General features: G+C 36.9%; 1 protein-coding gene and 1 long non-coding RNA gene across 2 annotated transcripts; one reads left to right on the forward strand and one right to left on the reverse strand.

Annotated features, from left to right (window-relative positions):
- Window positions 1-25,595: 25,595 nt before the first annotated feature.
- Window positions 25,596-35,850, reverse strand: LOC143685946 (uncharacterized). Its single transcript, XR_013176811.1, has 3 exons — window positions 35,730-35,850; window positions 29,561-29,811; window positions 25,596-25,926 (listed from the first exon to the last, which is right to left on the reverse strand). It is a non-coding gene; the product is annotated as an uncharacterized LOC143685946 (long non-coding RNA).
- Window positions 35,851-35,898: 48 nt separating this feature from the next.
- On the forward strand, window positions 35,899-38,200 carry KIF2B (kinesin family member 2B). The gene has a single exon (XM_077164816.1). The coding sequence runs from the start codon at window positions 36,051-36,053 to the stop codon at window positions 38,073-38,075; it is 2,025 nt and encodes a 674-aa protein (XP_077020931.1). The 5' UTR covers window positions 35,899-36,050; the 3' UTR covers window positions 38,076-38,200.
- Window positions 38,201-72,089: the final 33,889 nt, after the last annotated feature.

Below are 72,089 nucleotides of genomic sequence, written 5' to 3' on the forward strand. Positions count from 1 at the left end.
AGTAAAGTAGAAGGATCTACAACATTCAGTGGATGTCCTATGTAGCATCTGGGAAAGCTACAAAAGTGATAGTAAGAGGCACATGTTTAAATATCCATCTGCGATGTAGAATTTCTTCTCCAAGAGACTATTAGCCTGATTCTCCTGCCTGTTTATAGAAGATTGGGGTATTATAAAACCACACTGAAGTGAAAGAATTTACATCTCCCATGCTCAGAATAAGAAAATGGTGGCTTTATGGAAACTGTTTTGAGGACATAGTGCTATGCCTGCAAAGGATGAAAGGAGAATTAAACAATAATGACATCATTATGGCCTGTAAACTGTAATGCATAATTTTTAAATTATGTTCTGCAGAATACCAGTCCCACACGATATAACTTCAAGGAAAACAGTTTGGGGGTGGAATATATCTGTCACATGTTGCATATGTATCCTCTTAAGCAACCAGTATATTCCCAAAAAGCACCACAATAAAGAAAGCTATTTAATCAGCATTTCCCAAACCTATCTACCAATGTGACCTTCTCTCCCCCGTAACAACTATTGCCAGTGAGAGAAAGTGGTGCTCTGTAAAACATACTTTGGCAAATGTCTGTGTAGTGTTGATGGATCTTACAACCTCCTAGTCTTAGATTTAAATCCAATTTCTACCACATATTAATCTTTTTTAATCTATTTGAATTGCATTGTTCAACCAAAGTTTTAAAAATGGTTTTGGCCCACCTAAAATATAATCAGGCACATAAAGAATTCAAATAAAGACAAAAACCTGTCATAGGTATTTATTTTTCAGATTTCCCTCTCATTCGCATATCAAAGGAGGTAGTTTTTATCCTAGCTTTTGAAATTCTTAGTCATGCCCCTCAGATTTCAATATTTATTTCAGTCTGTCCTGTCCAGGTTTGATACACATTTCCAGTTTGTTCAGGGACCATGAAATCTGGGCACAGGGCTAAGGCAGAGCAAGATACCCACATCTCTGCACCAATCAATGGTGCCTCTGGAGCCCTCTACTGAGAAAATTTAACATCTGCTGTCTGTTAAGGAGGAATGCTTAAGAAATTCAACCGGTATCGCAGAAGAGGTATTGAAGGGTGAATTTTGAGCTGAGAAATAACAGATTGATTATTTCAATAGTAGAGGCATCCATTGTGCCATTAATTTGCATAACCATGACGCCTAATGGTGTTGAACAACTTTTTAAATATCATCTGTTTAACTACCTCCTTTGATATGCGAATGAGAGGGAAATCTGAAAAATAAATACCTATGACAGGTTTTTGTCTTTATTTGAATTCTTTATGTGCCTGATTATATTTTAGGTGGGCCAAAACCATTTTTAAAACTTTGGTTGAACAATGCAATTCAAATAGATTAAAAAAGATTAATATGTGGTAGAAATTGAATTTAAATCTAAGACTAGGAGGCTATAAGATCCATCAACACTACACAGACATTTGCCAAAGTATGTTTTACAGAGCACCACTTTCTCTCACTGGCAATAGTTGTTACGGGGGAGAGAAGGTCACATTGGTAGATAGGTTTGGGAAATGCTGATTAAATAGCTTTCTTTATTGTGGTGCTTTTTGGGAATATACTGGTTGCTTAAGAGGATACATATGCAACATGTGACAGATATATTCCACCCCCAAACTGTTTTCCTTGAAGTTATATCGTGTGGGACTGGTATTCTGCAGAACATAATTTAAAAATTATGCATTACAGTTTACAGGCCATAATGATGTCATTATTGTTTAATTCTCCTTTCATCCTTTGCAGGCATAGCACTATGTCCTCAAAACAGTTTCCATAAAGCCACCATTTTCTTATTCTGAGCATGGGAGATGTAAATTCTTTCACTTCAGTGTGGTTTTATAATACCCCAATCTTCTATAAACAGGCAGGAGAATCGGGCTAATAGTCTCTTGGAGAAGAAATTCTACATCGCAGATGGATATTTAAACATGTGCCTCTTACTATCACTTTTGTAGCTTTCACAGATGCTGCATAGGACATCCACTGAATGTTGTAGATCCTTCTACTTTACTGCTGCTTTATATTTGACAGTTTCAGACACTTGTGAGTTAACTTTGGTGATAATCTCCCACCCAAACTTTTCGTGGATCACCATCTTTAATTGATTCACTTTCTTAGTTCTTAATATATTTGTTACATATGCCTTTGTTGACTATATATTTTGCAAATATTTTCTCCCTATCTGTGGCTTTTAATTCTCTTAGCTATATCTTTAGAAGAACAAATATTTTTAATTTTGATGGTATTTAATATATCTATTTTCTTGTTTATAGTCTGTTCTTTTAATGTTTTATTTAAGAACTCTTTGCCAAACTCAGCCACCACTATATTTTCTATGCTGATGTCTAAAAATTTTATACTTTTAACACTTCCATGTAAGACTTTGCATCGTTTCAAATTAATATTGGCATATAGTATGTTGTAAGGGTCAAGGTTTATATTTTATATAAAAGAAAGGAGAAGAAAATTCCCAGTATGATAGCTGTACATGAACCAATCTCTTTAGTTTGGAATAAAAAGAGTTAGGCTCCAGGAATGATATCTCCAAGGAGAAATTAAGATCTGGTGTATCTGACTATTTTGTGATGTTTCATATTTTTGGCAAAGATTTAGAAGAAGAATTAATGACAATTTCACAGATAGATTAGCAATAAAAATTATTATTAAACACAGGAAAAACAAAAGGTTGTACAAGAAGAACTTAGTAATGTTAGTATACTATGTGATTCAATGCTGAATAATATCTTCTTAGTGACTTGTCTATTGATTAAATCACAAGCTGTCATAGAACTATATTGGGGAAGCAGGAATGGAAGTGTCTGTCTATGGGAAAGAGTAGGTAAAGTTTTTCCTTTTTTTTTTACATGGGCAGGCACCGGGAATCGAACCCAGGTCCTCGGGCTTGGCAGGCAAGCATTCTTACCTGCTGAGCCACCGTGGCCCACCCTAAAGTTTTTATGTGAGTGCTAAATCTTTTCTTCTATGGAAGATGGCACAAGATTCTATCTATAGTTAAAAAAAGGAATTGTAATATGAATATATTATTTAGAAAATAGACATATAAATAACAAAAATAACAATTAAAAGAGATGAAAGAAGTTGTATAGAGGAGTCAGGAACTGGGGATTGGGATGGATGGGGCAGAAGAGTGCTTTTTATTTTATTTTTTATAAATCTCAAAATACTATCTGAACTTTTAAACTATGCATATGTATTACTTTAATAAAGAAAAATATTTTAAAGAAAATTTATGAAGAAATAGAAATAATGTATGAAAGCAAATACTTATGTATCAGAAAGTTTCAAAAAGCAGCCCGAACAGAAATCATAAGACAATGTATTTGGTAATATGGGAGATTCTGTACTTTTTTCTATAAATGTAAGAAAATACTAATAACTAAAATTAAAACCTGAAATAAAAGCCTACAAATAACAAAACTGATTGGCAAGGAATGCTAACGACTTAAGTTTGTTGAACCCAGGTTCCAATACCCTAATTTGATGTAGACTCTATGAAACCATGGTAAAATTCTGAGATTTATGCTTTGTGCTTAATATTGTACCAGGGTCAGAGGATCACTGGAGCATCAATTACTATTTCACTGCAACTTGTTGGAATTACTTGTCAATCAGGAAATTTAATAGAGACAGTAACAATGCTTTGTTATTATTAGTGATGAACTTTTTCACTAGAGTAATTTTCAGATTTTTCTCCTATGTGCAAATATATATTTGTAAGTTCTGATAAAATTATAAGTATTTAGCTCTAAATTTGAAGGAAACATTTTTACATTAAAAAGGTCAATTATAAGTGAACAAACACTTAGAAGAAATTGTTGATCTCTGAAAAAGTTAATATTTAAATTAACATTTGAAAAATCTAGAAATTCTTATAGAAACCTATAACACTAAAGTACTGAACACATCAGAGGAAAGACATTCCTTCTATCATCATTTGAACTATCTATTGAACTTAAATATACCAAGAGATCCTTAAAAGCAAAAGTCAAAGTTTGCCATTTTCACACTGCAAATCATTTTTTAAACTCTGCTAAGGCTGATGCTAAAATCTGCTTATGATTTTTGAAATTTAAAAACATTAACATATTTCTATTTAATAAAAATCATGAGATCAATATTTCTGCAAGCCGTAAAATCTCAAGTACCTAGCATTTTCTAGATAGTGGGAGATGACTTTCAAGAGATGAAAATATAAGGGAGGAAGTGATGGGGATTAGGGTCATGTATAAATGGACTCTGACATTGTCAGGACTTTGGCTGTATTCTGTTGAGATGAGTCACCTTTAGAGGTTGTTGGGAAGGGGAGAGATGCAATGGGACTTCATTTTAACAGATGAATAATATTGATACTAATAGTCATAACTTTAATTTATTGAATACTCTCTTTCAGCCACTATAATAAGCGCTTTATATACAATATACAATAGTTCATTTAATTCTCAAGGGACAGCAAGACAGCTGTCCTCATTTTTACAAATGAAGAAACTGAGCCTCACAAAGGTTGAATAAAGGTCTCAGCTTACAAATAAGAACTCTTAGGATTTGATTCCAGGTATATCTGTTGCAGAATCCTTAATGTTATTCACACTGTTTTATTTCTGTGTGTTCTGAGGGCTCACCTGATAGGTTTATGCATTTTCATCTTGTCATGAAACTGCTTCCCACTCTATCCTGTCCACTGATATAAACAGATGTGATAAAGACTTACGCTACTGTGTCATTACGAGGAGTGATATTACGATAGTAATTATTACTCATTAGCATTGGATGAAAACAAGCTCTGTACCACTGTATGCCTAATCTAAACAGTGTATTATAAAGAATAAATCCCTGCGACTGAAGTAGACCTTCTGAAGGTGTTTCCTTTTTAATCCCCGTAAAGAAGCTTTTACATTTATAACTCATTTCCACATCTATACGAGCTTTTCTCAAGTTTCTTCTCTCTCTTCCATATCTCACCTTTTTCTGGAAGCCTTCCTCCACAGAAGGTGACTTCCCTAATTTTCACCTCTCCTCACTCACATGACCCCTAACTCAAGTGTCAGGGGCAGCATCACTGTACATAAGAGGCGCAGTCATCAGTGAATGCTTCGAATGCTGCCAGCCTCTCTCTCTGTCACTGTATCTCCCCTAGCTGCAGACCCAGCACAATCTTTGTGGGGCCTGGAGTAAGAGGACAAAAGGAGGCCCCCATACTTTCTGCATATTTAAAAGTTATAGATCAGGCTAACTGTTATACAAAATTTATTCTGTATGCTCACATTGAAAACTGTAAAAATGAATTTATTTTTTAAAGTCACTTTAAATTCTTTTTTGAGCCACATTGTTGGTCTTTTTCTTTTAATCATTATCTCAGTTTATTCTCATTATTAATGTTAGATGACAGACGAAGAAAATAAGAAGGGATTATATTCAAGGTGTACAAAATATATTTTGTTAAAATAAACATAAAAATTAAAATTATTTTTATATACAATTTCTAGGTTATTTTATCTAAATATTCAAAAGTATCCATTAAAATTAAAAGGCAAAATATAAATCATTATAGAGATATAGTTTCTATATTAATTATATTACAAAGTAAATAATAAATACTCATATCTTGAACTATGTAAATTAAACTACAATAGTGTTTACTATTGAAAATTTAATTAAATCTTAATATTTTACAAAACTGAAACTATCCACAATTCTAGCCTTGAATGCTCTTCTGGTTGCCAATATAAATAATCAGTGTCAGATGTCACATGTTGTATTAAAACCTGCAGCTGTACAGATTTTAGAGTAGTTTGAAATGCTTCATATTACAGAATGTCATTTAGCCAACCTGTGCAAACCATTGTGGATACCACACTAAGTTCTACCGAGTTTTGGAACCGTAAATTGGAGTATGAAGAGATCATGAAAATAGGTGCCCATCCTCTGGGAAAATAGTGCTTCATGTCGGAAGAGTATGTAGTGTTCATGCAATCTGAGAGGAAAGGTCTGACAGGTTGACTCGTTAGTCTTTTTTCTTACTTAATCACTTCTTCCACTCAAATTATCTTCACACCCAAAAGCAGTGACCTTTTCTGGCAAAAACCAACAACAAAAACACTTCACAGTATTCCTTTTGTTTGGAGGACGTAAGGAAGAAATGAAAAGTGTTTCTGTGAATCCTGAAAATTAGTTATCACAAGAACAAATATAAATTTACAGATCCCATTCTATCAAGGGTTTTAATAGTCAGGGTTCTCTAGAGAAACAGAACCAATAGGGGATATAACATACATATAATATATATATAAATATATATATAATGAGATTTCTCATAGGAATTCACTTATACGACTATGAGGATGGGCAAGTCCAAATTCCACAAGGAAGGCCACAAGTTAGGAACTCCAACACGGTTTTCTATGAATTTCCCAGGAGATGCTGGCTGGCTGAAGTAGGGATGGAAATTCTTCCTCCTCACTGCAGAAATCATCAGTACTCCTTTTAAGGCCTTCACCTGATTAGATGAGACTTCTTGCATTGTCGAATGCAACCTTCTTGGTTGATTTTAGATATAACCAGCCATGCAATCAACTTGATGATTTAAATTCATGAAATATTTTTACTGAATCAGGCCAGGGTTTGCTTGACCCAACAACTGGACACCATAAACCTAGCCAAGTTGACACATGAACTTAACCATCACAAGGTTAAAACCCAGATCCAAGTGACCAAGGTATCCCATACATTCTTTAATTCATTTACTTGGGATAGCAAGCAATGCTCTAAAAGGTGGGGCCTGGGATAGGGAGACTTCTTGCCCAGGTCGAAAGGTAGTATACTACCCAGAGGAATAAACGAGCTTCAGATACCCTCTCCCTGCCTCCAGAATCTCCTTTAACACACCAGAGGATAAGCCTCTTCCAGAACTGCAATTCTTATCAGGCCCCATAGATTCAGGCATGCATTGCATCCTACATAAACATTATCAGTCTAGCACGTAAAACCTCAATGAGCTCATTCCAAACTACTCTTTTGATGATACTTTCAAAAACTGTTATAAAGTTCCCCTTATAATCCTTCATACATGTTACCTTGGCTCGCCATCCTGGTTGTATGATTTCCATTCCTGCCAGCCTAGAAAGCTTATCATTTCCGTATGGCAGATCCTATCTGTTTTTTAAGGCCCATCTCATAAGTCTTCTTCATCACATAGATTCCATTTCCCCTCAGCTGTAAGTAGATATTCCTGCCTCAGAAACTGCACACCTGCACACCAATCCCTCAAAACTTTCCTTAGAACAATGATCATTTTATACATATAAATTTTGTACTTATCTCCCTTACTGGAATATATGTTCTTGAGGGCAGAGTTGGGTCTGAGTCATCCCTACAAGCCTAGTAGCCCAGTGTTTTTTTATTCCAGAAGACCTTCAATTATGTTTGTTGATCAAAGAAGGAAAGATGAAATTAATAACAGAATGAATTTTAGTTGCCATTTCAACGAAAAGACTTCTGCCCTGCTCTGACAAATTTTACATTAGAAACAGATGAGCAGCTGGTCCTTATCTCCATTTGATGTACCATGCCTATTCTTGGCATTTAAAACTAAAAAAAAAAAAATATCTTAGTTTTAAATTCTTAGGAGGGCACCTTTCAAGTACCATACCCAGGACAGATATCTGTCACAGAGGTGAACGTCTCAAGCCTGTAATTTCAAATTATTTTTTCTTCTGATTACAACAGCTCTGTGGCTAATGAAACAAAAAAAGCACATGTCTGAGAAGTATCATAGAAGGTCTGAAATGAATATCTGTGGAAGTGGGTGCTGATGTGAAAAATCTTATTTTGACTCTAAGTGTGCTAAATGACTCTGAAATGGTCTGAGTAGACTTCTGAAAAAATTGGATTCATGTTGTGTGTGTTTTTAATGAGAAATGATATTGTGTTGTTTCATAAAGACACTTTTAACTCCAATGGCCTCCACAAATAAACCTCTTATGTTGCTTGACTGTTAGTTGCCTATTAGCAAGGATGGGGTCCCAGACAAGTCTATGTAATACATGAATAAATTAATTGACCTTACACAAACTGGTCTTCAGTTCTTTGAGATGTAAGAATTTGAGAGTTTTGCCGCGCAAAGGAGGACTCCAAGAGACGTTCTCTCATGCAACACGCAAGGGGTTTATTTACCACACATGCGTGGGGCTCACTGAACACGCAGGAACAGAGAGCCCCAAACCTGGGTTTTGGGAAGCCTTTTGAGGGCCAGGATAAGGGTGTGGGGTTTGAGGGTTGAACATTAGTTACAGGTTCTGCTTTATGCAGGAAGTAGATAATGAACATTTTGCAAGAAGCAGATAACAAGCATTTTTCGCGCATGAGTCATGGGAGCTGCTTCTTTCAAGAAGCAGCTGTCTCGTGCAAAACTCCCTTACTCAACCTTCTCAGTTGCATTCTTAGATAAACTTTCTCCGGCAGTTACAACCTTGCATAACCAAGGCAGCAGAAAACCTTGCATAACAAAGGCAGCAGATAACCGCCCCTGGGAAGTTCCGGGTTGTTTTAGCCTGATGGGGCCCATAACTCTTTTCTTTATAAAATCCTTTTTTACATAAGAAAAGTTAGCTACTGTTAAGTTTTATAAAATCCTTCTTTACAGAGAGGCAGGTATTGGACCCTGAAAAATACACCCACGTGGTGTAGCATTTCTTCTTTTTGCATAATAGATGCTTCTTTGAAAGGTTGGCTGGAAAATATTTTGCAGAGACTGAACACTAACTAAGAGAAGACTGTTAATGTTTTTGGATGTGATGAAATTTTAAATTGGATCAGATACTTTTTTACTTCTCTGCCCTCCTCAGCTGATCAGTGTATTATGGGGGCCTGTGGGAAAGACTAGTTGGTTGTAGAGCAAAATAAAGGTGCTACTTTTTTTCTGCAAATCCCAATTTTGTTTGCAAATCTGGCAGGAGAGACAACCTTATTTCTCTTCAGTATGATTAACTTTGCTCAGTCCATCTCTTTGCTTTGATGTGCTGGTGGATTCTCCTTGAATTATATCCTTCATCTGAGATCAATTTCTATTCCCCTCTGATCTACAGTTGCAAGGTTCAGTATTGTGTTCCATCCACTTTCCTGTAACCTAAGAGTGCTGTTGAGTGTGGGCGTTGTGAAGGGAATATACTATAGCGGAGTTCTCCCCCAGGCTCTACTTGTGGCTTTACTTCCTGGAATTGGTGTAGTAATACTTGGGCTTTTGACTGTTCCTAAATTCAAAGAGATTTCCTGGAAAATGGTGAGCATTTGTAATTGTCCCATTTTTTTGTTATCTTCTTGGCCAGCCTCTCTGTAAATTGAGGGCCAGTAGTTGAAATTCTCATGTGTTTTTTTGCTTTGTTTTGCTGTTTTTTAATGCCTCAGCTTTTATTTGCCTGTGTTACTTTTGGATTTTGGGATTAGGATTAGGAAACTTGTTCAGAATCTTCTGTTTCTTTCCTTGGCCACCACTTTCCTAAATTTACGGCATGAGTCTGAATCCTGTTTCTTGTCTCCCATCTATTGGATAATATTTTTGGTGAGTTTTACCTATTTTGAATTTACCTTGTTTTGTAATGGTTAACCTTCATTCTACTATCTTTAATTAAATAGAAGAGAACTAAGAGTCTTCTGTTATAATATTTTACCCAATCCAAAAATCACTTCCACAAAATCTGTAATAGATATCTATAATTTGCTCTACACATCAAACAACTAGATGCTCTTTGTAAGAAGACAGAACACCAGAAAATTCTTCCAAATGTTGAACCTGTTTTAGACCCCTCAAACTTTTCCATGCTTGTCTTAATTTACACTCTGTGGCTACAGAGAGGGTCTATCCCTCCTCCAGATGATCTTTCTATATATATAATATATAAAGATAGTTATCATGAATAAAATAAAAAATACATAACCATAGGAAACTCTATGTAACCATGGCTGTTACCTTTTCAAACCTGGGTTTAATGAATGGAATTTACATTGCCATAATCATATTCTTTGTTGTAAATTATTTTGTCTTGAATTTTGTTATTTAACATTACCTCAAAGATTTTTTATATTTTTATAGTAAGCTCTTTGGGCACATCATTTTACTACATTGGTAGTATTTTCAGTAGATAGAACTGTCATAATTTTCCTAATTATGCCTTAATTTTTAGATATTTGGTATCTGGTCTGTTATAAATAATGCTAATCATTTGTCTCTTTTGTAAAAATTTTATTTTATATTGGATTTCTTCAAGAGAGATTTTTGGACATGAAGGTATGTGGTCAATTTGTGAAATGTTTTTATATCGATGCCACACTGCCAGACGTTATGAAGTTAGGCATTTTGCTGAAGATGGGCTGAGAAGCCTCAATAATCACACGGACTCTATTAATTTTAATTTGATGGTGTTAGAAGTCAAGGCAAGTTTGCCACAAAGTAAGCAGAAGAAAAATGAAGATGTCAGGGTCCACCTAAACTTATCCAGGAGCGGATAAAGTCTTAGCCAGCACATTTTACAATTAATACTATATTTTCAGTGAGAGGAATACATTAAGCCAATTTATTTAATTGCTTCTAGTCTGATTCTCTCTAAGGAACATGTGGATCATAATTTAGTTTCACACACAGGTGTGTCTACAGAGAGAGAATGTGTAGATCATATGGGCTAACATGGTATTGACACTTGACAGCTCTTATACATTATAAATCAATACATTTCATTGCGACTTAATAGATAAATTTCATGAGCTTGTTTACTATGATTCTTTCCCAGAGAAATGGGTCCACTCTTTGTGAAAAGGCGTAATTAGGTTTCTGAGCTAAAAAAGACAGAGACAGATCTGATGAACCTATGCATGCCACCGGGATCAGACCTGAATAAACAACAAATACCACTCAGTATTTCTAACAAGTTTCCACTTTTGTACTTTCTAGAATTATTGTGGCAGAAGGGCCAGCAATGTCCTTCTAAGCATATATAATATCCTATTTTTTTCTTTTCTAATGCACGTGCCAAATTAAATACATTTCTGCTTGTTAGCTTCTTCTCTAAAACAGGGGTGCATCTAAGGTCAAAGAGATGGCTATAAAATTTGTCACTTAAATGTTATTTGGTGCTCCAACATGAGTGAACCTTGAAAACGTTATACTAAGCAAAAAGATCCAGGCACAAAAGGCCACACTATTTATATGAAATTTCACATATAGGCAAATTCATAGAGACAGAAATTAGATTATCGGTTGCCAGGAGCACAATGAAAATGGAGTGACTACTTACTTGTTCATGTTTCTTTCTGGGGCTCCAAAAGCATTCTGAAATTATATAGTGGACGTGGTTGTACAACTTGATGGAAATAGTAAAAGCTACTGAATTACACAGTTTGAAAAGGTTTTATGGTATACGGCTTAAATCTCAATCTTTTAAAAAATGTTAATGGGATCCATGTGGAAGTGGTTAGATATCAAGTGATTTTTACTCTTTTTTATTTGACTTGTTTGGCTATTAATTTTATAAAAAACAAACAAACTCAGAAATGAACAACAAAATTGCTTCCAGTGGAAGAGGTAAAATTAAATACCTATTTAAAATCAGGCCCTTAGAAATTCCAAATACAGGTATCTATCCAACACTATACATATAGAAAGGTAGAGAAATTTATATTGCATTCCAATTATTTTCAACCAGCATTGGTTCTTATCAACAAAACACTAATTATGGGGTTGTATAAATCATTGATCTGATCCCCAGATGAAGTGGCATATCTTGATATAGACATTTAAATGGGATTATTAAAATGTAAGGACTTTCAATAAATATTCCTTCAATAAATATTCCTTGAGAATCTACTATGTAACAAGAACTGTGTGAGGAGAAAGATCAAAGTCAATATGAGAAAATAATAGGTTCTTCCCCAAAATAAATATTGTAACAAGGGTGACAGAAGAAGTACTAGATTGGAAAACCTATTGCGTTTCATACAACTTTCATTTTTAATGCAAATGCTAAGGAAAATGAAAGATTTATTTTGCCTTTTCTCCCCAATAGTCCCCCATTTACCAGGACATTAGAAATAGATGTGGTGATCCTAACTTTCTTAGAATGATAAAAATTCTTCAGGGATGAGTTAGCATGGTCTTTAGTATTAATCACAGAAACCAGGTTTTCCAATGATGTTCAAGAGTTAATTAGCCACCTTCTGAAGTTCACGCACCTTGTCTCACAGTTGGCAGAGGCCACCAAAGCAAAAATTTTGTATCACTTATGCTCTTTGGGGTTTACAGAACTTCCACCTCTTTTCTACCATATTTATATAGTGTGTAATTTCTAAAATGAATAAATTCAAGGAGTTGTCATTTTCCTTGAATACCACCCATTGAGGCCTGTGGTAATATAGAGGATGTAGGTTAAGAATATTTCACTTACAGAACACCTTATTATTACAGATTAATACATTTTCAGTTAATTCATTTATTAATTAAATGAGTTATTATATATAAATGCTCAGAACAGTATCTGGCTAATAGAAGTACTCAAAGAGACTTAGACTGTGTTCTTTTTTTTTATAATCATGTTGAGCATATTGTGTACTTAAATTGAGTATATTAAGCATCTTAAATATTAACCTGATAATAGCTAACATTTTCTGCATGTTTATTATAGGCCAGACACATATTTAATGTAATACTTGTAGTTTCCCTCTGCAGTGGGTATTTTAATGCTTTCTTCTTTACAGATGAGGAAACTAAATGCATAGAACTGATTCTGACAAAGACCAGTGTCTTAGTTTTTCTTAGCTGTTATTACAAATACCACACAATAGATTGGCTTAAATAACGGGAATCTATTGGCTTACCATTTTGAGGACAGAAGTCCAAAACTGAAGTACCAGCAAAGCCGTGCTTTCTCCCCCAAACATTCTGGCTGGCTGCCAGTCGTTCTTGGCCTCTTTTCACAGGGCAGTGCCCTCTTCTCTCTCTTCTGCTTATGTTGTCGTCTGGCTCTGCTGACTTCCAGTCCCTGGCTCTTCCCTGTCTCTTTCTAGTATTCTAGCTTCAGGCTTCTTTCTCCTAAAGACTCCAGTAATTCAACTTCATTCAGTCGAGTTTAGCTAAATTAAAATAACATCGTCAAGAGATACATTTTACGATGGGTTCACACCCACAGGAATGTGGATTAAAATTAAGCACACATCTAAATTGGAATAATAATTCAATCCACCATAGCCAGTGAAATGGTAGAACTCGTGTTCAAGTCTAGTAATTTCGATTTCAGAGCCCAGATTTTCATTCACTGTGATATTCCATTGTTGGCCAATATCATTCAGCCTGCTAAAAATTTATCTGGTAGGATTCATTTATATCTCCAAGGCAAACAGGTATATCTTTTTTTTTTTAATGAAATTTTTTGTTTGTTTGTTTGTTTGCTTGTGCAGGCACCAGGAATTGAACCCAGGTTTCTGGCAAAGCAGGCGAGAATGCTGCCACTGAGCCACCATCACCCTGCCCGAAACAGGTATACCTTTATAGGAAGAATCTTTAGCTAATATCAACTAAGGTCAAAACTTAAACCCAGGGTAAATTCTCCACTTGAAGTGAATGCAGTACATTTGCCCTATGCTCTAAGTGCCACCTTTTCATGAAGTCAGGTGCTATATAATTATCATAAACTTTGTCAAATGAAGTCCCCTCTCAGCTTACCTCACTAAAAAGGATAAGTATTCCAATTCTCATAATTTTAATATTAAGGATTCTAGAACAAATTTTAAAGTTATACAGTTTGCAAATGGAATCATGCCTTTCTCCTTTATTTTGCTTTATTATGGCATAAGTCAGAGGTGATGGGTCTAAAATATTCTTCCTCAAATCTCAGTTTGGCTTATACATTTAAAATCCAGAGGCATGATTGATGCCCTCTGTTTCTTTAAGAGGCAAAACATGTCTTTGTAATTTGTTTACGATGTTTTTGTCTTAAGGCTTTCTTAGATAAGAAAGAATCTGATCCTTAAATGTTGAGAGGCAGAAGAAAAAAGGCCTAATCACGCTGGAATCTTTCACGAGGCAGAAAGAATCATGGAGGTATGGCCTTTAATCAGACTATGGTTTTGATCCAGTGATGAAACTTAAGTATCAATTAAAAAAAAATAACCTGGTTTAACAATCATATTTATTAGAATCTCCAGAGACATGAAGAATTAGGATTTTTAGATTTTATAGAGTTGGGCTAACAAGGGAAGGCAGTTCTAACTGTTAAGTACATTTCTGCTTTCTGCAATTTTTAGTGGTACTTTTTCACTTACTAATAAAGAAAACAACATCAATGGAACTCTCTTTTCTGTTACCCCTGTACTTCCTGAAAAACCCATTTGCAATCCTATCTTCCCAGACTGCTACACTGCTAATATTTTTCCAATATTCTACCAATCGCTTACATCCTCAAAAGTCACTGGAACAAATACTTCTGCTGAAACATAGATAAGGTTCAAAAGAATTAAAGAAGTTGAAATGTGATATGAATCCTAAGGAAATACCTGTGCCTGGAGCTGCATGAAGATGGGGTGAGGTGGGGTAGAGTGGGGAGACAGCTTGAGAAGTAAAGCAAAGAAAGAGCCCACTATTGCCCTTCCTGTCAAACACATTTAATTAGTTGTAAAAAGCTACCTGCCACCACGGAGGACAGTGAGCAGAAAATACACCCCCAAAGATCAAATCTCCAGCATCCTTTGCCCCAGGTTCCACCAGCGGCTTTAGCTATGCTGGGAGCCCAGCCTGACCTAGACTGGGGAGGATGAAGGGCATGTTATAGCTTCTTCCAGAGTAGTATAATATGTGTGGAGATAGATCTGCACCCCTAAAAGGCTATTGTAGTTGCAGAGTTTTCAAAAGAACAAAGCAGAAGGTATAAGAAGGGATCTGGAAATAAGGACGTGGATGGTTTTGAGCGGCAGAAGCTAATAAAGACTTACCATGTACTCCTACTATGCTCCTTTGATGTGTACTGAAAATGGGTCACAAACATACCCAGATACAGGTCCCATCAGCCTGCAGAACACCTAGATAACATTTATGCCAGCAGGTCACAGAAAGAGGATCATTTTTTTGTGAAATAGTTTAAGAAGTACCACCCATGTAGCACACGGTATAGACCTCTGTCATAGCACTAAGTAATTGCCATTAATAAAGTACCTAGCGACATCGAGGAACTTAACATATATTAATTCATTTACTCTTCACAGCAACTTGCAAGCCATTTATTATTCCCATTTTATATATGGGGAAAAAGAGGCTCATAAATATAAGGAAATGTGCTGAAGTTAATATAACTGGTTAAAACCAGCCAGCATGGGGATTAAACTCAGGTTCATCTTACTCCAAATTCTGTGATTTTTCCTCATAGGCTCAACTCTAACAATCTGTTTCTTAGAAAACCCAGTGTTTCCCTCTGAACCATGAGTCTTTTCTGAACAGAGAGTGTATCATGTTCGCATTTGCTATTTAGAGCTTAGAACTATGTTCTCAAATGATGACATACCATGGGCCTCTTCCAAGAATTCAAAGAATATGATGACTCCTACCACATAGCCAGTGAGACATTTTCCCACTATGCAGCTCTCAAGAATATGAGGTCAGTTTCCTTTTCTCTTCCCCATTTGTTATCTCATCTAGGCCAGTAAAATCATATATAACAAATTGCACTGTAAAAATGTCCCACCCTGAAATCAGCGGAACCACTCCTTTTGAGATAGCCTCTTCTCCCCAACCCTACCTCTGCTTCCACCCTAAGTAGAACAATGTCATTCCTTTCATTTCATTGTGGAGCGCTGGCATTGCTTGTGAAACCTCTGTGCCTCCAAACAAAGGAACAATTCAAAAATACACCACTCCTGAGAGGAGCACCCATCCCAGAAAAGCAAAAAGAGCCCAGGTATGAAAAATTCCAAGGATAGCACCCTATTTCATGCAGGTGATAAGCTTATGGCGAGACTTTATGCCTCATTTACCTGTCTCTCTTAGAATTAGAATTTAGAAGTGAGACGGTTATCAAGGGGATGCATATTAACACATTTATCTAGTTTGAAAAATGTAGTCAGATGTCTTCAGTCAAAAATTAACTCTGATTCAGTGGATTGTTTAGTTATATGATAGGTATTTTCCATAAACTGAGTGGGCAAAATCTGCATTTCAAAGCTTTGATGAAAATACATTTAAAGGATATAAACATCATGCTGGGAATCAAACATTCTACAGTTCTTTAAGCATAAAAAATTAGATATCAATTTAGAAATGTGTGATGAGGCAAGCAGGTATTTTTTTAAAGATTATTTTTTGAGATATACAAACAAAAAAAAATAGTTTGCAGGCAATTTATGTAGACCAATTCTGGACTTGCTTAGACCTGAGAGGCACAGTTTGAGAGGCACTATCGTTTTTTGGAACAAACAGCTGGGAAATATTTATTTAGGCTATGGATGAACTGATATGGGGCATCCACTAGCTGACACTGATTATTTTAAAGACTATATTTTGGGGGAAGTGAATTATTAAATGTGTTAATATGCATCCCCTTTGTTTATATTTCTGGAAGACCGAACTAGAACCATTTGATTATCTTCAAGAAGGCAGATTTCAGTTAAGGTAAACTAGAACTCCCTAACTGTTACAATTGTCCCAAATGTAGTGAATTTCAAATTCCAAGATTGTCTGAACATAGACTAGAGGAGCGCTAGGTGCTGTGGTGTGCTAACTAGGTCATCTTTTTTGGCTTAAACTCTAAAGAAGGAAAGTAAATCAAACTGTTTTTATAATTAAAAGAGACTGGGTGTAGATGTACTGTATCTCGCTGTGATTGGCAATTCCAGGGCAGATGGGCAAGGTGAAGTCATCCACATGGTAGAGAAAGAGATCATATGTGTCCAATAAATGGTGACATGATAGGTAAATACAATTATACTTCCCAGTTAGAGAACAGTAGGAGGGACATTAATACACATCTTTGCACTTAATCCTCTGGAAAAGAAAATCTTGCCTTTCTAATTGGGACCATGACTGACTCTGTCTACATCAGTGTACCAGCAACTATTTATGGTGAAGGGCTGCTATATTTCATGGACAGACACTTTCGAAAAATATAGTAAAAACCAATTACTAGAAAAGCAAAAAAGAGAGACAGAGAATGCCTCTCAGATTTTCGTCCATTCTGATGATCCAGTACTGGAGATCAGTAAAATCAGTTTTCTTGATTATATGGCAATGCCTACAAGCAAATGGGTTTAATATATATGAGGACCAAAGTATTGTAGATGCTCCAAAGGATTCAGCAAAGGAGCTTGCATTCGATTATTTTTCAACTGCATAAGACCCTCACAACCGCAAAGCACTAGACAGCATAATTTCCAACAAGTCCTTTTTTTTTCTGTCTTCAAAGAGATTTTCCAAGTTCAGTTGTCTCCTGTTTGGGGTGAATGTGTTGTTTACTCCCCTTGCTTAAAACAAAAATTCTTAGCCACTATCTTCACAAGGGGGCTTTTGTTCATTCTGCTTTAACTATAAATGCTTTGCTTGCTGCAGTTCCTTGGCTGCCACCTCTCAAAATGTTGCCACAACGGGACCCTGTGCCCTACAGTTTCAGTTTCTCTGTTTCTGGCTCCTTTGCTGTTTTATTCTCTCAGAAGTTATTTCTGCTATATTTTTAATAAAAGTGAAGAAGGTAAAAGGCAAAGGGTGAGAAAGGAGAGAGACAGAAAAAAAAAAAAATACAAACAACAACCGAAAAAAAAACCCTGAGAATTAGCTTCCATTTTATATGAGTTCTTTATAGTAGGAAACCTAAGTCATAAGCCTGTCCCCTTGGCCTTTGAATGCTCCTTCAACTTTTTTTTATTTGTCTCCCCTACATACATGTATTTCTATGTCTGTACATACACACACACACAGAGGCAGATGTTGATATGTATATCACAGGGAACTTTGTTCACAGCGTGTTTTGTGGGAGGGGGTGGGTGGGTGCATAGGTCAGGAATCGAACCCAGGTCTCCCATATGGCAGGTGAGAATTCTACCATTGAACCACCCATGCACCCTGCTCCTTCAAGTTTAACTTCATTCGTTTTCTGAAAATGGAGAGAATACCTTCTTTGTTTATAGACATAGGTAAATTACATAATCACGTCTTTTACAAACTGACTGGCTTAATCAAATGCATATCAGTAGTTATTTTAGGGCTACAAGTAAGTGAGGGCTGATGAGTCCAATTATTCAATGAACAAATATTTATTGAATCCCCATCAGCCAAGTTTTAGGTGCTAGTGGAAGTGACCCAGATCCTTGCCATCACAGGGCTTGCTTTCTAGAGGTAGGTGCATTAAAGGTATCTCATCACACACAAATTTTCAGTGTTGGAGAAAAGAAAAAGAAGGCATAGTATAAATCATTCCTGGTGCTTTTAAGTTAAATTATGCATCCCCAGTTGTAGTGAGGGTAAAATACTCACTGCTGTATTCCTCTAGCGTATATGCATTTCATTTCATATTACAGAAAGAAAGTGTGTTGTTTGGAAAAAAAAGCAAACTGGAAATTAGATGAACTTATGCTTGAGTCCTATAGAAAACATTTATTAATTGTATAATCTACAGTGCTCCAGTTCCCTCTTCTATTAAGTGGAGATACTTCATATGGTGATGAAGATTTAATGAGACAAAATATGTAAAGCACAATGACGTAGTAGGTGATTAATAAATGCTGTTTCTCATTTTGCTTCCCCTACCTTCTTTTTCCTCCACTCTTCCTTGCCATTGTGAAAAACATAGAGATATAATTAGCATTGAAGGTGGGCAATTAGCTTAGGCATCTTTGTTTTTCCAACCTCATCTTAAACTCAATGTTCAGACTGTGAATTTTATAGAAGGCATGAAAGTCTGGCACAGGCCACAACATAATTGTTTGATTTTAAATGTTTTTTTCAACAATTTCTTCCAGCTCACCTGAAAGTTCTACTTATTCATTTATTTTGTGGGTATGTGACTTTTTTTTCCCCCTCATTTAAAATGCAAAAGCGCTCCAATCCCCACTGAATTTCTGAATGTTTATCTGTGCACACTAATTGTCATCATCAGGAGTCCATTAGAAGCCCTGGTCCCTAGAGAAGGCAGGGATCCATCTGTTAGATTTTGACTACTGGGACTATTTTTTTCAACAGGGAACAACAGGGATGCTGTGTTGCAGAAGGTCCCCTTGTCCAAGGTCAAGCCCCTCTCCATGGGCAGCATGCACCAATGACTGGTCAGTATAGGAGCACAGACGCCTAACTCCCTTGATTGAAGGTAAATAAGCTTGAAGGCGTTTCTAGGTAGAGTTGGCAGAGGCCTTGGTGTCCTTGGATTAGAATCCACCTTCTCCTCTGCCCATTCCACTTGGAGAACATACTCCAGCATACTTCCTGCACATGAATCACCATCACAGAACTTGCTTTCCTGAGAAGACAATTTCAACAAGGAGTCAGATTTATCGACATCAGTTGTCCTGCTTTGAATTCATAGCCTGGTGTCAATTCTGTAACTTAAAATCCTATGGTAGCAATATGTTAAAAAAATCAGAGTTAAAAAGGACAATGCCAACATAAAGAACATATATGATTTTCATGAACCCAACAAACATTATTTTTGATGCTAGACACAGAAGAGTAGAGTTGGGTGATATAAAGTAAAAATAACGTCTTTATAGAAAGTTCAGAAACATGGAAACTAATTTAAAGTCTCAGAATTCAGAAGAGCGATTTGGAGAGTTGGTTTGGAGAGGGTAAGAGGAGGCTTTGGTGTGTCATTAATGTTCTATTCATGATCTGGGTGCTGGTTACATGATACGTTCAATTTACGAATACCCATCAAACTATGCACTTATAATTTATGCACATTTTTGGTATGTAAATTTTTCTCCAGTAAGAAGTTTATTCAAAAGATTTGTGCACATGATCATGTAGCCTCTAGGGACTCCAAAATTTAAGGAAATGCAGGCATTTTAAGAAGCTCAATAATAGTACACTATTCCTACTGCTTATTGTAAACCAGGCAATAGTTATACCAAACAAGAACAACAGGCAAGCATTCAGCGGTGGATGGTTGCTTTACACTGCAGTATCATTTAAATATATTTCCTACTAAAAGATTTACTCCTTTATGATGACAAATATCAGGGCCTGACAAGTCATCACCACTGAAATATTTAGAATGCTCTTAAGATAGAGAAAAATGCAACAAACACCATTTGAAATCCATTTAAAGAAAATTTCACTCCAAAATACAGAAAAGCAAAGAGGGCAATTGATGGCAATTTACGACACAGCAAGAACAATTAGCTTGTTTTGGGATCAGCTTGCTTTTAGAATGAATGGGCTGAAGATAATCACAGACTCATTTAACTCCTTTCTGTCTTCCCCATATGGCAAGAAGAAGTCATGACATGTGCCTCTACAAGGATGGGAGTTGCAGCTAAATAGTGTCTTGGTTAAGATTCTTCTTGCCTAAGAAAAATAACTCACTACAAATTAATTTACACAAGACTTCAAGTTTATCAAAGGTACACTCACATATCTAGATTAAAAACATTGGTTAACAAATAGGCCTCAGGAAAGATGAGAACCAGGGACTGTGATGAAGGCTCCATCACTCTTTTACCCTTCTTTCTCTTTTCTTTTTTCCTTTATTTTTTGCAATAAGAGTAATTTCTATTTTGTGTACCAGTGCAAAACCTTCAAGACTGTAGAAATGAATAAGTGAATGGGGTCTGTGACATTCTAAACTACTTTTAAAATGTACAACTTCAGGTTCACCTATTCACAGAGAAATAAAGAAATCAAACTGTGAAAATGGAAAGGTTAATGACTACACTAACCATCTTGATTTGCTTAAGACTCTGCTTTGTCCAGGGAACTATGAAGAAGAGAAGGAGGCTAGCTGAGTTGGTATACCATTGGTCCTTTGTGGTGGCAGCAGAGACTTCTGCCCTTCAGAAAAACAAGTCAAAGCAGGCAACAGAGAGTTTGCTGATACTCACTAGATGGCCCAGATTTATTGTAAATGTCCTCCTCTGGGGGCCTGATGATGAACCGGCCATTTGTTCAAACATCCTGCTCTGGGGCTTGACAGTGAACTAACCATTTGCCCAAAGACATTCTATCCCAAATAAATCTTACCTATCCTTGACCCATCCCTCCCCTCCATTCTGAGGCTGTTCCACATACATGTTGCTTTTGCTCAACAAAACTCCTTCCTTGCCTTTGCAGCAAATCCTCTTGTTATTTCTTTTGTTGACAAAACATATATAAAACACCTACGGTCTCTATTCATTGTTATTTAAAACCTTATTAGATCATAAGTGTAGTGGTATTTTGGATTCATTCCAATGCATAGATCCATATTTGAAGAAATTTTCTTTAAAACTCTGAGGTATATTCAGTACCCATATTGTGCAAAAGTGAAGTTCTTCCCTTTCATAGGATGGGATAAGGTACACGACCAGTGGTTGGGGGCAGTTTACTAGCCTACCAACTATTCATACTGATTTTTTTTTTTGGCATGGGCAGGTTCCAAGAATTGAACCCAGGTCTCCAGCTCGGCAGGCGAGAATTCTTGCACTGAGCCACCGTTGCACCACACTTCACTGATACTTTTAAAATGTAGATTAGATAACATTACCCCTCTCCCCATATGATCACAGTAAAAGCCAAGGCTTTGAGTGGTCTAGAAAACCAAGTATTCTCAACCAGTTTTGGGTGACTGAATTCAGTCCTTATGTGCATCCATTGTATGTAATGAATTTACTTCTCTCTTATGCATCTAGAATGGTGCATAGGTTTGTGACATCTTAGGGATAATTAAGAAAATAATCATCCAAATCATTTTCTAAATTGTGCAATTCCCTCACAGAGGACAGAGATAATGACTATCAGCTCTTTAAACTCCAACCATATTCCCCTTGAAGAACCCTAACCTGTGTCTTCTGTTTCTATCCTCCTTGCTTGCCCTGCTTCAGACAAATATGCTCTCACCTCATGACCTTTGCACTTGATGTTCCTTCTGTTTAGAATCTCCCCCCACCCCGATAATGCGTGACTTGTTCTCTCCCCCCTCCACCCCCCAACCCCAATAATGCATGGCTTGTTCTCTTCCCTTTGCAGGTATTAACTACCACCTCTTAGCACAACTGATAAGGCATACTGGCTCCCCCAACTTCTACCCCCCTCCCACACACACACACATACTCTGGACCCCTTTCCTGTTTTAATTTTCTTAATATCATTTATCACACATAGAAATTATTCTGCTCTTTTGTACTTTCTGTTTCCTCTCCTAAATTAGAACAACATCTCCAAGAAAGCAGGATTTTTGTAAGCTGTTCTCACTCCTGTGTCTCATCAAAGAGTGCTTACTATACAGTAATTTCTCAATAGAATGAATAAATGAAGTCTAATAGAAATTAATATTAATGATTACATGTTCTTTGGCATGCTGAAATAGAAAAAATTAATAGTATGTTCTCGTTATTGTGATCAAGTTAGAACATCAGGTTTGAAATGTCAGTGGTAAGATGAGAATAATTCTGCCTCAGAGAGATGGAACACATGATTTTTCACAGGCCTTTCTAACTTATGAGTTTCCCACAAAGACACAAGGAACTCTGTATAAGTAAAATACCACACCAGCATCCCTTCATCAAGACTTCAAGCTTCTCCTGGTCTACTGGATATCTCTGAGGTCAAGCATAGGCTGGCTTCCAAGTCCATCTGCACAGTCAACCCATAAAACAGGATTTACATTTCCAGGCTGCAGGGTTACTAGAAACAGTGTGTGAACTGCCACTTCCCAGGACATTTAGGCAAAAAATGTGCAATGTCCTCTCTATTTTCAGATCTACAAACTGAAAAAGAGTTTCTGTCCTCACAGTATCCACTCTTCAAAGTGATCTCCAATGCATCACATCCATGCCTTTGTCTATATTCCCTCTGAAGGTAAATTTGTGCATAGAATTTAGAAAAAGTGAAACTGTGCCAATCCTGGGTCCAGGCCTTAAAAAGGACAGACAGTTTCTACTTTCATGCTCCTGGAAGTGTTGAGTTGCCATACTAGAGTTCCAGGTACCCTGATGGAGGAAATAGATTGAGACACGATGTGAAGAATGTAGAACTGAGACTACGTGGAGAGATGAAAACCAAGACATCCCAGTGCTCCAGCTGCGCCCAGTCTTCTGGCTGTCCATCAATGCATTAGACATGTGAATGGGACCTCTTGGATACCGCAGCTCAGTAGAGGCCTCAGATGATGTTTCATGCAACCCGTCTGCATGAAACAGGAAAAACACCCAGCTGAAGCTAGCCGACCTACAGAATCACGACAAATGACCGATGTTAAAATGGTTGCTGTGTTGAAGCACTAACTTTGGGTTTGTTTTTTTTAATGCAGCAATAGAGAACTAAAACTACTATGACCTCATATCCCTAACTGGGGTGAAGAAGGTATGGACAGGGTCCTTTCTGTAGGGACATACAAGATTCTAAGATCTCTGCTACTTTCCTGTCTCATGCCCTGCTTCTCAGTGTAGAAGCAATGGAGATAGCTGAAAATGGTGTGGGAATAGCTATCTCAACAATGACTTTTCCCAATCCATTTTGTCTTTAGCAGACAAAGATTTTGAATTTTAAAACCTGAAGCCTTTCTCTTCTAATTATGTGACCACAGAGTAGTACTGGCTTTGTAGATTACATATCAGATGAGAATGAAGGTAATAAAAGTTTTAGAAGGCTGAATGCATTTTAGGGAAACCCCATAACACTTCACATAACATCCTGCCACATCTCTTTAGACCAGATAAATGTCACACCAAATCCTCCTGGTCTGACAGACTATTCTGCTACAGAAAGGTGCCCCCAGTTTGTATGTACCGGAGTTGACCCAATAGTTGAACTATTATATAAAAGATCCATTGGATTATCTTACCAGTAAAATAGCTTGGACCCTTAAGGTATAAAATAAAATATAAAAAAACAACCTTAAAACAAGAATGTATCTTGTATTCAATAAAAGAACTGAAAGATTTCAGGATTAGGAGCTTCACTGAATAAGATTTCTAAGTCAACTGAAAGTTGAAACAAAGTTGAGACTTAGTGAGCAATCAGGGAGTCATAAGTAGAGTTCTTATTCTTTCTCTTGAATTTATATTTTCTTTCCTTTATTTCATTTCTATTCTATGGGCTCTGAAATAGCTTATCCAGCTGATTTTTCTTAAAGGAAATAAATGTAAGAATCTAGTCTATTCACACTCAAAACCTAATGAACAAACAAAACCCCATATAAAAAGATGTGTTAAATAATTAAACGAGCAGATTATTATTACAGTGAATTAAATAAACGGATGTGGTATATCTCTAATACCCTCGTGTAAAGCCTGTTTTAATTCTATAATCCCAACTGGATGCTACATACTTAAATGAGCACTATTAACTTATACTTTTTTCAATTCTGTTTAGAAACATAATAACAGTTGAGAGACATTTATTAAGAAAACATCAACTCTATTTGCACATTCTTAAAATGAATATTAGAAAAACAGAATTTTAATTTTCATGTGCATAATTTGTTAATATAATTAGAATGAAATACAATTAGGTACTTTCAGATCTTTCAGTGTTAATTAAAAAGCTAATAACTTGAATGACTATAATTACTGAATTAGTGGGGCTAATGCTCCAGGCAGTTAATCCTTTATTTGTCATTTACTGAAGATCACTTAACTAGGATGCCATCTTTATGTGAGAAGTCCCTACCAGTGGAATTTCATGAATTGTAAGGTCCTTAAATCTTAGAAGGTCCATGAACTATTTGCCAATACAATACAATGTATCCTACTCTGGGGTTTTCCTTATGTCCAGGCACGTCTGCCATTGACTCAGTCCATTAAAAAAAAATTTTTTTTTAGTAATTTCACTGCCTTACTAAACCCTAGTTACGATTTCTAGGCATAAAAGAAAGGAATAGTAGTTACACTTAAAAATTAAGAATAAAGGACTCCAGCTCTACGATTTAAGAAACTTATCAATATTGGATTTAATTAGAAATAATACCTAAGAGTTGACAATATGAACATGTAAAGGATAATATTAGCAGTTGTTAGAAACAGATCAAATAGTGTTTGATGGTTTTTGTAATGATGAAACTTCATGAGTCCATAATGCCTAAAAAGTACAAAACACCTCATAGATCACCTTTGGATGATGCTAGGGAATCAGTTCATTATTCTTAAAATTAACAATTAAAGAGAAGGAAAAAATATTGTCTTTACTATACAAACCATAGACTTAGAATATTGTCACCTTGTAAACTCTAATAAAATAAAGGATCTAGGCAATAATTAATGGCTGCTAAAATCATTACGTTAGAAGAGAACAGAGCAATCTAAATAACATCCAAACCCACTTCAATATTGACTTCTATATCATTAAGCTTTTGTTGTAATAATGTTGCTCAACAAATAATCTCCAAACCCAGTAACACACAACAACAAACATTTATTTCCAGTTGAAACAATTGGACCTATAGGTTGTCTGAGTATAAATTGAGCTCAGTTCCCAATTGTGGTTGTTTCAGGGCTACTTCTGTATCTTCACAATCTGTAACCTGAAGTGAAAGAAGCTGCCGCTATGTGGAACAGATAATCCATAGTGTGGAAGGCAGGAGTTCTGGAGGCTGAGCCAGACGATGCAAACACAGTTACAGCTTTGACACATTTATGATGTATGTTATTTCCACTCATGTTCCATGGTCTGAACCAAGTCAAATGGCCAAGTCTAATTCCAATGGAATGGGCAGATATATTCATCTTATGATGGTTAGGGAGAGGGAAGCATGAGAAAAAGAAGAGAGATTATTTGTTGAACAATAATGCAATTTACCATAACATCACAAAAACACCATTTATTATATGCTTCCTGATGTAATAAAATCAGAAATATGTAACCCATCATGTGAAGTATTCTAATTGGCTCTATGTCAACTATAACTTAACAGGAGATAAAGGGGGCAGAGGAACATGTTAACAAAACATCATGAGGAAGCAATTGACAAAAATCTCCAAAGACATTGTAAGGGGATGTAACTGAGAAATCAGGATTTAAGGGATGATTTTGATTACTGAATCATTATATAGCTATTCCTTTTTGTTTTCTGGTATATTGGAGTAGATAAAGGGAAATTCCTGAAATCTCTCAACTATAATGTAGTTATCTCTGATAATGATTGTATAGACCTTATCTTTTGACTCTGTGATTGTAAAAACCTTGGGAATAACCTCATTTGTACCCAGTTATCCAGTTTTTCAACTTTAGAATCTTTTAATCACCAAAGACAGCCCCTGATGTTTATTAACAAAGGGTCTTGAGTCAGCCCAGAATTAATCCACCCTAAATCCAAAGTAATCTTAATAACCAAGACTGGATCTAACCAAAACAAGCCCACCTGACATGCGCAGTAGCTTAGACTTTAACTGCAAGTCACCTATACCTCACTCTGCCATTTTCGTACATGCATTCTGTGACTAGGCATGCAGTCGATCTGCACATGCTTAATAACCAGGTCCCCTCTAACTGCATCATCTGGGGCCACTGTGCTCATTATCCTAAACCCTGCCCATCTTTTCTCTAATAAAACTATCAGAATTTCTGCAGTTTGGGGAGACAGATTTTGGGCCATTAGGCCATCTACTCTCCTGTACACACCTAGTAATAAACTCTTTTTCTCTTTGAAACCTCGGTGTCTCAAGAATTGGTTATTGAGCTCATTGGGCAAAAGAATCCACGGCCTTTGTTCGGTAACAGGGATAATAATAAAAGATGGAGAAGAAATATACAGATTAAAAGACATTAAAAGAAATTTCAAAGAAATGCGATGTGTGGACCTTGGATGGATCATAAGTGGAACGAATCAAATGTAAAGTAACATTTATGAAACAATTAGGATGATTGGAGCAAAATACGCCTATCTGATCATAATAACAAGTGCTAATTTTCTTATGTGTTTGGTATGATGGTTTATGGTTATGGTTTTCAAAATAATATTGTATTTTATAAATATATACTGAAATATTTAAGAGTGAAATGAAATGAGATGTGATGCAAACCATTTTAAGGATGGGAATGGGAAGTGGGGAGGAGTCTAGATGAAATGACACTGGTGTGGGTGAGGACATCATAGGAGTTCATGATCCTATTCTCTCTAAACTCTGAGTCATTTTCACTTTTCATAAAAAAAAGTGTAAAAGAAAAGAAAGAATTTCTTTCCACCAGATAGAAATGAATGTGCTTAAGTGGATGTTCTTTGACATAATGTTTTATTGTGGTCCTTTGCTTAAAACTTCCTCCTTATGCCCTGGATAAAGAGAAGACTTTTTCATCCCTTTGTGATAAAAACATAATAGCAAAAACTAAAGTCTCTCAGCATGCATTCCAAAGATTAAAAAAGTGTAAGTCACGAAGCTTTCTGCTAAGAAATAAACAATAGGGTCCAAAAAACTCTTTCCCATAAAATAGCAAAGGAAGACCTCAAAAACATGTTCAGACTTGCCCAAAGAATGTCCTTTAATCAGCACTAAGCAATTCTATGCAAGCAAGAGGGTACTGCATTGCATTAGGAGAGCTGTCCCTTGGCAATGGAAATCTACCCTGTTCATTTAGCAACTACAAACTCTATTATTTCACATACCCAAGGAAACAGAGCCACTGACCAGTTTACACATGTTGTTATAAGTGAATACAAATGTGCTTATTTTGTTGGGAAAATATCAATTTTATTTGCAATTCCAAATGGTACATATTTTTAGAAGCCACACATACAGAATGGTATTTCACAAGAACCAGCATTTTAACAAAGAATCTTGTGAATATAGCACATACACAAGAAAATGGAAAACGAATACTCCTGCATGGTATTTCAACCCACATTGATTTACCTGAAATCATTAATTCTTCTCAGCAATTTAGAGGACATGATGATGACACACCTGAAAAGCACTCAGAGGAAATACTGGTTCCAAGAGTCTATTCTAATTAACACTTGTCAAACTTCAGCTGCATTTGAAGAGTGTATCACTAGTAATAGATTTCCAGTCCTATTCCACATGGCAAGGCTGTACCCATACAATCTACAGTTTATTACCTTCCATCAGGTATGAGATGAACTTTGCAAGCAGATAAACAAACACAAAAAGGAACATACAAGAACGCAATTTCTTTTATTGCTTAATATATGGCAATTAGGAATAATTTGGAAATTTTTCAAACAGCTTATTTCGGAAAATTCTTAGATCTACTCAGGAGTGATTATTTTCTGCAGTTTTACTCAATAATTTGGTTGCAGCTAGCACTGGCATTAATTCTTAAGGAGTTATCTCTAGCTGTAGAATAGAGGTAAAATGTTTCAAAGGGAGCACTAGATCTGGAATAAGATCTTCAAGCCCTGTTTCTAACAGTAATTAGCTGTGTAACCTTGATCATTTCATTTACCATCTCTGAGTTTCATTTTCCTTTTTCTGCGAAAAAGAAATAATACAGCCTGCCTCACGTAATTGTAGTGAAGATTGCATGAGCCTAGCTCAATGGTGAGTACAGAGCAGATATTTAAAAATTTGGGCTTAATCCAAAGTATTCAATGAGAGTGAATAAATGGAAAACTCTGTAAATTGAAAAGCAGTATAAAAATATAAAACCAAAAAACAGGATTATTTTGTCTTTGTAGAAATTTTTTTTTCAGATATCTTGATAATATTTTTACTTGGTTTTCCTTTTTAGTGAAAAGAATAAGTATCAAAACTAAAACCATTCTGTCTTGGGCAGGCCATGGTGGCTCAGTGGCAAAGTTCTCACCTTCCATGCTAGAAACCTGGGGTATGATTTCCGGAGCCTGCCTATGAAAAAAAAAAAAAAAAAATCTGTCTTTTTACCTTGATAAAGGACCACCCTGTTCATAGAATTGTATTAAGCAGGAGCCCATATAAAATGCTATATAAAAATTGCAAAAAACCCCAAAAGGAAAATCTCATGTATAAAATCTTGCCTTTATGAAGGGAGTAGCTTCCCTCTTACATAAAATGCCAGAGAAGCCCAGTGTTTCTTTCTTTCTGTGCAACTTTGATTCACAGCCATGAGATCTGTAATTTACGTACAAATGAGTGTAAGCAAAGGGAAATGTGTAGATTCTTTGTGGTTTTGGCACACCGTGGCCACTTTTAATCCAAAACACTCTCAGAGCTGGCCAATTTTTCTCCTCACATTGGAAGAATGATTTTTTTCTTTTTTTGGCCAGATTCTCGATGTGAGAATTTTCTGGCCTACAGAGAAGGGTTTGTTTAAAAATGCAGAAAGGAGAAAGATCAGAATCCAGGCTAGAACAGAGAAGACCCTGCAACCCTAACTCCACACAGAGTCACACATCAAACTTCAGAAGGAGAGTTGGATGCTCACTGTGAAAAGGTTAATTTTCTTTCCGATGAGTGAAACACTTCCTCAGATACAGAACACGCTCCCGGTATCAATGCTTGTGCTCCTTGGCAATGTTTTGCTTGGGGACTCCACCATGCTCTCGTGAGGATATACATTAAAACATGTTAGCCACAAGGAAGGCAAGACTAAAATTTGCAGAGCTCCACTGAGGATACATGAAGATGAAGAGCAGAGAATGTTGCCATGTCAGATCCCATCTCAGAACTACTGACCTAAAGTAAAAAAACAGCATAAGTCCTACCTGTGGATTGTTTCTCATTGCCATAAATTAAAAATGTCAGTTGCTGACAGTTCTGAGCTGTTCAGATACCACAGTGTGATATCATTCTGTTGACATCTAATCTTCTAGGGGTGTAGTATGTTCTATTTTCTTTCATTAGAAACTTCTTTCACTGCAACATTTAGGCTAAACTTGGAGTCAGTATGATGTGATAAGAAACATCATGGCAATGTCCTCTCCCTTCTCTTCCAGTTCCCACTGGCTTCTGGCTTCCTGCTCCTTCTAGTGGCATTCTCTGACCATATCTGAGTTTTTTCTCTTTATAGAGGACTCCAGTAGTCTGGATTAATGCCCATGCTCACTCAGTTGGTCACACCTTAACTAAAGTTAACATCTTCCAAAGGTCCTGTTTATAGTGGGTTCAAACCCACAAGGACACGGGTTAAATTTAAGAACATGTCTAAATTGGGGCATACAATTTCAGTATACCACAAGCTGTCTATGTGAAGTACAAATTTTCAGTGATAAAAAGCTGGAAGAATCAAGATACTACTCAACAAGCTCACCATTTTATCTGTTATGAACATCTTCCAAAATTCATGCAGTCATGGCTTATTGAATCTAGGCTGAGAGTGACATATATCACACACTGTCCTGACCCCAGTGTTACTGACATCAGTTACTACCCATATTTTACATATCAAAAAAGAGAATACAATAAAATTTAAAAACACCTAAGACTTGGATAACAACCTGCCCAAAGTTCATATGTGAGAACTATGATTAATGTAGTTGCTTTCTATTTATTGTGTTCCCTGATTTATTGGAAAGAATCCTAAATTTGGAGTAAATATCTGTGCTTTTGTCCCAATTCAAGTAACTTTGGGAATGTCTAAAATGTAAAGGTTTTCTTTGAGTCCCAACTTTCTCATTAGTAAATGTGAAGAGTAGGGTATGCAAGGTCCACGAGTTAGGAAAAAGGCAGGTGTGTCAAAGAAGCAAAAGAAGAGTTAAGTGTGGCAGGAACATAATTTTTAAAACCTTGGAGGCTGTGATATTCTACGATGAAGAAAAGACTCAAGGCTAATCTTGCAGGGCACTGGATACCAAGAAGAAAAGGTTGTTTTTTTAAGCAATGAAATGCAAAGCCACTGAAGATTTTTAAGAAAGTTACTACATGATCTGAATTCCTTTTTTAAAGTTCACCCTGGTTGAAATATTCATGTTTGCTATGGTTTGACAACCATTTCTTTGTTTATTTATCCATTCATTCATTTACTGAACAAGAAATTGCTAAGTGCTGGCTTTAGCATACATCCGTACCCAGAGTTTACTATACCAGCAACATCCCTTATTTACTAAACAAATATATATTCACTAATAGCAAATGGTAAATGCGTAAATTCCCCAGTAATTCCTGAATCTTAACAAGCTGTACAATACTACACACATGTCCCTTTAATATAAACTAGTTGTTTATCTTGATTGTCAACCAACGATTGAACCAAAGTATATTTTTTCCAGAATCAGCTGGTTATTTTAGCCCCATGCTCTTGTTCCTTAGTATGTTAGTTTTCTTGCCTTATATATTTCAGATAAGAACTTTAAAATTATGGGAAATGGTAAATATAAGTTATTTTGACAAGCAGATACCAGGTTCTAACAATGATAAATAGTTCTTATAATATCACCTACAGAGAGCATACTGACACATATTATAGAGCTGAGGGCTTTCAGTCTTGATATAACTTCTTCATTGAAAATGATGCATTCCATTTCTTCAAAGAGATTTGGGAAAATCTAGAGAACTCCTCTGAAGATTCCATCTACCTCCAATTGCATCCATATACTGGAAAAGTACAGCCCCCCCACAGTGACCAAACACACTAAACAGCTAATAGATGTCCCTCAAAACAGTTCTAGAAAGGGGATTATGTGATGCATTCTTCCTGGGATGTATGTATTTAAAATGAGACTACAAATCACATTCTCTCCCTTAAAGCAATTCTGCCAGGTCCCAAACTGGGAATACACCTTTAATTGATAAATTGAAATGACTGAGCATATTTCCTGTGCTTTCCATCCACACTACCATCTCCTGCTCTTAAGGGTCTATATGTGATCCTTATTAGGTTTTTATAAAAAGGAGATTTGAAATTAAGAGTTCTTTGTTAATTTGTCTATTTGTTAAGCTCCCAGTTTAAAATTAAATGTGCAAATTGTAAGCTACCTGGGGCAGGATTTCTTTGACACAAGAAATGAAATGGGAAGCATTTTGTATGTATTTGTTGCTGGGATAGATTAAGTAAAAAATATAGGTATGGCTTCAAGCTATACCCTGGAGAAACTGCCCATTTACCAAATGTTTATACCTCTCCTCATCTTCCCAGGCTATGGCCAATGGTGACACCTTAGCTTGTACCTAGTTCTTTACACTTTGACAAATGCTAAATTTGTCACATTATTAAAGATTCACAGAGTTTCCTAGAGGATAAGTCACTCAGAATAAATTCCATAAAATGAGAGGTTTGTCTTAGTTTTGCCAGAGCAGCCACACAATGGGATGGCTTAAACAATAAGAATTTATTGGTTCATGGTTTGAGAGGTAAGATGTCCTGATTCAAAGCATTGGCAAGGTCAAGTTTTCTCTTGGCCTGTAGCATTCTGGGGATGGCTTCCTAGACTCCTACGGTTCTCTGACTTGTAGCTCTGCCTCTGTCACATGGAGATGTCATTGGTCTCCTTCCTGTGGCTTTCTCTGACTTCTGGTTTCTCTTTATGAGGAGCTCAGTAATACAGATTAAGGCTGACCCTGATTCAGTTTGGCCATTGGTAAGTAGGATCTTAGAAGATCCTATTCATAAATGAGTCCAAACCTTAACTGATGCAAAAGGTCCTGCTTACAAATGGGTTCAAACCCACAGGAATGTGGATTAAGATGTCATTTGTTGGAGCATATAATTCAATTTACCATAAGGGTTAAGACAGCTATTTCCCGCATTCTGAATTTTACACTGGCAGATAAAAGATTACTTTTATTATATTTGGGACATTTTGTTAAAAGTAATCACTACTTGGTAGAATTCTCGCCTGCCATGCGGGAGACCCGGGTTCGATTCCTGGTCCATGCACTTCCCTCAAAACAAACAAGCAAAATAAGCAAGCAAACAAAAAATTCAACAAACAGTGCTGCAATAACAGGCGACTCACACGGAAAAATAATGAAATTGACCCCACCATACAGCATACAAAAAAAATAAATCACTACTGAGATTAAGGCTTTGCTGTTCCCAGACACACCCGCCTAGTGATAGATGCTTATTTCTTAAGAAAAGATGATTCACTTTAAAGCTATTTTGTTTGATTATTTCCAGGGGAAGTGAAATTTGAGATTAGTGTTGAAGGATGAGAGAGAGCAGAAAAAAGTGAGGAGGAATTTGGAGGTTATTCTAGTCAGATCTAAAACAGTGATTATCAAACTGTGGTCCCAGAACCCAGATCATTAGCCCTGCCTGGGAACTTGTTAGAAATGCATATTCTCTGACCTCACATCAGACCTGCTGAATCAGAAACTGGGGATGGAGCCCAGAAGTCTGCACCATAACAAGCCCTGCAGGTGCTTTTGGTGTGCCTTAATTTTGAGGACCACTGTGCTAGAACTTGAAATTTGAAAGGAAAACAGTGAAATCGAAAGACTGCAATTTCTTCAGTCTGGCTCAATTTTAGATTAAATGTGGACAGTGATAAAGCTTAAGGATAAAAATGTAGGCAGAAGCCAGATATCAACATATATCTCATGCCCTTTTTCGAATTTGTACCATATCAATTAGGATGATGGAGCACTACTGAAATGTTTATAAGCAGGGAATTAATAAGGACTTTGTTAAGATAACTCTAGGAGCAATGTAAGAAATAGACTGAGTTCCTGAATGGATGCGGTTGCCCAAGGAAACAAAGTAAGTATCGGTTGGGAAATTAAATGTCACATTTACAGGAGACTTCCAGAAACTGGGAAAATTACTTAACTCCAAGATAGGGTGGGTTGAAGAAGAGGTAAAAGATGAAGATCTTTGACAGGCTTGTATCAAGGAGTATATGATGAAGCTACTAAAAGCATTTTGAAATAGCTAAGAGGTACAGTTTTCATAAAAAAGATAATGAAATTAGTTTTTGGATTTGTTTTATTTGAAATCCCTTTGGGCATTCAGATTGGTTTAGAACTCAGAGTTCTGGTGATCAACAACGTATAGCTGAAAACTTAAATTGTGGGAGTAAATGAAATATCCTAAGGGAACTACATAAGAGAGAAGAGAACTGAGTGGAAAAGCCTTGAAATAGCTACAAAAAGAGAAAGAAAGAAAGAAAAAAGACCTTGAAGGGTATGCTGGAAAGCAAAGAAGGTGTCAAAGGAATTTTAGTCTAATTTTTTTCACTACCATCATGTATCCAGTCATTTATTGTCTATCTATAGAAATCACTGCCTTAATTATAAAACTATGGTGAACCCCAAAGAGCTAGAGTTTGCATAATTTTGAGAGAGCAGTCTTTTTCAAAGTTGAAGTAAATGTTTAGAAAACTACTAAAAAATCTAAACCAATAATGTTTTTAAAATATATAATTAACCTAATAATAAACAGGGAAAACAACATTTACTTAATCTTCGAATTCAGAAATAAAACCTGATTTGAAGTACAACTTTAAATGCCCATAATTTGGATGATTAGGAAAAAATTAATAATCATAAAAAGGAAACTATTTAAAAAGCAAGTCAGTTCTCCCCTTTCTCCATCAGCATTCAGCATCCCATGAAATGAAGGATCACTGTATACTTATCCAATATTCCTCTTCCCCACTTTTTTTCCCCAAATAAAAGCTTTACTAAATTCGATGAAAATTCCATTTAAAAAGTCAGTTTTTAGTAAGAATTCGTTTCCATAATATTCCTGGGTCCTAGAGAGGTTTTGTAAGGATATCATGCCACTTCATGAAATTTTGGAGCTATCAGTGCGATTATGAGCAAACTCAAATACCGAAAGACAATGTGGTAGGTAGGGGAAAAAAGTTGAACATAAACCAGCATTCTAATCCTCATCTTGGCACATCTAATAGTCGATGCCATTTTTTTTTTTTTTTTTTTTTTTTTTTTGCAAGCAGATCACCCTACAAGAAAAATTTGCAATACTGTTTAAAACATCTTTTTGTCTCTCGTGGCTTAGCTGACTTTACCCCTGCTTAACTTTTGCAGGGAACATGCACACAAACACAATTTGGGGGTGAAGAGGGGTATAAGACAAATTACTTCTTTCCCCAAATGTATCTCCTTTCTCTCGAAATTATAGATAATGATGCTAGAACTGTAATTACTGAAGGAGTTTAGAGTGGTAATTACTGAACTAATCTCAAAATGGTAGTGACTGCAGCACAACAAAACTCACTTTGTAGCTGTCAGAATTACTAGGAATGCAACAAACATCTTATGTTTGCAAGCCCAGATGCTGCACCAAACAAATTACCACAACGACCTGCTACATACATTTGATTTTGTAATGCGAAATCCCATTAAACTTGAATAACTTTAAGTTGTGATTGCTAAAGCTAAACAAGTTTTGAAGAGGGTGGGAGGAGGGAAGATGGTCGGTTTAAAGATACTTCCCTGGGATCCTGCTGAATTTCGAAGCCTGTGACTTTGCAAACAGCCCTACCTTCTCTAGCTTCCAATGATATGGAAGTTTGGAAGTTTAAGGGAATATTCAACTGGCCTCAAAATAAAGCATCGGAGTTTAGAGATTGTGGGTCAAGACTGCAAAGGAGACTGGATATTTCCAAGGCACGAGAACGCCCATGGAAAATGTAGTTTCAACCCCACTTCCTGCACCTCCCCACCGGAGTCCGAAGTACAGCTGACCCCACCTCCCTTCAAGACGCAGAGAACAAGTTCTCGGTTCCAGCTGCCTTTCCTTCCCCCTAGCTGCCAGAACGTGATTTCTTCACCCAACTCTTCACCAACAGGCCCTCTGCTCTGCTGCCCTTTCTCCCTTTCCCTTTGTGACGTGAGCGACCACGGCCAGGGCCCAGCACGCTCTCGCCTCACAAAGGCAGGCGGCAACCGCCAGCGCTCTCAGTGCTCCCAGCGCTTCAGGCTGGCTTGGGCTCAGGTCCTGTTGCTTCAACCCCAAGGGCCCCTGGCAGCGCCACCGGCCTCCCTGAGCCCTGATAGGTCCATCACTCTCCATGGCGGGCCAGTTCTGCCTCCCGCTCGCCCCACGCCTCTCCTCCCTGATGCCCTTGAAGCCACAATGCGGAGACCTCCAAGTGGGCATCTGCGTGGCGATCAAGCGCAGTGACAGGCGGATCCACCTTGCTATGGTCACAGAGATAAAAAGAGAAAATGCTTGGATCACAGTTGAGTGGATAGAGAAAGGAGTCAAAAAAGGAAAGAAGGTTGACCTAGAGACCATATTCCTGCTGAATCCAGCGCTGGCCTTGGCTGAACACTCCAAGCAGTCCAGGCCATTGTCCCCCTTTTCTCTAGCACCATCCTCTGTCATTGGAGACCGGCGTCTGGCCACGAGGTGGATGGCAATGATTCCCAGGAAAAACGAAGCACCCTCAGGGGACAGCCCGTCCGTAGGGATCCCCAGCAACCCTTGTCTGATGAAGCTGAAAAAGTCGCCCTGTGTACGAGAAATTGAGAAACTGCAGAAGCAGCGGGAGAAGCGCAGGAGGCAGCAGCTAGAGATTCGTGCTCGACGTGCCCTGGATGTCAACACCGGAAACCCCAACTATGAAATCGGGCGCATGATCGATGAGTACCGCAGGCACCTGGACAGTAGCAAGGTATCTGGCCTGGAGCCCCTGGAAGACCATCGGATCTGCGTGTGTGTGCGGAAACGACCTCTCAACCAGCTAGAGACCACCATGAAGGACCTGGACATCATCACCATCCCCTCGGATAACGTGGTCATGGTGCACGAATCCAAGCAGAAAGTGGACCTCACCCGCTACCTGGAGAACCAGACCTTCTGCTTTGACCATGCCTTCGATGACACAGCCTCCAACGAGTTAGTGTACCAGTTCACTGCCCAGCCGCTGGTGGAGTCCATCTTCCGCAAGGGCATGGCCACGTGCTTTGCCTATGGGCAGACAGGCAGTGGGAAAACGTACACCATGGGTGGAACCTTTTCGGGCAGGGCCCAGGATTGCTCTAAAGGTATCTATGCCCTGGTAGCTCAGGATGTCTTCCTTCTGCTCAAAAACCCTGCTTATGAGATGCTTGACCTCAAAGTCTTTGGGACATTTTTTGAGATATATGGGGGTAAGGTGTATGATTTGTTGAACTGGAAGAAGAAGCTGCAAGTTCTTGAGGATGGCAATCAGCAAATGCAGGTGGTTGGGCTGCGGGAACAGGAGGCGTATTGTGTAGAGGACGTGCTGAACCTGGTAGAACTAGGGAACAGCTGCCGGACTTCCGGACAGACATCTGTCAATGCCCACTCTTCCAGGAGTCATGCAGTGTTTCAGATCATCCTGAAGTCACGAGGGAAACTGCATGGCAAGTTTTCCCTCGTTGACTTAGCTGGAAACGAAAGGGGGGCAGATACTGCCAAAGCCAACCGGAAGAGGCAGCTGGAAGGGGCTGAGATTAACAAGAGTCTCCTTGCCCTCAAGGAATGTATTCGGGCTTTGGGTCAGAATAAGGCTCATACCCCATTCAGAGCCAGCAAACTCACACAGGTGCTCCGGGACTCCTTTATAGGCCAGAACTCCTCCACTTGCATGATTGCTACTATCTCTCCAGGAATGACCTCTTGTGAAAACACCCTCAACACTTTAAGATATGCGAACAGAGTAAAAGAATTAACTCTAGATGTACGGCCTCCCCATCGTTGCCTCTATCCCCATGAACATGAGGCAGCAAGGATGTTACAAAAACACAATAGGAATTCAAAAATATCCCTTCACAGGAAAGAACTTATTAAAATGCCTAGTGAACGGAGGGAGGAGTGCGGAGAGATTGATGAGGAAGTTGAAACGTTATCCACTCCATCAACGGAGAATACAGTGACCTCGTGGAAGGAATCCAGCCAGTGGCCCAGGAATGTTCAGCAGTCAGCTGATGGAGTAAACAATGATGTTGATTTTTGCATTTTCCAGTTGTTCTCCATTTTGGATGAGAAAATCTCTGTTTTAACTGAGATCCAAAAGAAACTGAAATTATTACGAGCTGACTTCCAAAAGAAGAGCAAGGTAGAGTGAAGGCCATGGGAAGAAATCAGGTTTGAAATGATGCTGGAGTTCCTACCTCATCTATAAGGGAAAATTGTCTGAATTATCTAGATATAAAGATCCTCCTGGAAAGCTTAAAACATCTTAAAGTATGATTGTCGGAAATGTGCCCTTCCTTTTTTCTTTGTGTTTTTGTAGCTCTTTTTCATTCTATAGGACAGTAGCTCTCAACTGGGGACAGTTTTGCCCCTGAAGGGACATTTGGCAATATTTGGAAACATTTTCAGTTGTCCAAACTGAGAAAAGGGTGCTACTGGAATGTAATGAGCAGAGGCCAGAGATGCTACTAAACATCCCATAATACACACTACATACAGACCTCTGCAACAAATTATTATCTGATCCAAAATGTCGATAGTGCCTAAGGGGAGAAACCCTGCTGTAGGAAAACCTAGCTGTGATTAAACCAGATATGCTAATTTTGTGACCAGGAAGGCAAAATAGTTTGGATTCAAATGACTATGGTGGGGGCAGTGCAACGGTGGCTCAGTGGCAGAATTCTCACCTGCCATGCCGGACACCCGGTTTGATTGCCTGCCCATGCAAAAAAAAACAAAAACAAATGACAACGGTGGGAATACATGATTGGGCATGCAATAGATCTAATAACACCCTCTCAGACGTCTTTTCTGTTATATTTCCATGCAGGTACAGATGGCTTCTACTATTCAGTCATACTTGGGGGAAGGGGGTGGGGAATTTTCTTGAGATTCTGTGAGAGCTGGGAATTGAGGAGATTTGTCTGTTTTTGCCTTTAATCTTTGAATTGAAAATTTAAAGTACTGTGCTTCCTGGGAGTGATTAAATAAAGAATGAGTGTATGTTTAAGGTGTGTGGGTGTGCATGTTGTATAAGCAGAGACTGTGCTACTATGGAGTCTTTTGGTTAATTTCTTTTTCCCTCTTTCTTTCCAAAATTGTGTACTTTGCATGATTCACATAAAAAACCTTCTTGCATCAAAATTAGGGCAAAGAACAAGTCAGCAGTAGGGAAACCTCAGGCCAAAAATTGGTGCATCCCCTAAAGGCTACATAGGGAATGTGGGAAACTTCCAAAGGCTTAGATCGATTGGATAAGGAGAAAATTTTCCTGATTGAGGACCACAAAGTCAATCCTTCTTGGGTAGGGGGAGGTAGAGAGCTAACCTGTTATGCACATCCAAAAATAGTTAATAATGTAATACTCATCTACCTTCAGCGAACAAATATAAAAATGCTAAAAGGAAATTGAAGGATCTTTTGGTTCCATGTCTGGTTGTTCTAAACACATCTCTAAAGAATTAAAAGTGGAATGATTTGCAAAGCAAGTGCATGACAGATTGGGAAAATATGGGGCCACACAAAGTAGTCTTCAAATGCCCCTACTACCTTTGCAAATGTGGCCCATGCTTTTCAATTTTGGCTCTTAAACTGTAAAGACCAAAAACTATCAGTGTAAAACAATCAGCACCATTATAAGCATGTAATCTGATTATATTATGGTCTATAATTTTCCTTCTGCTTCCTGATTTTGATAAAGTTATAAAATTATTAAAAAGAAAAGCTTTGGAAGTCTTTCCCTTTTTTAGCACAAAATGATCTCTCTTTAAATATGAGATTTTAAAAATTATTTTTGTTTATTTATTTATTTATTTGGGTGTTTATTTATTTATTTGGGTGCATGGTCCGGGAATCGAACCCCGGTCTCCCACATGGAAGGTGAGCATTCTACCACTGAAACACCCCATGCACCCATGAGATTATTTTTTATCTTGATAATGTTTGCATGTGATTTTAAAATGTATGGGATTAAGATTTTGGCCTGGGTTCCAGTCCCAGCTCTATTATATAGATATTTGTCATTTTAGGCAATAACAGCCTTTTTTAATTGTTACCTTCTGTATGAACAGGGCAAATATATTACTTACTTCAAAAGGTTTAAAGATGGTTTCTTTGTTTTTGCCCCTTTTCCATCTTCCTTTACAATTACTATGCACATCGTATTATCGTTATCCTTACTGTACCATCACCACTGCTGCTGTCATATACTCCCCCAGCTACAAACATAAGTTTGGGTAACCTATGAGGAGTTTCATCATTCTCTTATCAACTTTTTACCTGCTATTTTTTATTCTGTAACAAACTATTAAAGTATAATCCATGCAGTGTATGAATCTTAATTATTCAGTTCCATGAATGCTTACAAAATGTAACCACCACTCACATCAAGGTAATAGAACATGGCCAGTGTTCCAGAAGCCTTTTCCTGCCCTATTGCAGTCATTATTCTCCCCAGTAAAGGTAAGGGCTATTCTGACTAAAATCACCAGACATAAGCTTTGCCTCTCTGTTTTTTTTCTCATGTTAATAAAAGCAAATACTACATTCGTTTTGTAACTTGCATCTTGCTTGTTTTGATCAAAATGATCACGCATAGCTGTGAGGTAGTCCACTTCATGAATACTCCATAATTTATTGTTGATGATTTTTGGGTTATTTCTGTTTCAAACAATTGCAAATAATAACCCCATGAACATTTTTATATCCTGTCCCTCAATGCACACTTACATGCACTTCTGCATGCCTAGCAGTATGGAACTCCTTGGTCTATCATATGTGTATGCTCAGCATAATACATCATGCTAAAGAGTTTCCAAAGAGTTCATGCCTTTTTTACACTACTAACAGTATTTCAAAAGATCCCAGTCCTCCAGATATTTACCTACCCTAAGTATTGTCATTAAAAATATTCATGCATTCTGATGGCTGTGAGACATATTTCATTATGGTTTTAATTTGCTCCTACCTGATGAGTAATACTGAACACTTTTTCCTATGCTTATTGGCTATTTACATACTTCCTTTTATAGAGTATATGAGTTCTTCAGATATATATAGATATTGCAAATATCTTCTCCCCATCTATGGACTGCCTTTTCACTTTCATAATGGTGTATTTTGCTGATCAGATGTTTTAAGTTTTAATGAAGTTCAAGTAATCTATTTAAGAGTTAAACCCTATTTAAGAAATCTCTGCCTACCCCAAATCATAAAGCTATTCTCCTTCGTTATCTTCTACAAGTTCTGGTGTTTTACCACTCACCCATCTGGAATTGATTTTTGCATAGAGTCAGGTGTAGGAGGCAAGGTCCATGTGGTGTGTGTGTGTGTTTTAATATGGACATACAAGTGAATCAGAACTATTTATTGCAAAGACTATTTTTTGCCAATACAATATATTATCCCCGTTGTTATAAATCAGATGAGCATAAGAACTTTATTCTGTTCACTTGGTGTGTCCTTTCATAAATATCATGACTATTTTATTTGATGTCTTGATATCTGAAAATATAAGTTCATTAACTTTGTTCTTCATTATCGCCTTTCCTATTCCATGTCTTTTGCATTGCTATGTATATTTAAGAATCAGCTTGTCAATTCACACACACATGCACAAATGCAAACACGCATAAACACATTTACTGGGGCTTTGATTGCATTGCATTGAATCTAGGAATTAATTTGGTAAGAACTGAAATCTTTATAATTAGAGACTTCCAGTCCACAAATATTACATATCCTTGACTGTCATTTTTCTCTATTTAGTTTTCTGTTAATTTATTTCATTAATCTTTTGTAGTTTTCTGTAATAAGTTCTTGCATGTTTTTCATTAGCATTATTCCTAGATAATTTATTTTTTCAATAATCTATATCACTTTTAAATTTTAATTTTCTAATTGTTACTAATACATAAAGATAATATTGATATTTATATATCGACATTTTAAAAATTCTTTTGGAGTCTCTAGGTGCAGAATCTATGGGCATAATGAAATTCTTTTTTCCCCTTCCAATCCTTAAGACTTTCATTCATTTTTATTGCCTTATTGCACTAACTTTAGGACCTTCAGTACAATACCAGGTAGAATACGTGATAAAGGAATTGTTTTGTTACCAATATCAGAGAACAACCATTTATTCGCCTCGAGGTATTTGCTAATTTCTCTTGCAATTTCTTCTTTGACCCACTCGTTGTTTAAGAGTGTGTTGTTGAGCCTCCACGTATTTGTGAATTTTCTGGCACTCCGCCTATTATTGATTTCCAACTTCATTCCTTTATGATCCGAGAAAGTGTTGTGTATGATTTCAATCTTTTTAAATTTGTTAAGACTTGCTTTGTGACCCAGCATATGGTCTATCTTTGAGAATGATCCGTGAGCACTTGAGAAAAAGGTGTATCCTGCTGTTGTGGGATGTAATGTCCTATAAATGTCTGTTAAGTCTAGCTCATTTACAGTAATATTCAGATTCTCTATTTCTTTTTTGATCCTCTGTCTAGATGTTCTGTCCATTGATGAGAGTGGTAAATTGAAGTCTACAACTATTATGGTATATGAGTCTATTTCCCTTTTCAGTGTTTGCAGTGTATTCCTCACGTATTTTGGGGCATTCTGGTTCGGTGCGTAAATATTTATGATTGTTATGTCTTCTTGTTTAATTGTTCCTTTTATTAGTATATAGTGTCCTTCTTTGTCTCTTTTAACTGTTTTACATTTGAAGTCTAATTTGTTGGATATTAGTATAGCCACTCCTGCTATTTTCTGGTTGTTATTTGCATGAAATATCTTTTTCCAACCTTTCACTTTCAACCTATGTTTATCTTTGGGTCTACGATGTATTTCCTGTAGACAGCATATAGAAGGATCCTGTTTTTTAATCCATTCTGACAATCTATGTCTTTTGATTGGGGAATTCAGTCCATTAACATTTAGTGTTATTACTGTTTGGATAATATTTTCCTCTACCATTTTGCCTTTTGTATTATATATATCATATCTGATTTTCCTTCTTTCTACACTATTGTCCATACCTCTCTCTTCTGTCTTTTTGTATCTGACTCTAGTGCTCCCTTTAGTATTTCTTGCAGAGCTGGTCTCTTGGTCACAAATTCTCTCAGTGACTTTTTGTCTGAGAATGTTTTAATTTCTCCCTCATTTTTGAAGGACCATTTTACTGGATATAGGAGTCTTGGTTGGTAGGTTTTCTCTTTTAGTAATTTAAATATATCATCCCACTGTCTTCTAGCTTCCATGGTTTCTGCTGAGAAATCTACATATAGTCTTATTGGGTTTCCCTTGTATGTGATGGATTGTTTTTCTCGCTGCTTTCAAGATCCTCTCTTTCTCTTTGACCGCTGACATTCTAACTAGTAAGTGTCTTGGAGAATGCCTATTTGGGTCTAATCTCTTTGGGGTGCACTGCACTTCTTGGATCTGTAATTTTAGGTCTTTCATAAGAGTTGGGAAATTTTCAGTGATAATTTCTTCCATTAGTTTTTCTCCTCCTTTTCCCTTCTCTTTTCCTTCTGGGACACCCACAACACGTATATTTGTGCGGTTCATATTGTCCTTGAGTTCCCTGATACCCTGTTCAAATTTTTCCATTCTTTCCCCGATAGTTTCTGTTTCTTTTTGGAATTCAGATGTTCCATTCTCCAAATCGCTAATTCTATCTTCTGTCTCTTTAAATCTATCATTGTATGTATCCATTGTTTTTTCCATCTTTTCTACTTTATCCTTCACTTCCATAAGTTCTGTGATTTGTTTTTTCAGTTTTTCTATTTCTTCTTTATGTTCAGCCCATGTCTTCTTCATGTCCTCCCTCAATTTATCAATTTCATTTTTGAAGAGGTTTTCCATTTCTGTTCGTATATTCAGCATTAGTTGTCTCAGCTCTTGTATCTCATTTGAACTACTGGTTTGTTCCTTTGACTGGGCCATATTCTCAATCTTCTGAGCATGGACCGTTATCTTCTGCTGCTGGCGTCTGGGCATTTAGTCAGATTTCCCTGGGTGTCGAACCAACAAGGTTGTAAGATTTTTCTGTGAAATCTCTGGATTCTGTTTTTCTTATCCTGCCCAGTAGGTGGCGCTCGTGGCACACGTTTGTCTCACATGTTTGGAAGTGATCCCCCCGGTCACCGATATCCGCGGCCTGGGGATTTCCGATACAATTCTCTCAGTTGGTCTGGGGGGCCGCGCCTGGTGGGGGCGTCAGCCGCCGCGGCTTGAGGGGACCCCGTGGCTCCTTTATTAATTCCCTTATTGGTGTTTGGTTGGACCCAGTCCCTGCCACTGTTGGAAATTCCCTCCTCTCCCTGGAGGGGTGTCAGTCGCCGGCCGCAGCGGGCCCGGGGAATTCGCCACCGGACCAGGAAGTCGCCTGTGGGGGAGGGGCGTCAGTCACCAGCCGCCGCGGCCTGGGGAATTCACCACCGGACAAGGAAGCCGCCCGCGGGGGAGGGCCACCACAGCTTGGGTAGCCCTCTGATCCGAGACTCGTAGCTGGTCAAGGACGCCGCCCGCAAAAGAGGGGCACCGACCGCCGCGTCTTGGGAAACTTGCCTCTCTGAGACTCTCAGCCGGCCCGGGAAGGAGGGAGGGAGGAGCTCCAGCCGCCACAGCTGCCACTGCTCGGGAAATCGCGTGCCGCTCGGGGATCTCACCGCAGCCGAGTCTCGCAGTCAGACTAGCCAGTCCAGACTGGGGTACGCTGTGTGTCCATTACCTTGTCAAAAATCAGTTGGACATAAATGTGAGGGTTGATTTCTGACCTATAAATTTGATCCCATCAGTCTATATGTCTGTCCTTGTGCCAGTAACGTGCTGCTTTGATTACTGTGGCTTTGTAATTCGTTTTAAGATTAGGATGTATGAGCCCTCCAACAACATTACTCTTTTTCAAGATGATTTTAGCTATTCGGGGCTGCTAAAACGGGAGCTGTTCTGCACTGATTCTGTTCACCTAGAAGTTGCTCTGGTGGAGGATCTAAGACGCACATACCTTACTAAGCTGCCATCTTGGCCCCATTCATACCTTTTGCATTTTGAACCATGTGAATATGTACTCCAGCCATCACAGAGTAGTTGAAGTGCTCGGCTGCAGGATCAAGGTTCACAACTTGGATGGATCGGTTGAGGACTTCACAGTGTTGGATCATGGTGGCACAGTAGGTGCTCTCCGCCGCCTGACGCACACGTGCTGACGGGGAGAGGAGAGGGGAGAGCCGCTCCTCACACCTATCATGCCGGGGCTCCGGGAGGAGATGCCGGGCCAGGGTCCCGCGTCCGACTGGACCAAGTGCGGCTCCTCTGCAGAGCCGCCCGTGGTGGCCGGGACCAAGGGTGGCTAAGGCGGGTAGCCTATAGTTGATTCTTGAAGATGATTGTATAACTATATAGCTTTTTAAACTATCTTTATAGAGAAATCTTCATACACATACAATCAACCCATAGTATACAACCAGTTGTGTATTCATCACCATGGTCATTTTTAGAGCATTTCCATTACTCCAATGATACAGCTTTTATGATAAGACTGTGTGATTGTGAAAACCTTGAGACTAACATTCCCTTTATCCAATGGATGGACCAATAAGAAAATAAGGGCAAAAAGAAATAATAAGGGGGATAAGGGCTATAGGATGTTTTGGGTGTTCTTTTTTATTTTTATTTTTTTGGAATAATGAAAATGTCCAAAAATTGATTGTGGTGATGAATGCACAACTATACAATCATACTGTGAACCACTGATTGTATGCTTTGGATGATTATAGATATGTCAATATATACCTCAATAAAATTGCATTAAAAATAAACCTCTAACAGATATGTGTATTCTAAATATTCTAATTATGTAGGATATAATTTTGCTTTCATGATAAAGTTATTGGAGTCACAAAATTCTTAATTTTTTGAGATCTCATTTATTTATTCTGTTGTTGCTCATGCTTCAAATGTAAATTCAAAGGAACCACTGCCTAATGTAAGGTCCTGAAGATGTGTCTCTAAATTTTCTTCTAGAAGTTTGATATTTTTGGCTCTTATATTTAGGCCTTTTGTCCATTTAGAGTTGATTTTAATATAAGGTGTGAGTTAGGGGTCCTCCCTTTTCATTTTGCAAATGAGATCTAGTTTTCCTAGCACCATTTGTTGAAGACATTATTCTTTCCCAATTGAATAGTCTTTGCCACCTTGTCAAAAATCAGTTGGACATAAATGTGAGGGTTGATTTCTGATCTATAAATTTGATCCCATCAGTCTATATGTCTGTCCTTGTGCCGGTAACATGCTGCTTTGATTACTGTGGCTTTGTAATTCGTTTTAAGATTAGGATGTATGAGCCCTCCAACAACATTACTCTTTTTCAAGATGATTTTAGCTATTCGGGGCTGCTAACCCTTCCATATAAATTTGATGATAAGCTTTTCTATTTCTGCAAAGAAGGTTGTTGAATTTTGATTGGAAATGTGTTGAATCATAAAATGCTTTGGGTAGAATTGACATCTTAACAGCATTTAGTCTTCCAATCCATGAACACGGAATGCCTTTCCATTTATTTAGATCTTCACTGATTTTTCTTAGCAATGTTTTGTACTTTTTTGTGTGTGGAAGACTTTTACATTCTTAATTAGATTTATTCCTAGATATTTGATCCTTTTAGTCACTATTGTGAATGGAATTTTTTTCTTGATTTATTCTTCCAATTGTTCATTGCTTATGGATATAAACACTGCTGATTTTTACATGTTCATCTTGCAACCTAACATTTTGTTGAATTTGTTTACTAACTCTAATAGCTTTTGTTCTAGTTTGCTAGCTGCTGGAATGCAATATACCAGAAGTGGAATGGCTTTTAACAAGAGAAATTAAAGAAATTGCTAGTTTACAGTTCTAAGGCTGAGAAAATGTCCCAAACAAAACAAGTCTATAGAAATGTCCAATTAAAGGCATCCAGGGAAAGATACCTTGGTTCAAAAAGGCCGATGAAGTACAGGGTTTCTCTCTCATCCGAGAAGGCACATGGTGAACACAGTCATGGTTTCTCTCTCAGCTGGAAGGGCACATGGCAAGCAAGGCATCATCTGCTAGCTTCTTCTCCTGGCTTCCTGTTTCATGAAGCTCCCTGGGAGACGTTTTCCTTCTTCATCCCCAAAGGTCACTGGCTGGTGGACTCTCTGCTTCTTGTGCCTTCTCGTTCTGCTCTGCTCTCTCAATCTCTTTCTCCAAAATGTTTCCTCTTTTTTAGGACTCCAGGAAACCAATCAAGACCTACCCAAATGGGTGGAGACATGTCGTCGTCACCTAATCCAATTTAACAACCACTCAAGCAAATCACATCATCCAGGGAGATGATCCAATCACAGTTTCAAACATACAGTATTGAACAGGGATTATTCTACCTCTATGAAATGGGATTTTGGTTAAAACATGGAGTTTCTAGGGAACATCCTTTCAAACCAGCACACCTTTGTTGTGCATTTTTTTGGAATTTCTCTATATAGGATCAGATCATCTGCAAATAATAAAGTTTTTAGCTCTTCCTTCCTAATTTGGTAAATCGGATACCTTTTATTTCTTTTTCTTGCCTAACTGCTCTGGCTAGCACTTCCACCACAATATTGATTAATAGTGGTAAAAATGAGCATCCTAGTATTGTTCCAGATCCTAAAGAGAAAGCTTTCATTCTTTCACCATCAAGCAGGATGTCAGCTGCGGGCTTTGAATATGCAACTTTTTTCATGGTGAGGAATTTCCTTCAATTCAAAGTGCTCTAAGTGTTTATATCAAGAAGCTGTGCTGGATTTTGTCAAATGCATTTTCTGCACCATTTGAAATGATCATGTATCTTTTTTCCTTTTGTGATAATGTGGTTTATTACATTAATTAATATCTTATGTTGAACCACCCTTGCATACCTGGGCTAAATCCCACTTGCTCATGGTATATAATTCTTTTACTGTGTTTTTAGTATGGACTTGGTTTTCCAGTATTTTGTTGAGCATTTTGTACCTATGTTAATAATAGGCATTGGTGTATAGTTTTCTTTTCTTGTAGGGTTTCTTTATCTGGTTTTGATATGAGGGCTACGTGGGCCTTCTAGGATGAATTAGGGCATATTCCTTCCTCTTCAGCTTTTTGGAAGAGTTTGAGCAAATTAGGAGTTTCATCTTCTTCAAAGGTTGGTAGAATTCCCCTGTGAAGACATCTTGTCCTGGGCTTTTCTTCATTGGGAAATTTTTGATTACTGATTCGATCTCTTTAATAGCAACTGATTTGTTGAGATCTATTTCTACTTGGGTCAATGTAGACAGTGAGTGTATTGCTAAGAATTTGTCCATTTCATCCAGCTTATCTAATGTATGACATACAGTTGTTCACAGTATTCTCTTATAGTCCTTTTTATTTTTTTTTTGGTCAGTGATAATGTTCCCCTTTTCATTTTTGATTTTGTTATTTCTGTCCTCTCTTTTTTTCCTTTGCCAGTATAGCTAAAGGTGTGCCAATTTTATTAATCTTTCCAAAGAACCAACTTTTGGATTTTTAAAATTTTCTCTCTAGTTTTTTGTTTGTTTTCTATTTCATTTACCTCCTCTCTAATGTTTTCTTCAGTCCTCCTTCTTGCTTTGGGCTTAGTTTGCTCTTCCTTTGCTGGCTCTTCCAGTTTTGAAATTAGATCTTTCATGTGAAGTCTTTCTTCTTTTCTACTCTAAGCATTTGGAGCTATACATTCCCCTCTGAGCACTGAGTTTGCTGTATCACATAAGCTTCGATATGCTTTATTCTGATTTCCATTCACAAGATATTTCCTAGTTTCACTTCTTATATATCCTTTAATCTGTGCTTTTATTTAATTTCCACATATTGTGAATTTTCAATTTCTTCCTCTGTTATTGATCTCTACCTTCATTCTGTTGTGGCTGGAGAATATACATTTTATGATTTCGATATTTTTTAAATTATTGAGTTTTGTTTTGTGACCTAACATGTGGTCTATCCTAGGGAATGATCAATGTGCACTTAAGAAGACTGGGTTTTTTGGGGGTGAAGTGTTCTATACAGGTGGTAGGTCTAGTTCGTTTAGAGCATTATTTAAGTCTTTTATTTCCTTATTAATCTTCTGACTAAATGTTCTCTCCATTATTATTATTTTATATATACAATGTATTTATTTTATACATATACTTACCTGCACAATGTACAGAAAATACAACAATGATGAATATACAGAACACTTTCTTAAGACTTCTTAGGAGCAGAGGGTTTTATTGCTGCAGTTCAAAGAAAAAAATGTTATATACATGAAAGCCAAGATAGAAACATTTTAAGTTAAATGGCAACCTTGTTTAAAAGTTTTGGGCCTATTATTGGATTTTCGGCTTTATGTTAAATGAGATTTAAAAGATTGCTCATGAAATAATTTAAACATTTTCAACATCTTCTCATAAACAGGTAAAAGACACCTTTAGTACTTTAAAATGGTTACAGCAATCCAGTTTAATTTTAAGGGCTCTAATAGTACATGTGACTATTATGCATGCACAGTGTGTCATTTACACTCTCTAAATAGTGATGATTGTAGTCTCTAGTTTGTAGCACTGCTCCGTGTTTTCCTTGTGATGAAGTGGAATGCTTGATTACACCTGTAAAACGTTGGGATAACAGCATGTCTATGAAAGTATAAAATCCGATTATCTAAAATAATATGACTATCAAATTTCCAGACAATACATAATTTATAACTGAATTTGTATATCCAGAAGCCTTTTGAGTGTTCTTAAAATTATTAAAAAGTACAAAGTATATTTAGCATTAAATGAAAACAAGGAACTGAAAAATATAACCACCGTAGTGGCTGGAGTTCAGTATCTAGTTTAACAAGATTTCTCAAAAGCATCTACAATTTCTTACAACATAGTGGAGATGAGTTTTCCTTAGTGTAGGCTCAATCCTATGTTTTCCTGCAGAATGATTAAAAGAGAGGAGTGCAAGAATGAAAGGCACAAGTTATACACAACAACCGGTTTAAGGAGCTGATTTATCATTACTTTTTATGCATTTCCATTTTAGCACCAATAGAAAGTAAGAAGTAGAATGACATACCAAACAGTACAGTACAATTATACTGGCATTTATAATTATCTAAATGGGTACATGTCTTTGTTTAACATTGGCATTGATTTGCTATTTACAGTAGTTTGCAAAATTACATTATGTAAAGGGAATGAGGTTGTTTCTAAGGTTAACTTCTTAGCATATATACATATTTCATCTGCAAAAATATTCGAAGGATCTGAACTAGTATAGTGACAATAATACTGAAACATAGTGTAATCAGTGGTACCAAAAGCACTGATAATATGAGTCATCATCATCAAGATAACCTCGGTGAATATTGCACACTTCTTGTCAGTTGTTACCTTGACTTTCATATATAACTGGAAAAGGAATCCTTTATGGCTTTTTGATGTACCACTTATTTGAAGAAAGACTATTAATAAAAAGTTCCTTAATAATAAAAAAGACTGTTGTTGAACATGAGGCTAAGGTTTCAAAATCTGTTTTCCTGTATCATCACAAGACATATTATACCCTGCTAATACAGTTTGACATTGAGCAGCTATAATTGACGGTGCAACTACTCTCTTATATATTTCAGCAAAGAACAAGCCTATCAAAATGATGCAGCTAATGGCAGAAAAAAATGGATGATTCCACAATGAAGTGAAGAAGGATACCTTTGGTGTCTCAGGATCTATTAATCAGTTTCATGAAGCAATAACTGTACAGACAGAAACCATTGTAAGAAGCATTCTCCAATGCCTAGTGGCAGGTTGCAAACAATGAATATACTCAGTAAGTCTTCTCTCAAAAGCCTTGAGATCTTCCGCCTGCCCCAGTACATTCATATCCAGTGGTAGCTCTGGTCACTGCCTTGGTATAATAAACATCGCAGCTCTATGGCCCCCACTGGGTCAGCAGCACCAACTCTCACCCCCTCTATCCATTTTTGGATGTGATGTATTGAAGTATCCTATTATTAATGTGTAACAATCAATTTCCCCCTTCAAAACTGTCAGTATTTGTTTCATATATTTTGGGACTCTGCTGTTAGGTGCATATATGTTTATATTTGCTACATTTTCTTGTTAACTTGTCCACTTTATAAGCATATAATAACAAGAAAATGTACTGTTTTTTACTTAAAATCCATTTTATCCAGATTAGTATAGCTACCCCAGCTCTCTTTTGGTTTCTGCTTGCATGGTATATATTTTTTCCATCCTCTCACTTTCAACCTTCCTGTATCTTTGAGTTTAGGTGAGTATCTTGCAGATAGCATATAGTTGGGTCTTGAATTTTTATCTGGTAATCTCTGACTTTTGACTGGAGAATTTAATCTGTTTACATTTAAAGTTACTACTGATAATGCAGGACTTTCTTCTGTTGTTCCAATGTTTAGTTTTTGTGTGTCTTATACTTTATTGTCCCTCAATTCTTTTGTTAATCCTACTTTCATATTTATTTATTTTTGTGTGTGTTGTACCATACTGAGTACATTACATTTTCCGTATGGATATATTTTCATCTATTTTCCTTGTGAATATTGTGGGGTTAAAACTTAACATCCTAAATATATAACAATCATATTTGGTGTGACTCCAACTCCAACTTAACTTCAATAGCATTTACATATACTTTTCCTATACCCCTCTGCTCCCCCCATGTTTTTTGTGCTTGTTATCATTTATATCTTTATATACTCTATGTCCCCAGCCACAGATTTATCATTACTTTTTATGCATTTCCATTTTAGCACCAATAGAAAGTAAGAAGTAGAATGACATACCAAACAGTACAGTACAATTATACTGGCATTTATAATTATCTAAATGGGTACATTTACCTCATTTGATAAAGGTCTTTATTCTTTATGCCACTTTGAATTACTGTCTAGTGTCCTTTCCTTTCAGTCTGAAGGAATCCTTTTAGCATTGCTCATAGTGTAGGCTTACTGGTGATGACCTGCTTCAGTTTTTTTTATCTGGAAATATCTTAATCTCTCCCTCATTTTTGGCTGAAAGTCCCATTGGAGATAAAATTCTTGGCTGGCAGTTGTTTTCTTTTGGCATTTTAAGTATTTCACTCCACTGCCTTCTTGCTTCCATGGTTTCTGATGAGAAGTCAGCACTCAATATAATTGGGGCTCCCTTGTACATAGCACATTGCTTTTCTCTTGAAGCTTTCAGAACTCTCTCCATGTGCTTTGCATTAGATAGTGTGATTAATATGTGGCAGGGTATATTTTTATTCATGTTTATACTGTTTAGTATTCTCTGGGCTTCTTGAATGGGCATATTCATGCCTTTACTACATTTGAGAAATTCTCTGTCATTATTTATTGAAACATTCTTTCCACTCCTATCTCTCTTTCTTCTCCTTCTGGGACTCCTATAATATGTACATTGGCATGTTTGGTGCTTTCCCAGAGGTCTCTTAGGTTATTTTTGCTTTTAATAATTCTTTTTACTTTCTGCTCCTCAGTCTGACTCATTTTTTTAAAATTTTTTTATTAATCAAAAAAAAGAAAAGAAATTAACACAACATTTAGAAATCATTCCATTCTACACATGCACTCAGTAATTCTTAGTATCATCACATAGATGTATGATCATCATTTCTTAGCACATTTGCATCGATTTAGGAAAAGAACTAGCAAAACAGCAGAAAAAAATATAGAATGTTAATATAGAGAAGAGAATTAAAATAATAATACTAATAATATATATATATATATATATATATATATATAAAGGAAAAAGAAAAAAAACAAAAACAAAAGATACAAACACACAAACAAACAAACAAAAAACCATATTTCCTGTGCAGCTTCATTCAGTGTTCCAACCTAGTTACATTACACTTAGGTATTATTGTGCTGTCCATTTTTGAGTTTTTGTATCTAGTCCTGTTGCACAGTCTGTATCCCTTCAGCTCCAATTACCCATTATCTTACCCTGTTTCTAACTCCTGCTGGTCTCTGTTACCAATGCTATATTCCAAGCTGATTCTCGAATGTCGGTTCACATCAGTGGGACCATACAGTATTTGTCCTTTAGTTTTGGGCTAGACTCACTCAGCATAATGTTCTCTAGGTCCATCCATGTTATTACATGCTTCATAAGTTTAGTCTGTCTTAAAGCTGCATAATATTCCATCGTAGGTATACGCCACAGTTTGTTTAGCCACTCGTCTGTTGATGAACATTTTGGCTGTTTCCATCTCTTTGCAATTGTAGATAATGCTGCTATAAACACTGGTGTGCAAATGTCCGTCTGTGTCTTTGCCCTTAAGTCCCTTGAGTAGATACTTAGCAGTGGTATTGCTGGGTCGTAATCCATTCTGCCATTCTATGTCTTTTGATTGGGAAATTCAGTTCATTAACTTTTAGTATTATTACTGTTTGGATAATATTTTCCTCTACCATTTTGGCTTTTGTATTATATATATCATATCTGATTTTCCTTCTTTCTACACTTTACTCCATACCTCTCTCTTCTGTCTTTTCGTATCTGACTCTAGTGCTCCCTTTAGTATTTCTTGCAGAGCTGGTCTCTTGGTCACAAATTCTCTCAGTGACTTTTTGTCTATAAATGTTTTAATTTCTCCTTCATTTTTGAAGGACAATTTTGCTGGATATAGGAGTCTTGGTTGGCAGTTTTTCTCTTTTAGTAATTTAAATATATCATCCCACTGTCTTCTAGCTTCCATGGTTTCTGCTGAGAAATCTACACATAGTCTTATTGGGTTTCCCTTGTATGTGACAGATTGTTTTTCTCTTGCTGCTTTCAAGATCCTCTCTTTCTCTTTGACCTCTGACATTCTAACTAGTAAGTGTTGGAGAACGCTTATTTGGGTCTATTCTCTTTGGGGTGTGCTGCACTTCTTGGATCTGTAAATTTAGGTCTTTCATAAGAGTTGGGAAATTTTCAGTGATAATTTCTTCCATTAGTTTTTCTCCTCCTTTTCCCTTCTCTTCTCCTTCTGGGACACCCACAACACGTATATTTGTGCGCTTCATATTGTCATTCAGTTCCCTGATCCCCTGCTCAAGTTTTTCCATTCTTTTCCCTATAGTTTCTGTTTCTTTTTGGAATTCAGATGTTCCACCCTCCAGTTCACTAATTGTAGCTTCTGCCTCTTTAGATCTACCATTGTAGGTATCCATTGTTTTTTCCATTTTTTCTTCTTTGTCCTTCACTCCCATAAGTTCTGTGATTTGTTTTTTCAGATTTTCTATTTCTTCTTTTTGTTCAGCCCATGTCTTCTTCATGTCCTCCCTCAATTTATTGATTTGGTTTTTGAAGAATTTTTCCATTTCTGTTCGTATATTCAGCATTAGTTGTCTCAGCTCCTGTATCTCATTTGAACTATTGGTTTGTTCCTTTGACTGGGCCATATCTTCAATTTTCCGAGCGTCATCCATTATTTTCTGCTGGTGTCTGGGCATTTGATCAGATTTCCCTGGGTGTGTTACGCAGCTGGTTCAAAGCTTTTTCTGTGAAATCTCTGGGCTCTGTTTTTCTTTTCCTGCCCAGTAGGTGGCGCTCGTGGTGCTCATCTGTCTGCACTGCAGTCGGCCCGGGAAACCGCGCGTGGAGGTGGGGGTCGCTGGCCGCCGCGGCTTGGGAGAGTGCCGGTCCTAATTGCCCAGCTGGCCCGAAACGCCAAGCGTGACGGGAGGGCCCCGCTATCCAACGTTCCCAGTCAGGCCGGTGAGCCACGTGCGTGGAGGGGACCCCAGTCGCCAGCCGCCCCGGCCGGGAAAACGCGCGCCCCTCGGGTAGCTCACCGCAGCAGATTCTCCCTGCCCGTTCAGCTGTTCCAGAATGGGGTACGCTGTCTTTTTGGTCTCTGTCGTGACTCCGGGAGCTGTTTCGTATTGTTTCTGTTTCTTTAGTTGCTTTTCTGGAGGAGGAACTAAGACCCGCGCGTCTTACTAAGCCGCCATCTTCTCCGGAAGTCCAGTCTGACTCATTTTATGTGTATTGTCTTGAGTTCCCTGATTCTATCTTCTGCCAGCACCGATCTGCTTTTGAAATCCTCCTGTGCATTTTTCATTTTGGTTATTGTGGTCTTTGACTCCAGTAGTTCTGTTCCTTTCTATCTCTTTACTAAGACTCCAATGCTGTTTATTCATTGTTTTCCTGATATCCTTTAATTCTTCCTCTGTACTTTCCTTCATCTCATGGAGCATTTTTATGATCATTTTTTAAAGGCTATGTTCAATATGTCCACATGCTGAATATTTTTCATTGCTATTTTCCGGATTTTTATCCTTTTCCTTTGATTATACCATCATTTTCTGTTTGCTTGTCTTACTCTTTTGTTGCATACTGTACATTTTAATAATTTAAATAGTTAATTTTGGGGCATAGTCCCTGAGTTGTCTGTTTCTTGGCTATGTATTTAGCTGGTTACAAGAGATTTTCTTGAATTTCTGACCTTTTATCATGCGCGTCTGCCCAAGGCTAATGCAGTGTGCAGGGCTTTTCTTATCTCCCTGGGCTGTTGTCTTGCCTTGGGTATAGACTTGTTAGTTGCTTTGTAGTTCCCCAGTTTACAAAAATTTGGTTATCCCTATGTTTCCCAAGAGATATAGACCTCCCTCTCCCAGGTTTTTGAAGTCAGCAAGCTTTGCCTCAGAGTGTCTACCTCCATGTTGTCTTACACTCTGTTCATTGTCTCACTTTTGCCTGTATGGCAAATTCTGGGAGTAGGGGCACAGCAGAGAGGATTTTCCCCAGTCAGTCTTCATCTTGAGCCAAAACAGGGCCAGGGTGCCACACAAAGGCACAGACCAGCTCCAAAGTGCCCTGGGTAGAGGATCAAGGAAAACTCCAAGAGTTTCTTTCAAAGCTCTCCAAAGCTGAGCTTTCTTGGCCTGCCCAGTAAATGAAGTCCTTCAACTAATTGTCCCCCACTGCCCTAAGGAAGCATAACATCTTCAAGTCTCCTCTGCCATGGTCTTTGTCCAGGGCAGGTTGAAATAAAAGCTGCCACTGCTTCTGTCCAGCGTAGGATAAAACAACAGCCACCCTCTGAGCTGGGTACCAAGTGATCCGAAGTCACTAATCAAAAGTGATCCGAAGTCACTAATCAAAAGTGGCAATCTGTGATTGGCTATACCCACCCCTGGTCTTGGGGAAGATGATGTTTACCCTTTTTGTCACCAGTGAGCTACTCAGGAGATGGACTCTATTGCAGCCTGTCATGAGCATTGGAATGGGCACCAAAAGCCACCATACAGAAAGAGTTACCTACTGTTCTTTGCCATAATTTATCAGCCTCTTCCTTCTGCCTTTCCCTGGATGCTGCATAGTGCTCTTCTGGTCTCAAGAATTTCAAAATGGTTGTTTTCGACAGCTTATGTCTGCTTGCTAGTTTTTCTGGTAGAAGGACTGAGTCTTGTAGTTCCCTACTTTGCCATATTCCCCCAATCCCTCTTGGCCCCCCTTAAAAAATTTTTTTTTTAAAACATAACATACAAACACAAACATTCTTACCATATGATCATTCCATTCTTGGTATATAATCAATAACTCACAATATCATCACCAAGATCATTTCTTAGAACATTTGCATCACTTCAGAAAAAGAAATAAAAAGAAAAAAGAAAGAAACTCATATATATCATACCCCTTGCCCCCCTCATTGACTGCTAGTATTTCCATCTACCCAATATATTTAAGTCTTTGTTTCCCCTATTTTTTTCTATGCCCCTTATCACTCCCTTTCATTGATCATTAGCATTTCAATCTACTAAATTTATTTTAACATTTGTTCCCCTATTATTTATTTTTAATCCATATGTTTTACTCATCTGTCCATACCATAGATAAAAGGAGCATCAGACAGAAGGTTTTCACAATCACACAGTCACATTGAGAAAGCTATATCATTATGCAATCATCTTCAAGAAACATGTCTACTGGAACATAGCTTTACATTTTCAGACACTTCCCTCCAGCCTCTCCAATATACCTTAACTAAAAAGGTGATATCAATATAATGTGTAAAAATAACCTCCAGGATAACCTCTTGACTCTGTTTGAAATCTCTCAGCCATTGACATTTTATTTTATCTCATTTCTCTTTTCCTCCTTTTGGTCTAGAAGGTTTTCTCATTTCCTTGATGCTGAGTCCAGCTCTTGGTTCCTTTTTTGATAGCTCCCCAATCTGGTGAAATTCTCCCTTTTTTCATTTTTTGAACATAAGAATTTTAATGTATCTTGTCCAATAACTCCAAAATCTGGCTCACATGTGGCATGCTTTTACCATCTTTTGCCCCGTTTCTCAGTCTTTTGTTGTGTTTTATTAGCATGTGCAGTAATTTTTAATTGAATGCTGCATGAGCATTATGTATGAGATGCTGAGAAGGGTCTGGGTGATGTTGTATCCCCTCAAAGAGGATTTATTTTTCTTCCATAAGATAGGGGTATAAGGGCATATTACCTTGATTTATTATTCTAATTTACTGTTAATTTTTAGGGCATAGAATATCTAGGGTCCAAACTGAAAATCACTACCTTCTTGGGCCCTTGCCTTCCCCAAACTATGAGCCAGATAAATTATCTACTAAACTTTTAGTATTTTTTCAGCTGTTCTAGCCCTACTCCCCTCTGCCGCCAAATCTTGTTCTGTGCATGAACTGTTTTAAAGCTGACAAATGCCTCAAGAGGAAATTACATGCAGAATTCTGTTGGTAATTGGTAGAGTTGAATTTCAATGTCAGACTCACCAGCCCACCCTTGTGAGATTGCAGCAAGTATCTACCTGACTACTGCTTTTTGTTTGATATTAAAGCTTCCAAGAATCAACAAATTCCACAAAGGGAAGATGTAGCAGTGAACGCAGTTACCACCTCAGCATGTTCCCCTTCTCTCTGTGATTTTATTTAACTGCTTTATTGAGATGTAATCACATACAATTACGCTTTTAAAGTATATAATCAATGGCTTTTAGTATATTCACAGAGCAGTGAATCAATCTCCACATGAATTTTAGAATATTTTCTTTACCCCTGAAAGAAACCTCACACCCCTTAGCCATCACTCCAACCCCCACCCCAATCCAAGCTCTGGACCAACCACTGCTCTGTCTCTACAGCTTTGAGAACTTGACTCCTCACGTGTTGATTGCATTTTTTGTTTTTTGATGCATTGAAACTGCTATATTTTTGTATTTTATTTAATTTTATGGTGCTAATAGTAAGATAATGTGTTACAACCTATCATATCTATTATTGATCTGCACTTGATACCATATTTGTTGATATAAAGTTTTATGCATTCCATATGTGACTTTGTATGGAAACCTCATATCAATAAAATTCCTTTTATAAAGTTCTAATCCATTTTATTCAACTAAGGAAATTTTAATTCTATGCCCACATCTAGCAAGTGAGAGGACAGCACACACACGTTGGTAATAAATAGTATCTATTGTTGGGGAGGTGGGTGCAGAGACTACAGGATAATGCTGAATTCATCATTTGCTACCTGGAGAAGTCGATATTAATGTTTTCTTCCCCTTGTTTTTGCTTATGTGTTGCAAGTTTTGTGATTGAAGAAAATCCTGAGAGCAAATTACCTACAGATTATCTTAACTCTTCCTTCAGAGAGTTATATATATGTGCGTGTGTGTATGCATGTGATACATAATATATTATATATTTGCAAGGATTCATACTTCCAGATCAACAGAATAAAACTTAAGATCTCTGATTCAAAAAAAATTACTTCTTTTTAACTAAGTCTTAGTTATCTTTACTTTTACTGAGTTACAATCTATGCTTAATAAATGTACATAAGTATTTTCACTGATGTTAAAATTGTACAAAGTACTGGTAGTAAAAATGATCTAAAATATGAAACATAAAATCTCATAAGAACATCACAAAATAAAATACTATGTAAATGAAAAAGTTCAGAAAATAAATTAATTGGGGCCCCGTTGAAAGAGAAATCTGACAGTTTACAGAGATGCCCTGACATTAACAAGAATTGTAAAATAAATTATTGCTTTAATAGGATTGTAGGGAAAATGGCAGAGTTCCTAAAGTGGAGAAAAAATAGTTTCAATACTTCGGAAGCAACCATCTGCATACTAACTTGACATGCTAATTATAAGCTTGCTTATCAATTAAAGTAAACTTTCAATATTGTTGTGCCTCAGGTAATAGGGAGGCCCGAGGGAAAGACGAGAGATGGGGGAATGGTCGGTTGATGGGGCAGTCACAACACAAACAACATTTGTCGATTAAGGTTGTTGTCTTATATGGACATGGTTTGTAACAACTACAATCACAACATCAAAGATCACAGATCACCATAACAGATATAATAATAATGGAAGGGTAGTGCGATGGTGGCTCAGCAGGCAGAATGCTCACCTAACATGCCAGAGACCTGGGTTCAATTCCTGGTGCCTGCTCATGCAAAATAATAATAATAATAATAATAATAATAATAATAATAATAATAATAATAATATAATAATAATGAAAAAGTTCTAAACATTGTGAAAATTACCAAAATGTGACACAAAGGCATAAAGTGAGCACATGCTGTTGAAAAAAATGGCACCAGTACATATGCTTGATGCAGAGCTGCCACAAAGCTTCTATTAAAAAAAAAAAGCAATATCCGCAAAATGCAATAAAGTAGTGTAACACAGTAAAACATGGTGCACCTGTACTGCAAGAACTTGCAATTAATAAAACTGTTTTTTAAATACTGAACTTAAGATTTCTTAACTGCAAATTTTCTTTCTGACAATCTGCGATAGATTTTATGCCCTTCTTTTACATTCTATTCAGTAAAAATTATTTTAAACATGTACAAAATAAAACATGATGAGAACCTTAAGTAAATATTTATGTGCTGGTTAAATGAATGAATGGATTATGTTTCTTTGCAATTTGATTACAGAATTAAAATATCATTCTAAGAGTAGGAACATAGTTTCCAACATGTGCTGCTGTTTAAGAAAAAAGTATCCAAATTGTCTGTTATTCAAAGAGTAGGATATTATGTTCAAAGCAAACCTGTCATTTGTAAACTATTTGTGCAATTCATTTTATTCTCCAAAAGAGCAATTGCTGATAGAACACCTTAACACATTATTTTCCTAAAATATGCTTTTTTTTTCTATTCAGGCATTTCCTTTCTAATATTAAATGGAAATAATCTCTGAAATTAAAAAGAAAACAAGGACAGAAAATTTTAAGTGAGTAAATGAGAGACTGAGCCAAATCAATCACTGAGGATAAAAATCACACAGCTGGGCGGCCTTCTGTACTTGTGTGTTTGAAGTGATTCTGAACAAGAATGAAGCTAACAACCAGAAAAACTAAGATACAAAGGCTCAAATAGTAATGGTAAAACTAAATGAAAGTTTCACAAGGGGAGAAAATCATCAAAGCAACAAAATACAAAGGGCTTTTTTTTTTTTTACATGAGCAGGCACGGGGAATCGAACCCGGGTCCTCTGGCATGGCAGGGGTCCTCTGGCATGGCAGGGGTCCTCTGGCATGGCAGGCAAGCAGTCTTGCCTGCTGAGTCACCATGGCCCACCCAAAGCAGAGGTTTACAAAGGGTTTTAGCCAGAAAGAATTGAAAACAAAAGGCATGGCTTGGTACCAGTTAACACTTATACCATGCTCAGGCTGTTGTCATTTAGATCTGTGAGGACAAGAGAGGGACGACTGCATGAGGCCGCAGGAGAGGATCTATGATGCTTCTCTGATTATAACAACTACCTGGACACGAGTGTAAATATTGAGATTGGAACAAAACAAGCTAAATTAACAAGAATGCCAGAATAGTTAGCTATTTGGGATTTGAATCAACAATTTTCTACCTAGTAGCTATGAGATTTTGGATAAATCATTTGCTCCTCTGTATTCCTCATTATTCTCTCTCTTAGCCATTTAAAAAAAAAAGCAAAAATCTGAAAATACTCGCAACACTGATCTGACAAAGTCCTCCACTTTCTCTATTATATCTATACTACATTCAATCCTACAGAAAATCATTTGAGTTTTTCCTGCCACCTACTCGTGACATGTCTTGAGGCTCTGTAGGTCCAGCTCCAATCATTACTTGGCCATATGCAGTTCTTTTTTCACTCTTAAGAGGAGCTGTCAGGATCTAGAAATGCATCTCAGAATGCTCAGAGGTTACTAGCTACTTGAGCTTCAAAACCAATGTGGGCTTTCACCACCATCCTTTAGGCTATGGTCCAAAGAGAACAGGGCATAAGACGACACACGCCCCTCTATTGCTCTTGTTTTCCTCCCCCATTCAGTAGCCCTTTGGATCTTATTTGGACAATCAGGTGGGGAAAACTATTTATAATTCAGGTCTAAGTCTTCTAGGACTCTATGCTTTGGTTTACTAAAGGTGCCAAAATGCAATATACCAGAAATGAACTGGCTTTTAACAACGGGGTACTTATCAAATTACAGTTCTTAGGTCTTGAAAACACCCAAATGAAGTCATCAGCAGGCTGATTCTTAGACTCTGAAGGAACACTGTCAGCATCTGGGGCAGCTCTGTCACATGGGAAAGCACATGGTTGGCATCTGCTGGTCCTCTGATCCAGGTTTCAGTGCCTTCAGCTCTGGTTCCAGTGGCTTCCTCTGTGCATTCTCTCTTAGCTCCTCCACGGCTTTTCTCTCTCTGAACTCTCTCCAGACTTTTCTGGGTATTTCTCTCTTTGCTTTTTCTCTCCTTCATCCTCTCATAAAGGACTCCAGTAAAAGCATTAAGAACGACCTTGAATGGGGTGGGTCTCAGCTCAATTGAAACAACTTAACCAAAAGTTCCCACCCACAATAGGTGTGCACCCACAGAATGGATTAAAAGAACATGGCCTTTTCTAAGGTATGTAATAGCTTCAAACCTGGATACTCCACTTTAGAAAAACAAAAATTTAGCTTATTGCACTTCTAAAAGTCTTTTCTCTCAAGACCATAGTCTCTATTCTCATTTTCAAAAGTCTGTTTTGACATCCAAAAATATAATATTGAATCTTTTATTTTTCCTGTGGTAACAACTCTTTCTTAAAAACAGAAAGACCATAATTTCCTAGCTGCTAGAGTTGGGGCTATGAGTGCAAGAAAACATGCTGGAAGGGTGAGGGTAGAGGCAGGAGAAGGTGTAGATACAACAATTAATATATTCAATACATTCCCACATATGTTCACTTCCCCACAAGAACTAAAAGATGGAGGGGGGCAGATATTCCTGTTGACGCCTGTGTTCCCAGCACCTGAACAGTAAATGGCATATAGGCAAAAATATTATTTGAATGATAAATTGTACATAGGTTGGCTTATATATTCCCCACCGACACAATAATTCAAGGACATGCAGAGAGAAAAAAGCCATAGGCAGAAACTTGACTACATCAGTATTTAAGGGACAGGATAGTGGGAAAACTGCTGGGGGGCAGGGGTGGTTAAGAAGGAGAGGTCAGAAAAGTAGAAGAGAAAACAAAGGGATAAAAAAAAAGAATATAGAAAGTAAGGGAGGAAAGACATTAAATAAGAGAGTGCTTTACCATGTTGTTAAAAATATAATAGTAAAAGAGTAGAATAAGTACTTATCAAGACCGTGAAAATGATAATTTGTAGGTCATTAATGACCTTGAGAGATCACCTTGGATAAAATGGCTGGTCCAGAAGTCAGATTGCAATGCGCTGAAGAGTCAGAGGGCAGCTTAGATAATGTGTGTGCAAGTGTTGTGTAAATCCCAGACGACTTTATGAATACAATTAGAATGCACAGTTGTTAGAATCATGGCCCGGCTGTTGCACATTCATCAAATGCTCTGGTTTCATCTAATTTTGTCATCAAACACCAACAACCTAGGACTTTACTGGGGCATATGACAATCAATAGATACCATAAAGAAATAGATGTTAAATTTACTTAAGTCTTCTTGTACCTTAGCAACCAGAGCTTCCTTCATTATATGTCCAGGTATAGAAGAACTTACTGTCTTTATACAATCTCTGAAACACTTCTCATTTTTTTTTCTCTTCCTCCTGCCAACAAGTTAGCACACTAAATTCAGTTGCTTGGGAAGTTTTGATTTGTTTAAGCAAAATGATAAAAAATATTAATATGAGCTTGACTCCAGCTATAAGGTCACCATCCCTCAAACTAGCTCCAATTGCATTATTGGTGATATCTTTTTCCTTGGCTTCTCTATCCCTGATTTCCATTTTGTATAGATTCTCTGTCAATTAAGTCAGATTACTAAACATTATGTGCACTTAAAATATCATTCATTATTCTCTCAGAGGTTTCCATTCCTGATGTAAGCCTACACTCCTCAATTTACCCCTTTCTAGCTCTCCTTGCAATGATGCCTCATTGTCAAAACATTAATATAAAGGCATTAAATGAACGATTTTAGATTGGTTATATTTAAAATAATTCAGAAGGTAACGGATTGAGTATATTAATTATTTTTTAGAAAACAGCTCTAACAGACACTACTATTTAAAAGATGTCACCAGTGTTTGAGACTTTTGTCCCGGAACCTTATAACTTATTTGTTCAGAACAGGGATTGTTTAGGAAGAAACATAATCAAATGTAACAACTTCATAGTTATTTTTATTGGAAAAAGAGTGACATCTATTGTTCAATGTTATATAAAATGGAATTTCAAAATTAGAAGCAATGCCATGTTTTTATTGAATGTGATTAGTTCCGGAGTAGTAATTATCTTAAAGTTACTGTTCCAAAAAGACTAATAGGTGATATCCAGCAGTTCATTTTTTAAATAAAATAAAATCCATCTGATTATTTAGGAATAAGTACATTTAATTATTATTCAGAGGCCTATGATATGTCTAGGTACTAAATTTAGAGCAGAAGAATAAGACAATAAAAATAGGGAGTGTAATTCTTAAAGGTGACTGTGTTTAAAGATGTGTTTTTTCTCCTTGCAAATCACTCAAATATATACTACTGAAATCTGTCAACACTGAATTTTGAATTTAAGAAAAGGCACGTTATAGTGGAAAGCGTATAGGAATGGGAGGCAAAATACTGTTCTCGACTCGCCTCTGTTGTTAACCAAATCTATGAATATAGACAAGTTGTTTACAATCTTGGCTAACGTTTGTTATCTGTAAGAGTAAGGGGCTGGACCTGAATGCGATGAATTATCTTCCAGATCTTAGTTTTTTATAAGCTGCCATTTCACAACTATCAGGTTAAGCAAGAATTTTAGAAGTCTGACAATATGAAGTGTTAGTGAGGGTACAGAGAAATCAGCACTCTCCACATTGCTGATAGGCGTGTAAAGCAGAACATTCATTTTGGAAAGAAATTTTTAAAATATCTTGCAAATTTGGAGATGAGCGTACCCCAACTTCCAGCATTTCCATTTGGGTAAAAAAATCTAGAGATAATTCTTACACCTATATGAAAAGAAACATTCAAAATGCATCATTACAATTTGGAAAATATTGAAATAAGTTAAACACTATTACAAGAGAAGGAATAAAATATATTGTGTATCTATCTATTAACATCCTATACAATAACCAAATGATTGAACTAGAGTAGTATTTATCAGCATGAGTAAGTCTCAAACAATATTAAAAGAAGGAAGTTCAAAAATCATATACACTGAGGGATCTTTCATATTACGTAAAAACTTTAATAGCAGTTCTATTCATTCATTGTGGACAAAATATATACAGAAAAGAATAAAACATTCATGGAAATAATAAACACAAAATTTAGGATATCGTTGCCTCTGAGGAGAAAGGAGAGTGATGTAATGAAAAATGGGTACATGGAAATTGAACTGCATTTGAAATGCTTTCCTTATTGAAAAAAAGGAAGCAAGTCTGAAGTAAAGTAAGTCAAAACTAGGTGTTGTTATAAATGGGGTGTGGGTATGTTGATTCTCATTACATATTTTCATTTTCTGTGTGCTCATACTATTTCATAATTGTTATATACAACATTAAAATTATAGCTCTCATTTTTATTAAAATGTGATTCCTTCCTTTATAAATGAATCTCTATCTAAAGAGAGCCAAAATAGAAAATTGAGATTATTTAGAAAATAAAAGCTTAATTTAATGAGAAAAAACTTTTAGACACGATCTTTTTATTGAAGCAATTGGCCAACTCAATAAGGTTATACTGTGATTGTGTAATGTGATGCTCATCTATCATCAGTCAGCAACCAAAGAAGTAACAACCCCAAAGTATGGTCCTTTAAACAAAATTTAACATGAAACTATTAGCATTTTCCAGTACGTGAGGTGGTAGATAATGCTCCAAATCACTAGAAACCAAATCTCTGGTGTGACTTTAAACATATCCGGAGTGGTGATTCAATCTCGATTGTGAGCTGCTCTGCTGGAAACCCTGGGACCTGCTAATCGAGAAGAGAAAATTGGACGTTATCCACTACTACCTACAGACCTGGTTCCTGAAAGCAGTATTTTTCTTTCTACTATAAAATATTCTGCTTCCAAAAGAAAATATCTTGTGCTTTAGAATAAGTTTCTAAAATGACAAAAATTATCAAACTGATAATAAATTTGGGGGAAACATCACCCTTTGAAAATATCACTCTCAAAAAGTGCCATTTTGCAGAACACTTAAACATAAAAAAGATTTTGTTTAGAATCATAGCTTTCCTAAAGTTCTCTCCTTTACATAATAATACATGTACCCATGGATTCATTTATTCAACAAATATTTTTGAGCTTCTGCTATCTGACGATGTTCAGCTAGTTTCACTGGATCCTCGTATTCTTCTTCACAAAATATCATAAGCGCTCCTTGAGATGCAGGTCTTGGGGTGCGGAGTGAGATGTGAAGGGAGGGCATGCAAAAACTAGAATCAGTCAGGAAATATAGGGGAACAGGCACAGAAGCAGCCCCAAGAGTTATACCCCTGCTCACCTTTCCACCCTCATAACAAGCCTCTTAAATGCCACTTCCCTTTCTGAAGTCCTTTACTCAAGCAGGAAAGTGTTGCTTTCTCCATTATACAAATATGAGAGCCTGTGCCAAGGTCACTATTTCCTTGTTTAGAATCATGTGAGGGAAACATCTCGAAGTCTCATACCGCCCGCTCACCCACTGCTGAAGTAGAAGGTCATGGAAGTGCCCGAGAAACAGAAGGCAGAGAGACACAACGGCCGAGCTCATGGACATGCTTCAGTGGAGATTGCGCACTGGAGACAGAAACTGGGAAGCACAAATTTGTCTGAAGCACAAGTCATCTGTGGTTTATGGTCTCATACCATCTACAACTACCTAATTACAAATTTAAAAATGTATCACTTATTAATATAAACCTATTAATATGTAAATAATATGTATGTTTTCTACTGCTGATGCAATGAATTATCAGATAAAATAATGCAAATTCATTGTCATATAACTAGTAGATCAGAAGTCAGACATAGGTCTCTGTGGCCTAAAATCAAGATGTCCATAGGGCTTTATTCTTTTCTGAAGTCTTTCTTTTCCAGCTTCTAAATGGCATCTGCATCCTTTGACTTATGGCCCTTAATTATATCTTTAAAGTCAGCAAGATACTATCTCCTTGACCTTTCTTCTGTCATCTCATCTCTCTCTGACCACAGCAAGAAAAGGTTCTCTGCTTTTAAGAACTCATATAGGTAGATCGAAGCCACCCAGATAATCCGGGGCAATTCCCTCCATCAAAATCCTTTAATTTAATTATATCTGCAAAGTCTCTTTGGTTAGCTAAAGTAGTATAGTAACAGGTTCCAGGGATCAATTCATGGATATCATTGGGGGGATATTATTCTGATATGTATATTTATATGAGCATACATACATACACAATCATGATGAATTTTAAATAGTAATGTCAACATTATGTGGGGACGAAGATTGAGAATTAATCCTTAGTTATTTTGTACTTTTCATGCATTATCTTACAGAATTTTTAAAGCAACTCAGTGACTTAGATATTATCCCAGTCAGCAAATGAAGAAATACATTTTCAGCGATGTTTAGTAGCTTACCCTAGGTTACATGGTTCATAAGTAGATGCAGTGGTTTGAAGCTGCTATGTACTTTAGAAAAGACCATGTTCTTTAAATCCATTTCTCTGCAGACCTGTTGCAGGTGAGACCTTTTGGTTAGGTTATTTCCACGAAATACATTTGACTGAGTGAAAATGAAAGTGCAACCTATCAAAATCTATGGAATTCAGCTCATGGAATATTGAGAGGGAAATTTTTAGCATAAATCCATAGATCAGAAAAGAGGAAAAGTTTCAAATCAATAATCTAAGCACTCACCCAAAATATATCGAAAAAGAAGTAAAACAACAAAAGAATAATCCAAAGCAAGCAGAAGGAAAGGTATAATAAGGATATGTGTAGAAATCAGCAAAATGGAAATCAGAGAAAACAATACAAAAGAATCAATGAAAGAAAGAGCTGGTTCTTTGAAAAGATCAATACAATACTGAACGCCTACAGGATGCCAGGTACTTGGCAACCCCTCTGCAATAGCTATTATCGTGCTTCTTTTCTAAGAGAGGAAACTGAGGACGAGAAGTGTTTCCCTAACATTATGTTAATAGGTGATAGACTCTAACTTCACTGACTCTAAAATCAACAATCAGGTTGCAAGCTCAGCCCTTCAGGAACAAGGTGCTTTCTGCCAAGGAGAGGGCGGGGGAATAGTATGTGAATAGGAAGAGAACCAAGACCACAGGTTGAGCATTGGAAAGGAGTAGTGAGGGACAGGCTACTTCCCAACTGCCAGCCTGAAAGAATTACATTAGCACTGACAGTTGAAATTATAAATCAGCATCTTGGGAGAAGTGGAATTTGAAGTTTGTTGATCTCTAGGCAGTCCTAATAAACTCTGTGGTCTGTTTTTTTGAAGACCTGTATAATAGTGTAGCAAAAAACAAAACAAAACAAAAAAACATGAACAGGATATATAGCACCTACTGTTTGTTGTCTTAGCATTCTATGTGCACTGCTAATAGGGTATTTATCTTACTGCATGATATCCTCATGTTTACAGGCTTGTCTCTTTAGATTTGACGCTGAGTTCTTTCATTAGGACAGGAACTGTGCCCGATTCCGATCCTATCCCTAACACATAACTCAATTCCAGGCACCTGTTAGGGCAATTGCTGTTTGTTGAACAAGTGGACAAAACAGTATAGTATTGTTGTATAAATCTAAAAAAAAATAAAGTTTGTGAAAATGCTTTGTAAAATCAGTATAGCTAGTAAATAATGGGCCAGAAAACTATTGCCAAATATGACCTGCTACCTGTTTTTGTAAATGAAGTTTCACTGGAATACATCGATGCTCATTTGTTTACACAATGTCTATAGCTACTTTGCATTATAACGGTAGAGCTGATTAGTTAGCAAAAGAGAAAATATGGCCAGCCATGTTGAAAACATTTACTATGTGGTCTTTTATAGAAAAGATTGCTGACCGCCCCCCTCCCCCATTAGATGCTAGTTGCTTGGGGGAATGCAATTCGGTGCTTTTGTTTTTGAATGTTTGAAAAGGGGGAAACTTGGATTTAGGGTATTCTGGAATAGTCCAGTAAGTGGTAATGATAACTTATTTCTATCTGAACTGACTGAAAAGGAATGAATTTGTATCCACTTAACAAACATTTATGTTGCAACTACAGTGTTCTAAGCACAGTTCCAAGCATTCTAGAATTTTCTTCAATAAATGTTTATCGAGGACATAATATGTTTAAATACCATCCCTGCCCTCTTGAATTTATATTCCTTATAGGGAAAGGAAACTGACAGTTGAAGGGAGAATCATAAAAATAAGACAACAGATTGTAGATACAGATTGAAGGATTGGAAGAGTCAACATCTTATATATAACTGTCTATCACAACACATGTTCAACTGCAATGTATTATGTTTATTTACATGTCTGTCTCCCTCAGATCGGTATTAAATCCCTGAGGACAGTGTATCTCATTTTTTTTTTTCTTTATTGCCCCAACCCTGGGACAACACCTGGCAAGGAGTACTTATTGAAATAAAATAAGTGATGTGGAATCAAGAGAAAACTTAGTTTAGGAGGGAAGCTTATGAGGTTCATTTCAGATACACTATTTGAGGCAATAATCAAATACATCCAAATGAACATGTCCTTGTTCAAATGTTGGTAGAGAAGAGAAAGTAAAGACTCAAACCAAGAGGCAGAGCCCATACTTTCTGATTCCTGGGGCAGCACTCAGTCTTTAACAAGCCTTAACTCAATGAGCAGCAGTCAACACAAATACTTACTAGTAAAGGGATGGGACGCCATGCAGGATTCTCATTAGCACAAAATGCCATTAAATTTGCTTTATTTAGAGAATATAGGTGTAATAAGATCTGGCTAAAACTTCCCTAATCCTGCCATTCTCCTCCATCATCCAGCTGCCTTATTGGTTCATTGCCAGCATCTTGAGTAGCTTTCCATTGCCTTTGACATTGAAAGGAAAACCAACCGTCAGGGAGAGCTGCTCTTGTAGAACACTATCATTCACAAATTATGTGTACTTCAACACCAGAATCAACATTATCACAACATACAACTTGTTAAAACTTAGGCTTCATTTTGGTTGAGATGAGTTTTGCTATCAATAGGGTAATAGCCATAGCAGATTTTTTTTTTAACCACTTAACATATATTTCTTCTGTTGGAATTCACAGCATTTGTCTTAATTAATCCTGACCTTTCATCCTGCATTTTATAAGCTTCTTAAGAAGATAGAAATAAATAATTCAGTCCACATATTTTCTGAAATGAGACAAGCTGTTTTACTCTATCCTCAGAGAATAAATTAGATAGCTATTCAGATTATGCTCATGGAAAACTGGATAAACAAATGCAAAAATCATACATCTTTTGCATGAAGTGCATGGATGGAATCTTTCTGCAATTAAAGAAGGCCAAGAAGATTTCTAGAGGTTTTACAGAATGACAGGATAATTGTAGGAGGTTTTCTCTTTTGTATGTTGAGGGGGGCATCTAAGTTTTAGGATTTGAAAACTTTAAAGTTTATATGAATGTTTGAAATTTAAATCATGCCCTTGTGGTTTTTTTTTTTCATATTTCCCTGATGTAGCCCTCCATTAAGAGACTGGAAAATATGTGTATCTCTAAATCCTTCGCATTTTTTCACCATACTACTACAATGCGTAGCTTCCTCCCTATTATGATTTCCATAGCTCCTTAATAACCCTATCTTCAATTTTAGAGTACTGTTTAAAATACAAAGTTTTTTCCTATCATTCCCATGCTTTTAAATATTCAGAATTTCTCTATTGCTGCTGAATGAATTCTTCGCACTTAAACTTTTCTGTCTTACCCCTATTATTTTCCTCTGAACGCTCTATCTTCAAAGGAATATGTAAATCCTTCTATTTATCCAAAGTATTACCTTTCCTAAGGCTATTCCCTCTGTCAGAAACAACTTCTACCATGTAATAACCTCCCTCCATTCATTCTTCCAGGTTCTGGTATTCAAAAACCTTCTATAATCCATGTCAGAAGTGTTCTCTCTTACCTTTCTACTTGATTTCTCATGGCATTTACCCTATTTTATATATTTTTATATACATAAAAATTTATTTAATAACTTGAAGGCTCTTTCAAGGGTTTGAGTATGTTTCCTCAGTGGTTAACAATGTACTTATCACATTAGATGAGTTTAATAAAAATTTGTTCAATGATTAAGTGAATCTCTACTTAAGGGAAAGTTGTTAAAAAGAAATAAGATTTTTACATATCTAAGAGGTAGTTCTTTGACACTTTATGTAAATCTTGTTTAAGAAACCCCTTTAAATAAGAGTTTTTATGTGAAATAATATTCTTCTAATTCATTAAAGGGAATAGTGGTTCAGATGTTTTGCATCTATATAGTATTTAATGAAAATGTCTAAAACCTTATGGAATAAAATTGGTTTAAAAATAACTTAACCCCATTTTGGCGACCAAAATTCTTAAATAATATGCCCTGGACTGCAGGTGTTAGCTAAAGACTAGAATCTTTTCAGCTTCTCACTTGGTTTCTAAGAATGACCCAGCCAACACTCATATTTTGGTTGCTGAGTCTGAGGAAGAATGAGATACAGAGTGGAAAACCTATATACTGGATGTATGGGGAAACAATTAGTTATTGTTCCTACAATACTAACATACTCATTCATGTACTTACATTTATGTTCTGAAATCAAACTCTCCACTCCCTGTATGTCCTCAGTAAACTCACAATCTGAACATTCCAGCCTCATTTCAAATGGCTATACCTTTAACTTGGTCAAATGCAGTTTTTTCCCTTCATTTTGTTAATGTGTATTACATTAACTGGCTTTCTTATGTTGAACCACCCTTGCATATTTGGGGTAAAAACCCATTTAAACATGTTGTATAATTATTTTAATGTTCCATTGGATTCAATTTGCAAGTATTGTGTTGAGAATTTTTGCATCTATATTCATAAAATAAATTGGTCTGCAATGTTCTTTTCTTTAGTATCTTTATATGGCTTTGTTATAAGGGTGATGTTAGCCTCATAGAATAAGTTAGACAGTGTTCCCCCTTATTCAATTTTTTGGAAGAGTTTAAACAGCATTGGTCTTAATTCTTTTTAGAATAATTGGTAGAATTCAACTGTGAATCCATCTGGTCCCGGGATCTTCACTGGGAGGGTTTTGATAACTGCCTCCATCTCTTTATTTACAATTATTCTGTTGAGATTTTCGATTTCTTCTTGAGTCAGGGTAGGTTGTTCATACATTTCTAGGAATTTATCCATTTCATCTAGCTTGTCTAATTTGTTGGCATGCAGTTGGTCATAGCATCCTCTTACGATCCATTTTATTTCTGGGGCACAGTGGTAACATCCTCCCTTTCACTTCTTATTTTATTTATTTGCATGTTCTCTCATTTTTCCTTTGAGTTTAGCTAAGGGTTAATTGGCTATTTGGATTTAAAACCACATACACAAAGAGAAATAAAAAATTCAAAGTTATCAGAAACATGTACTGTAAAATATCAGGTCACATTTTACCATGTTATATTTCAATTA

The sequence above is a fragment of the Tamandua tetradactyla genome, chromosome 6 (genome assembly GCF_023851605.1).
Source record: "Tamandua tetradactyla isolate mTamTet1 chromosome 6, mTamTet1.pri, whole genome shotgun sequence".
Taxonomy (NCBI): Eukaryota; Metazoa; Chordata; class Mammalia; order Pilosa; family Myrmecophagidae; genus Tamandua; species Tamandua tetradactyla.

Coding starts and splice junctions, on each gene's coding strand:
- KIF2B (XM_077164816.1), top strand. CDS start 36,051: ATGGCGGGCCAGTTCTGCCTCCCGCTCGCCCCACGCCTCTCCTCCCTG.